General features: G+C 33.4%; 1 protein-coding gene and 2 long non-coding RNA genes across 3 annotated transcripts in view; 2 read left to right on the top strand and 1 right to left on the bottom strand.

Annotated features, from left to right (window-relative positions):
- The first annotated feature begins 48,053 nt into the window (after positions 1-48,053).
- Positions 48,054-50,465, top strand: LOC127852768 (baculoviral IAP repeat-containing protein 7-B-like). The gene is made up of 3 exons (XM_052386728.1): positions 48,054-48,163; positions 49,837-49,938; positions 50,073-50,465. The coding sequence occupies exons 1-3, from the start codon at positions 48,127-48,129 to the stop codon at positions 50,261-50,263; spliced, it is 330 nt and encodes a 109-aa protein (XP_052242688.1). The 5' UTR covers positions 48,054-48,126; the 3' UTR covers positions 50,264-50,465.
- A 4,383-nt stretch (positions 50,466-54,848) lies between these two features.
- Positions 54,849-62,641, bottom strand: LOC127852769 (uncharacterized). The gene is made up of 4 exons (XR_008036256.1): positions 62,489-62,641; positions 58,594-58,660; positions 58,210-58,262; positions 54,849-57,118 (listed from the first exon to the last, which is right to left on the bottom strand). It is a non-coding gene; the product is annotated as an uncharacterized LOC127852769 (long non-coding RNA).
- A 5,543-nt stretch (positions 62,642-68,184) lies between these two features.
- The window catches only part of LOC127852771 (uncharacterized), a 7,542-nt gene continuing 3,637 nt past the window's right edge, over positions 68,185-72,089 (top strand). Inside the window, exon 1 of the long non-coding RNA XR_008036258.1 lies at positions 68,185-68,250. This is a non-coding gene — a long non-coding RNA (uncharacterized LOC127852771). The remainder of the gene's footprint in view (positions 68,251-72,089) is intronic.

Below are 72,089 nucleotides of genomic sequence, written 5' to 3'. Positions count from 1 at the left end.
GATGTTGTTTTTTCACTTGAGGCTGTTTCCAACAGGAACGGGATCATTTATAGATACCTTCTCGACCAATATCAAATACGACGTTTTCTCGAGTCAATGATGACCGACACGATAAAAAGGGGAGCGAAAATTTATGAAAATCAAAGTGCAGATGTAGAAACAGAAGAGAAACGCGATGATGACGAATCAGTTGATCAAAAGGAGGACGAAAACGAAAAAAGCGATGCACATGTAGATATAGGAGAATGTGAAAATGAAGACAACGAAAGAAAGGGATGCAGTGATTGCATGTGGCAACAACGGCGTTATAGAGTGTGTAAATGTCGAGGATTAAGGTGAGGAAAACAGTCAGTTACTGGCAGGGAGAAAGTAAGTGAACATGATATTCTATTGACGAAGAGAACAGGGGCAGGGATGAGGAACGTGAAATTGAGGAGAGGAGAAAAAACGAGTTTGTGAGGTTTCAAATGGAGAACATTGAAAGAAACATTAAGGCACAGAAAACCGCTCGACAATATGCAAAGGATGAATGTGAAGAAAGAAAACTGAAGCATGAAATCAATACGGGAGAGCAACACACAGATGACGTATTTAAATATGTTTTAAAAGCGAAATCTCGGGACTGGAGGGGTTTTGAGCAACATGTAAAGGAAGAATCTGGTGATGACTTTGAAGACGAAAACATTGGTCTAGTCGACGACGAAACGACTTTTACCTGGCATGATCACTGGGATGAGTTAGCGATATCGGCGGACAGAACGGTCAGTAATAGACGGGGAAATAGGTCGCGCAGAAACAACGAAGAACGACGGAACAGAAAGAAGCAAGGAAGATGAACAATACTGAGTGACAATGATTTTATTATTATTATTATTTTCCGTTAGAATATGCATAGTTTATAGTTTGGTTTTAAAGTTTACCTGACGATTAAACATTGATGATTGCTGCCTTTCTTATTCTTCTGCACGACAAATAAACTCAAAGCTGCTCATTTAATTTGCGTGGTAGACAAAATTATGCTTTAAATGTATTATTTATATTCTACATACAATGAAGTGTTTGTGTTCATATATTCACACATTAAAAACGCAGTTTAGGACGTGGCTCCTTTCATTTTAGCAACGGAGATTGCATTCACACATTAAACGCTTTATTAGAGTTTTAAATTCAATAGATTTGAGACTGAATAGAAATAATCTTGTTTTCAAGTAACTACATAAACATTTCTAACTCTGTACATAAATGTCAAAGAGTTTTGTTATGTAGACATGCAGTTGTCTTTTTCTTCTGATAACAAGACCATTCTAGAGTTCAGTACCTTCTGCAAAATGACCTAAGTGGATCTTCTCAATTTAAACGTAATACATATCGTTATTTCAACAGCCTAAACTTAATAATGACTGACTTAAATGCATATGCATGCAATATATGTTACATTTGATTTCATATTTCCTATAGATTACATTAATATTGTAAAGCTGTGCTACACATCGGTATACTTAATTGTCTTCTTTGTCAAGTTACTGCAAAGCAATTCATTTTCATTAAATGCCATGAGTTATTTAAAGTGAGCTTTGTTGTTTATTTCTATGGTAGCGCATTAAAAAACATAGCAATGAAACGTCAAAATTAATTAAAAGAGTCGAAAGCGCAGACTAAAAAAATATTCATTTTGTGCACAAACAATCATCTGGCCACCTGATTGTCTCTGCATTGTGTTTGTGATTGTTGAAAACTACACACGGCGTGTGCAAATGTGAAGTGTCTATTGTCACACATAAATGCCGCCAGACTAAAGGCAGAGTACTTAGTTTTTGAACCAATTCTGTCATTATGTAGGCTTTAATAATCGGACTCTTCATTAACATTCTTATTCATGTAAAACGTTCGGGAAATCTTAATGAATCACATTTATTTTGAAGATCAGTTATGGTTTCTCCAATGTAATTGTGTGCGCTGGGCAAAACAACTACGAAAGAACTATCCTTTAACGACAAATGAACAATCTATGTCGTTAACAATGAAGGCTTATCCAATAAAACCAATATGAATAATTGTTCAGTGAACAAATAGGGTGCTCGGCAAAATGGACAATTAGTAAATTAGTATTTTGTATCATGGTGCGAGGTTTAGGTACGGCAAACATTTGATCATTTTGTTGTGATCTAACTGAAAGTTTTGATCCTTAAGGGCTTATATAATACAAACAATCAGTAATATGTGAATTTGCTTAGTAACGACGCCATATTGAGTTGACAAAGAATTGAATTTTACTTTTTTTTCGTTGAAGATGTAAACAATCGAATAAATCTATAGATAGTGCTGTAAAAGGTATGTGCACAATTAAAAGAGACATATCATAAGACTATATTTTCAGAGAGAAATGTTGTTTTGATTTTGTTGTAATTTGGATTTTTGATGTTTTAAGCAACACTAGTCAAATAACGGAGGTCAGTTAACCTGCTCACCTGCTTGTTTAATCTTTGTTAAGGGGTGTTGCTGCAGTTTTGCTGATACTTTCCATCTAATAGATTTTGTCCAAAATTTATATTTAAGATATAAATACAAATGCTATATGAAAAATGAAATAAAAACATAGGGTCACCTGCCTTGTTTTGATTTTATTCACCATCATATAACATTTACTTTTTCAATAAAACTGAAAAATCTCTAAATGCGTAAAATAATTAATAACGCATACAAATGGCAACATAAAGATATAATATAAGCTAAGATACATCATATACCATTTAATTAAACCACACACTACCAATAAAATTGTTTTTTATAATTGTTATGCCACCCAAATTTTTTTACTATTGTAACCACATGAATGTAAATTTGTTTTTTCTGTCTAATAGAGTTCTGCGAAATATATGTTCAGCTACGCATTGTCATCATAAAACACAAATAAAAATGGGGGTCACCGCACTTTTAACAGAGATTTTTTTGTTTTAACAATCCCTACCGTCAACGTCAAATTTCATAAAATATAGCAATTAGGCAAAACCCAAGTAACGGTACATAGATTGTTAGAAATATGCACAAACATTAGAAATTGTTTACAATCTTAACTGGGATTACAAAAGCTAACCAAAAGACATTAATAAAAGACAATATTTAATCACAAAAATAATACCATACAGTATCAAACTCGACCTTAATAATTAATTAATAACTTACGTGTAATTGTTTACAGATTTCGGCATGTTTTGAAGTTTGTAATTAAATGCTTTAAATTGATAAATGGAAACAACAGGACTATGAGCTCCAGTATTAAACAAGAATGGAATTAAAGAAAGTAAAGAAAAAGTAATAAAATAAAAGTTGACCCCATCTGGGATCGAACCACTGACAATTATATTATGAACTTACTCGTTCATTTCTGATGATTGTGATAACAAAAATATTGAGTTGTGATAATAGCATCATCGGTGTTGCTATAAATATATCCTCGAAAAAATAAACTGCCGCAACACCCCTTAAGCTAATGCTTATGCCAATAACTGACACATTGAACTTACGTTCTTGAATGAGTCGACGAGTCGATTCACTTTAGTTATGTTATGACACTTAACATTTCGTAAGGTCCATGTGAGCGAGTCTTATGACTCTTTACGTTATACAAATTTAATTCGAAAAAGAGAATATCGTATTTTTTTTGTTCAATGCGTCAATTTATGAGGAAAGAATTTTTTTTTCTAAATTTTTATCAGTTTTCAAATGACCTCTGAAAACAAGCCAATTTTCAAGCTTTGTTGGGACATCTTCAAAGAAGCTGCAAAAATTTTAGAATCTTTATTTTACAAACTACTGGAATGAAATATTTAAAAACATGTCCAATTTTAAGATAGGTGAACAGTAAAATTAAGAACCTGCAAGTAAGAATGGAAATTTAGTTGGTTCCTTTTTCCTAGTTCCATACTCCGTATTCGAATAAGTAACAGTTCCTCATTTCTTATTCAAGCTAAATATATTTGATATAGGGTTTTACAGAAAAATAACGCATACAATTCGTAAGTAAATCAAAACAAAATAACTCAAATACATTTACTTCATGTATAATGTTACATATTCATGTTTTTTTCTGCGCGCTTGCAAAGGATTTCTGTTTAAACCGGAATTTTCTAATTCGAATACTAACTTAACATAAACAACTAAAGCATATAACATTATTTTTAATTTATGTGATATAAAAATGCAATCTAGTATATTTAGACGTGTTTGTTTGTGTTTATAATTCAGTTTCTTCTGCGCGGATGATTAAGGAAAAAGGAAGCAGATCCTTAATCCTTATTCAAACCGAATAAGGAACTGGCATCTTCTTGCTTAAACATCAATAAATTTGATGAAAAAATGATTCATTATTTCTTATTCAATATAAAAAGTGAAACTCCTGCTGCTCCAGCTGTTTTGCATTTTTTATTAAATACGTTGTGGTCCTTTATGGCAAGTGACCAATTGCAAAAACAGCACGGCACAATACAAAACAATATACACACATAGAAGAATAAAGCTGCGGTCACCGCCTTGGAACGGTCAATCCAAAAAACAATCTAAATCAATCTGAAACAATCTAAACAATCTTAACTGGGGGTTGAGACTGGTTTTAGAGCGCCCAATCTCACCCTTATCCCAGCAATATTCATGATACACATACGTGTAAATAAAACTTAACCTCATAGCATTGCAACTCAAATTAAACACTAATAAAAGGGAATTAAAACGCATTAAATTTAGTTACCATTTAATTACTCAATGGTAGGAAGGAGACCAGAGCAACCGAGTTATAACTTTTTGAGGAACGAATGCAATGAAATTACGAACACTTGTCAACTACATTCCTTCTTTTGCAAAAAGATTTAGGAAAAGAGCATCATATAGTTAATATTTCAGATCATCATCGTGCAAATACATGAAGAAGCAGCAATATTGGCTGTAAAAAATCCAAATTACATGACTTGATTGTTTATGTGACTACTAAAAAATGAATCGAACAAGACAAGAAACGCCCGTCAGAGAGAAAATATTAATAAAGTTTAACGATATAAACCCGATGACCTATGCATGTAGCCAACACAGTGAAAGTGTGTCGGATGACATAATTTAGAAGCGATGACACGATGACGTCACCAGTAACAAAATATAATATAATTTAAGGCAAAATAATGTAAAATAAAAAATATTAAAGGGACAGTACTGTAAAATCGATTTACAAATAAATCCAGATATGTTTATTGAATATTTAAGAATCAAACATATAAAATAATCATTCCATTAATAATTCCAAATTTTAATAGAAGAACGATACAGTGAATCGAAAACCAACGCGCATGAGTTTTTAAGTACGTCAGCATCATGCCCTTTTGATAAAAATGAGTTAATTAAATTGAAAAGTTTTATATAAACATTTGCTTTAATATATTTTAATTTGCATACACTCTTTAAAACATCTCCATAAAATGATGGGTGGGACATTTCATAAGTTAAATGCCATTTTAAAGAAACATTATATTTTGAAATTAAATCACTATACTCTGAGTGAAATTTAGCAAATTTACGTCATAGGTAATTATATTAAAAAAAAACTTGTTTTAGCAATTTTTTCGTTATTTTCGATTACAGTTTTTAAAGTCTTTAACACATGAACATACTCTGGCGTAACGTACTAACTGCGAAATGTAAATACCATAGGATGGACCTTTAGGGATGTTACTATCTAGGAAAGGAAAATTCACAATTTAAAGTTTGTCGTATTAACGTGTCTTAATCATATTAATATCAATAATTAGATGTAAGTTTAAATACGCAGCATCTGTATTGGATTCACACGATCTATTTAAGACCTGTTCTTTATGGTAGATTCTGTGAATATATTGTTCAAAATATGGTTTATCTAAATTCTAAATCAATGTAACTACTAGTTAGGTTAAAACGTTGAATCAAATCTAGTTGTTTTGCTTTCGAAAATTCTTACATAAAATCGCTTTCCGCAGATTACGCAGATTGCTTTTGTATTTCAAGGCCCAACTCAAGTCCAAAGATACTATTATTACGCACTATTCCATGTATTCAGTGTATTATATGTCAAACAAATCGAGCGCTGACCGATACCAAAGACATAAATTTACTTTCGTTTTTGACTGATTTTCAGAAAATATTTTGTACATATTGCATCAATCTAAATTTAGAGTTAATGTATGATTGGTGGAATAAAAGCAGTGCTCGATGTGCGCACGTCCCGCTGAACGTTGCCTAAGTCCCATATGGATTCATCCGCATAGTGCACATGTTTGTTTACTTCCGGAAAATGGAGAACGTCTGTGTTCATGCAATTCTAAACACATTTATCGTCAATATTTGCCAGAAATTATGTGGTTTAACTTTTGTAAGTAATTAGCTGATTACTGACTTCAGTAAAGGGGGCATGATTGATCGTTTTAGTAATTTTTGGTAAAATATCCCGACATTTTTAATGGACTGTCCCGATTGAGACCCGAAAATTTCTGGCATGTATGAATTTATACAACAAATAATGTGATGCAGTAAATTAATCACATGCAAGAATGACATCATCATGAATAAAATGTAAGGGAACTTATGGAAACAGTGCTGTGCACTGAACTAAGCGTTTACATCCCATGTTAACAATAAGTTATAGTGCGTATGTATCCCAGTACTTTGTGCTTTAAGGTTTAAACGTCAACATCTGACAAGTTATTTTGTGTAAATTTCAGACAATTGACTCAGTTCTTATTAGCTATTTTCTAGCTAGTTAATTAGTTATCACTTGGCCTGATGGACTAGTATATACTTGTTGTACAGACCAATATCAATGTCGAGTCTCATAGATAAACAAGAGGGCCAAGATGGCCCTAGTTCGCTCACCTGAGAGAAGTCGGTTCATTCAATCTTTACCAAACGTCAAAATTGACCTAGATATTGTACAGACAAACATCCTGGTCAAGTTTCATCCTTATTGAACCAGAACTCTGGCATGGTGTGATTTTATTTTTGTAAGATTTGACCTGGTGACCTATATTTTGAGTTGCCGCCCTTACCAAACATCAAACTTTGCTTACACAAATAAATATTATGACCAAGATTCATAAAATCTGAAAAAAAATTGTGACCTCTAGAGTGTTTACAAGGATTTTGTATAATATAATGAAAATTTGGACAATCTAAGGGCAATAATTATGGCATTAATTATGTGATATATATATAAAACCAATCTTTTCACCAAGTTTCATGATGATTGGGCAAAAAATGTGACTTCTAGAGTGTTCACAAGCTTTGTTTTCTATATAAATATAAGAAAAATGCCCCCCCCCCCCCGGCAGCCATGTTATTCAACTGACCGGAACCATTTTCGAACTCAACTCTCATATCAAGGAAACAAATGTTCTGACCAAATTTCATAGAGAAAAATGCCCCGCCCACTGGCGGCCATGTTTTTTCACCGAGCTGGACCATTTTCAAACTTGTCCGAGATATCAATAAAATCAATGTTTTGACCAACTTTCATGATGATTGGGCAAAAATTGTGGCTTCTAGAGTGTTCACATGTTTTCACTATATACATATAGAGAAAAATGCCCCGCCCACTGGCGGCCATGTTTTTTCACCGATCCCGACCATTTTCAAACTAGTCCGAGATATCAATAAAACTTTCATGATGATTGGGCAAAAATTGTGACTTCTAGAGTGTTAACAAGGTTTCTCTACAGCCATATAAGGAAAACTGCCCCGCCCCCTGGCAGCCATGTTTTTTTTACGGACCAGAACCACTTTTGAACTCAACCAACATATCATTAAAACAAACATTTTGACAAAGTTACATGAAAATTGGGCATGAAATGTGACTTATACAGTGTTTACAAGTTTGTTTGTTTCTTTTACCTTATGACCTAGTTTTTGACCCGGCACGACCCAGTTTTAAACTCGATCGAGATTTTATTGGGACAAAGCTTCTGACCAAGTTTCATGAAGATCAGACAATAAATGTGGCCTCTAGAGTGTTTAGGAACAAATGCGGACGAACAGACGACGGACAAAGACCGGTCACAAAAGCTCACCTGAGCAATCAGGTGAGCTTAAAATTTTGCAAGAAAAATTAAACCTACATTTTTAAGCATGAAAGGTACATAATTCTGCCATATTGCAAGAAAGAACTATGGAACTTAGTAAGTGTCCTCAAAAATAACACACATGTGTTCAGTTTCAGGGCAAAATCTGCATTAGAAACAGCAATATATGGAGATGTTTACCTTAACCAAAGCTTTACACTGACAGTGGTTTGAGTAGAATAGCCTGCACTATTTGGTGAAAAGTCTTTCTATTATAAAGTTGTTGTTGTTAGTCTTTGAATTAAGAATTATATTTACTTGATTACGATTTTGTATGTTGACTTTTCTTTTAAGTAATCATACATTCTAGTTTAAAAAATAATTCTAGACCACTGTGAAGGTCAACCAGATATGGGGGATGCTGACATCAACACCTACAGTGAAGAGAGATCTTGTGTCAGATATTAATTCCCGTAAACAAAAAACAGAAATTAATCGTATATCTTCATTGTTCAATGTTTAATCAATGCACAAATAGGAAAATAGGTTAAGGAATAGTAATTTAAGTTCTGGCTAGATATCACTGATTCGGGCTGGTGAAATATCTGAGGTGGTAGCCTGTTCTTGCTAAAGCCAAACAATCATTAATGCTAAGACTGAGGTTCCATATTCATTAAAACGTTTGAAGATTTCCCAAAGATCAAGTACACAATATTTGTCCTACAGACAATTTACAAAAGATTTCAGATACTGTTGTCTCTATAAAAGCCTTATATCTTTACAGTCTCTGTAAGCGGGATTTCCTGAATATTCTTCTGTCAGGTTTATCTTCAGTGGGTCATGATAATTCAGTATTTATGAATGATTAGTTATTCAGCAGGTTTTATGAGTCCATGATTGGGAATTCGATTTGGGAATACTGATGAAAGAGATACCCTTTCTCTCTTGAGGATATAAATATATACAAAACCATGGGAACATGGAAACAGCATGAATTGTTAACTTCAGATATACATTATAATTCAAAACTTAACATAAGCTATCGATGTAGCCAAGCGTGGTTGTCACAAAGAGCGAGGACTGAGAGCTGTCAAATAAAATATTTAAGATACATCACAAAATCAATAATGGTAATTCAATATCTATTGCACCTTTTATCACTGAAAACATTAATCCTACCCAAACATTTTATTGCAGTAATCTCAAATCAATATATATCAACTAAATGGCTTTTTGCTGTCGTATTTATATTAACAATACTAGTACAATATAGAGCATATTTCTTTTCTCCCATACAATTGTGAACGTAATAAATGTGACAATGTCAGTGTTAATGTCAATATCAATGTTAATTACTGTGGTAAATATATCTAACCAATATGTGAAATAATGCCCATTTTCACTATATAATAATATAAATAATGAAAAGAACGCAACAAATTTCTAAACTGCAATATATTTAGATTGGACGGATACATTAATACTCTAATCAAACTATTTGACAAGTCGAGCAATATTGCAACCAATCAAATCTTACTCAATAGTTAGAAAATCATTTATTCAATCAGACCCACTGATAAGAGTGTATTTATCCTCAGCTGTAACCATAGTTGGTCATCAAACAGAAACCTCACAACAGTGAAATTAATTGTGATAAGACTGCTTGTCAAGGAAGCCAAGAATTTATCAGTAAATCATAACAAATTCAAGAACAGATTTGTTCAATATTTTAGACTTAAAATAATGTAATAGAGAAACTGTTATGCTTAAGATGGCAATCGTTATATGCAGATTTGTGTTGAAATGAACAACATTATTGAAATATCATGAACATATATTTCACTTTATTATGTTTGCATTAATTTTGACTTAAATCCTAAAAATACATTAAATTAAAAAAACATACATATATTTGCATACTTTTCATAACTGTCATGGAAAACGGACTCGATCATAGCGTTTCAATAAGCCTAAGGCTTTCGATGCAATAGAGTTTAAATAAAGAGGTCTAAACGAAACACAATTGTATATGACGCAATTTTACTGCTAACTTAAATAAGAATCCAGCCATAATGCCCAAAATGTCACTACCACTATAAGCGATTTGTTTTCAGTTTTTAAAATATGTTTGTGTTATCAAACAGGTTTATTCTTAATAAATATTCACTGTACCTTTAACACCTCCAAATGCAATCCTGATATATCGGCCGGATGTCGCCTTATCCAACGAGTAAAGAAGGACAGGCAAGGCGCATATAAGCCCAGCCAACGATCCAGCGGACCGGAGGGACCTACGGCAACCGAGCAATTTTATGAGCATTGTTTTCTCCTCAACGTGTCACCTTTAAATTGCCCATCAGTCAATGTGGCCTGTGAAAAAACAAGAGAAAACGTGTCAGCTTTAAATTGGCCATTGGTTAATATGACCTGAAAAAAACAAGAGACAAATTATAACACGAGCAATGTTATCAGCATAGTTTGCTTTTCAATGTCTCCCCCTTTAATATTAAAAGGAAATTAGTTAAAGAGAGTATGCGCGACTTTTATACGTCTTAAATTGTAACATATTGATAAAACAAAATATGTGTTTGTCAGAAACACTATGTCCCCTTCTAAGCCACTTTGAATGCTATATATTTGACCTTTGATCTTGAAGGCTGACCTTGACCTTTCACCACTCAAAATGTGCAGCTCAATGAGATACACACGCATGCCAAATATGAAGTTGCTATCTTCAATAATGCAAAAGTTATGGCAAAATGTTAAAGTTGGGGCAAACAGATCAACAAACAGACAGGGCAAAAACAATATGTCCCCCACTATAGTGGTGGGGGACATAAATATGTTACAATAACACAAAATAGGCAAGAACAAATTTGCATTGAAGACGAATTTCATAAAATGCAGAAAAGACAAATGAGCGCCCTGAGCCGATTGTGACGATTCCTACAATAACCTATTCGTCTATTTATTAGGATCGGAGTTAGTGTTCGTGTGTCGTATGAAAAAATATCGCTGCAGTACGGAATCCGCATAGTGCCATCTATTATCTCGCCCTTCTTTTATCAATCGCGACACTAGACTCACGAAGCGATACCCGAAATTTTGCGCGACAGTCGCGGCGACGCACGATATTTTGCGCGACAGTCCCGGCGACGCACGATATATTTAACACGATACATCACCTTTTGGGCTACAAACACAAGGCTGACGCGCAAAAAATCGTGCATCGCCGTGTCTGTCGCGCAAAATATCGTGTATAGCTTCGTGTGTCTAGTGTCGCCCTTAATGAAAGAAGGGCGAGGTTATAGATGGCACTATCCGGATTCCGTACTGCAGGAAATTAAAATGATACGTAAAACTAAATTTAGATTCACATCGTACATGCATGATATACATGCTTGCGAATTCGACTGTACAGACATTTTCGATTTCAGAATTAAATATCTGGCTTTTTTCGCATTTTTCGACACATGTTTTTTTATTTTAATTTATATTGAAATATACATGTATTCTATATGTATAATAAGTTTTTTTATACACATTTCATATAAATTCATAAATATTAGACAAGATCATACATACTCTCTTTAATATGGCCGAAAAGAATAACTGGCAAAACATAACATGCATGGCTATATATTCATGTATTGATACGAGCAAAAGCCCGAAGGGCGTTGACCGTTTATTTGTATCACTTTTCTGAAATACAAATTTACTTATCTGATAGGATATTGAAGTCAAATATTTCCTGCCGCGTCGTCTGTTCTCGCGATGCATGGGCAGTTTACTTGACCGATGTAGCAACACAGACACCTCGACAAAGGCCATATAGCATGTATTTGCATACCTCAATAAAAAATACGACAAGAAATATATTATTTTGTAGGTAATGGTACTCTATCTCCTTGCATTATATGATTTTCTACGTTTGTTGCCTCCCTGTGTGACACTTCCTGTTTCCCATAATGCATTGCAAATAGACAATTGCTCTAGATGTTGTTAACAAAATCTTTAAAAAGATAACCCGTCTAAATTATTTGCGTACTTCTGGTTTACAATATCGAATAAGATTAGTTTCGAATTACCTTCTTCAATGAACCCAATATTCTATAGTTAATATTATCCATTGACATAAATAAACAATTGTTTAAAAGTTTAATTTGTTCACAACATGAACGGCCGCGTTTCTTTCGTCGACAACTATACATGTCTGTGTGACGTCACTGCTTTCGTCAATACGTCATTAATAAGTGAAAATTGAAACTGACATACTCTGGTGGATGTTTACATTGTTGAAATTTAATAAATTAATGGAATGCACTCGATTGGTCAGTAATTATTCAATTAATATATTGCGTTTGGTTACATAAAACATCAATCTATAATTAGATTGCTAAAGATTACCTTTGATAACATGGGAACTGTTTTCGGCACATACAAAATTTCGCCGATTTTAAATTTAAGGTCATTATTATTCAGTCAAACTAATGGAACATAAAAGTTATCATTTTATTAAGTTTTGGAGTTATTTCTTGAGTATATTCTACGTGATTATTCTAAAGACCCTTTCTTTTGTGATGTATTAAGTTAGGTTGTGATTGTAAACAATATTGCATCTCCGACTAATACTCAATCATTTTCGTACCAAACTGTTTCAAACTGTAAAAAATCAAACTGTGCTTACATACACATTGGAAATAGACTAATTCATATGTGCATTTTATGGATTCTCTTTGATTTTCGTTTAGAAGTTGCTCTGTCAAATGCGGGACTTCACACACTCCATGCAGCATTCTGCTGAGCAAAACTGACTGCCTGCTTTGTACTCAACAACGAAGCAATTCTGGACCTATAAAGCATGACCGGGACTGAAACATTAGCAATTGTGACTCTGTAATGTTCAACGTTAGTGGACTGTAAAGAAACTGCAATTATTGTGAAGAGACTCTGTATGTCTGTAAGCAAAAAAAAATATACAGCATAACAAATATCAGGTGTAAAAACAATGTGAAAGAATAGTGGAATTAACAATTTGCAATCAGGCATGTCAAATGAATTGTTGATATTAAAAATGATAGTTTCCAGGCAGCTCTAGACGTTTTTTTCTGTATTTCTATTACTAGTATTAATTCATGAAATGTATGCCACAATTAAAAAGCATATTCTGTTTAGAGACCATTGTGTTGTCTCATTGTGTGATGATGACTTTGAGTAATACATTGTACATTAAACAATATCTACTAAGTTGTTTTTAAGTATGAGATTTCTTGTTCATTATATAAATGAATGTTAATTTTTGCTTAAATATAAATTTGCATAATACAGTGCCAGTAGCACACTTTGCAATATTTTTATTACAAAAGAGTGTGTTGTACACTTGAACTTATACCTATAATTAATAATCCTTGCCTAAAAATACATTTGACACACCTGAGACCATGTTGTGTATTACCATTATTATTTTGCACATTATGCTGACACTTTGAAAAAATTGCAAATAAGCGAAAAGCATAAGTTTAGTCTTGTCAACTGGCTCTGATTAATTTTTGAAGACCATATAAGAAGCGAAAGTGTAGGATACGGTATTCATTTTATTTGCTGACTGCGTGTTATTATTTCTTCATAGAAGGCGTACTTTATGAGTGGAGTATTTTTTTTTAGGTTGTACATCTTTGATGAAGTAAACTCATTGACATTTAGTGCCATGACTGAGCTTGTTTTTTAACAAACAAACGCGTGTTACGAACTTATCCGAATATATGCAAACTCCTAACAGTGTGTCTAATACTACATGTGTTGAGTGCACAGAAACAAGGGCGAGAAGATAAGCTATAAATGAACATACTGAATGTGTTATTTTGTTTATGGGCTTGAACATACAAAATCTTGACTTTAATCAATTGGGATGTACATGCAGTTTAATAATCGGGTTGTTATTTTATAATGATCATATTCATGTGGAAACTGCCTCATTCATATGCAATACGCAGCTGCTGTCTATATGTTTAATGCAACATTCCATAATGACTGAAAACATGAAAATGAATTAAATGAAATGAAAATAAACGAAATAATGTAATTAAATTCAGGTGAAAAATATTTGATTATATTTTATTTAAATATGGTTTGGTAAATTATTTACTGGTAAAACAATTCTTGTTGATAACATTAAATTCGTAATAATAAGTATGTTGTTTATTTTTTGTCTCACACATAAAGTGACAGGTACACTCATATATTTAGCGTTAAGCTTATGATGTGGGTCTTCATCATAAATCTAAATTTTTGCTACTAGTATTTTCTCCCTAACACCAACCTAGTAATGTTCAATCTGTGTATGCCATAAGCGATAGTTTTTACCAACTGTTAAGTCCTGAGGATTCAGAAAAATACAATAAGTTTACCACATTTCATGACATAAGCTCTAACAGTGCGGAAGATATGCAAAGAGTATTGTGTCCAAAGCCAAAGGTGATATTTCTGGTCTGTGTAATTTTGCGCAGTGAATGAGGTCGATGCACTTCTTTCAAGATAGATGCAAACACTCCCGCAAGCATTTTTGCATTTATATGTTTATTAACATTAATTAAGTACAAAATGTTTTTCATTTGCATATGCAGGGGAAACATTTACGATGTCGATGATTTAGACATGGTACCAAAATAATGAAGTACGGCACCTTTCCTTTTTATGCTTAAGTTAAATAAAATCGTTTCAGAAATAATCGCGCCCTAAAACATAAATGGCATCCCTGCATATGGAAAACATCAATAAAACACACTTTCGCGAGATTTTTTTGATTTTTTTTTTAATTTTAACATTGTTTTTAAAAGTAAACAAAAAATGAAATACATGTTTAAGGGTTTGAAACAGTACAAGGGGTTACTTTACATAAAGCATAAGCTTCATAAACTTGTTTAAGATTAAAACAAATTATATTTTATTGCTTTGCTAAATTACATATTGTTTTGTAAAGAAATTGAATGTTTTGTTGCATGATAATGTGCAGACATATAGATCTATTACCCGTGTTATCTTTAACAAACATCAAATACGCTTTTGCCCGTAAATTAGGTAGCACCTATTATCATATTATTCATAAATCCAAATCGTAATAAGTGAAGCATTTGTAATAATAAAATAAAATAAAAGATATCAAAAATAGTTCGGCCGTACCTAGCATCCATCGGAAGATTAAATATAAACACGCATACATGAAGTGACATCATACAGAAATGTTACGTCATTTGGCTTGTAAGGTTTGTAAAGCTTTTCTTGGAAAATTGAGCAAAAATGTGTTATACATTAGATCTACCCACAACGTGTTTCAACCATAAGACAGATTTAAAAGTCTGTGTATGCAGATGACACAGTAGCGAGTTATCTTTTGCTTTTTAGGTCCCGGGTTCGATATTTAAAAAAAACTTTCGGGCGTTGATCTACGTGACTCAAATCCAAACTCGGTCTAGAAAATGTAACGACAAACAATTTGACCAAATTTCATTAAGGTTTAAACAAACATGTGACCTCTAGAATTGTAAAAATGTTTTTGTATACTAGTTAAGACTTTGTCTGGTTACCTAGTTTATTAACGCACCTGTCCACCATCCCATCTCGGTCTCGATATTGCCCACATCAATATTCCGACCATTACGCTTGGTTCATTAATGATATGAATATGGCCTCTAATAACGATGTTCCTCTTAGAACTGAACTCGTAACCTATGTTTTTTTTCCTTCTTTGTGGCCCGCCGAAAAACGGCCCTTTCCCCTCGGATTTTTCCCCCAGCTGGTAAATTTCCCCCTGGATTTCATTCCCCCCCCAAAAAAAATAAATAAATATATATATATATATATATATATATATATATATATATATATATATAAACCTTTAAATATATAAGCTAACCTGATTCAGTGTAGGAAATAGAAAAATATTGCATAATTAAATTATCTATTGCCTTGAATTTGTTTACAAAACAGTAAAAAATGTTAATTTTATTATTTATGACTTTCCTTATTTTCCCAAAAATCCAGCGTTTCGCGTGATTTTGCCCCCCCCCCCCCCCCCAAAAAAAAAAAAAAATAAAATAAAATCTGTTGTTTCGCGCGATTGTTTTCCCCTCAAAAAAGGCCAGGCTCTTCCCCCCAAATCAGATAAATTACCCTGTCGTGACCTAGGTTTTTTACGCAAGTGACACAGAATCGGTATCAGCCTAATTGGCTGAAAACCATTTGGTCTTTATAGTAGTGACAAACTAAAACTTTACAAATCACACAAAGCAGGCTGGGCAAAGAGTGGTCACAATAACTCATCTTGGGTACACGAGCTCGGGAAGCGTACAACGGCAACGAGCGAGGCCTGGTAAAGGGGAGATAACCCTGGGTTATGGTTAGGTTAGGGGTCGGTTTAGGGTTAAGGCTAAGTCTTACCCAAACCCGACCCCTAACCCTTACCCTCTACCCCACCCCCCCCCCCCCCCCCTGCGAATTACAATACCAGGCCTCGTTCGCTGTCGTTGTCCGATTTACCCATGAGCTCAGGTACATGTAAGCTAAGAACTGCCATATATGCATATCTTAAAAGAATGAATACAATATATTCAAATAAACAAAATACTAAACGTGAATAGAAACAAGATTTTCATTATTCGAAATCGGAAAACATAAAACGGGTCTGTTACATTTTTGTAACGCTTTGCCTTGTGCTTTACCGAAATAACGTCCAAACAATAATAACAACTCCTATATAGAAATAAAGTTCATAATCTTTCAAAAGTTAATCATAGTTAAAACAAGGTTTCAAAAACGATTTAACACTTTCATGTCTAAACTTGGTCAAAAGTTTGTCTTAAGTATGAATCAAATGCCTGACTAAAGCACTAGGATAAAACACCCGTGATCACTTTAATTGAATTCACTCACAAACTTCACTTTCACTAAACAAATAATTAAGAACTCACTTTCATTGTATTATTACTTAGGTCTAATGTAAGACACTTAAAGAAAACAAACAGTTTAAATCCATTTCTTCGGCTTTGATTAATCACTTATGACTTGTGTTGATCACAACACACTAAGTCACTTTAATCAAAGACTAGCTGAGATTTGTCATTTAATAAATTCACTCTGTTCAATCATCACTTATTAAAAACACTTACTTGTTGTTGCATAAATTCACTTGGTCCTGTTCTTTATTAAATCACTATCTTAATATTTTCACTTAGAGAAAAAAAACTAAGTCACTTTGCCTTAGTTATAACTTAGTTAATAATCGCACTTAGTTAAAAGAACTAAACTAACTCCACTAACTTAACATTCCCAGTTAGTGAAACACAGTAAATCACTAATACAATGGGAAAGGCCAACAATGTGCTAGTCCCCTGATTCTGAGGTGTAGCTGGCAAGGTAAACATCCAATGAAATGAGAGCACTGCTATTCTTAGTATCCAGGTAAAGATAAGCACTGACCACTGATGTAAACTATCTGTATCCACACTTACAGAGAGTTAAAGCATTTATTTCATTTCTTAAGAATTATCATACAATGAAAATATACCTGATATAACATTAATGAATTTAAAAGTTTTTAAAAATTGTAATTTAAAGAATCATTATTGTAAGAATAACTAGAGTGTTAACAAGGTATAACTATAGCTTATATATAAGGAAAAATGCCAGGCCCCCTTGGCGGACATGTTTTTCAACCAACCGGAACCATTTTCGAACTCATTCAAGATATCATTGGGACTTATCTTTTGACTAAGTTTCATGTTGATCTGACAATAAATGTGGCCTCTAGAGTGTTAACAAGGTTTTACTAAAGCATGATATAAAGCCATATTAGGAAAAATGCCCCGCCCCCTGGTGGCCATGTTTTTTTAGCAACCAAAACCATTTTCGTACCAATCCAAGATATCATTAGGACAAATATTCTGACCAAGTTTCATGAAGATCGGAAATTAAATGTAGCCTCTAGAGTGTTAACAAGGTTTTACTATAGAAAAGGAAAAATGCCCCGCCCCCTGGCGGCCATGTTTTTCAACCAACCAGCATCATTTTTGAACTCGTCCACGATATTATTGGAATAAATCTTCTGACCAAGCTTCATGAAGATCAGACAATAAATGTGGCCTCTAGAGTGTTAACAAGAATTTACTATAGCCATATAAGGAAAAATGCCCCGCCCCTTGGCAGCCATGTTTTTCAAGCAAATGTAACCATTTTCAAACCCATCCAAGATATCATTAAGACCAATCTTCTGACCAAATTTCATAAAGATTGGACAATAAATGTGGCCTCTAGAGTGTTCACAAGGTTTTACTATAGCCATATATAGCTATATAAGGAAAAATGCCCCGCCCCTTGGCAGCCATGTTTTTCAAGCAAACGTAACTATTTTCAAACTGATCCAAGATATCACTGAGACCAATCTTCTATCTAAATTTCATGACGATTGGACAATAAATGTGGCCTCTCGATTGTTTACAAGGTTTTACTATAGCCATATATAGCCATATTAGGAAAAATGCCCCGCCCCTTGGCAGCCATGTTTTTCAAGCAAACGTAACCATTTTCAAACTTATCCAAGATATCATTGAGACCAATCTTCTGACCAGATTTCATGAAGATAAGACAATTAATGTGGCCTCTAGAGTGTTAACAAGGTTTTACTACAGCCATATAAGGAAAACTTCCCCGCCCCCTGGCGGCCATGTTTTTTCACCGATCTGGACCATTTTCAAACTCGTCCGAGATATCAAGGAAACCAATGTTTTGACCAAGTTTCATGATGATTGGGCAAAAATTGTGACTTCTAGAGTGTTCACAAGGTTTCTCTATAGCCATATAAGGAAAACTGCCCCGCCCCCTGGCGGCCATGTTTTTCAACGGACCGGAACCATTTTTGAACTCAACCAACATATCATTTACACAAACATTTTGACAAAGTTACATGAAGATTGGGCATCAAATGTGACTTCTACAGTGTTCACAAGGTTTTTCTTTTTTTACCTAGTTTTTGACCCAGCATGAACAAGTTTCGAACTCAGTCGAGGTATCAATGGGACACATGTTCTGACCAAGTTTCATGAAGATCGGACAATAAATGTGGCCTCTAGAGTGTTCACAAGGCAAATGTTGACGGCGCACGACGCACAAAAGGCGATCACAAAAGCTCACCATGAGCACGTTATGCTCAGGTGAGCTAAAAAAAAGGGCATAATGCTTGTGCTTAAATTGTCATCCCAGATTAGCCTGTGCAGTTTGCACAGGCTAATTGGGGACGACACTTTCCGTTTTTATGAAATTTTCGCTTAAATGAAGTCTCTTCTCAGCAACAAGAGGGCCTGAAAGGCCCAAAGTCGCCCACCTGAGATTCAAAGCAACTGACCTGTTCTGTGCAGCCCAAGATGTCATTAGAACAAAATGTTCTTACCAACTTTCATGACTAGTGAACACCCTGGCAGCCACGTTTTTCAACAGACCAGAACCATTTTCAAATACACACCCAAGATATCATTTAAACAAATATACTGACAAAGTTTCCTGAAGATTCATAAGTCCATAGAGGGAAAAATGCCCCGCCCAATGGTGGCCATGTTTTTCAAGCAACTGGAACCATTTTCGACATTGTCCAAAATATCATTGGGACAAATCTTCTGACAAAGTTTCATGATGATCGTACAATAAATATGGCTTCTAGAGTGTTAACAAGGTTTAAATATAGCTATATAAGGAAAAAAGCCACGCCCCCTTGGCGGCCATGTTGTTCCACCAACCGGAACCAATTTCGAACTCATCCAAGATATCATTGGGACAAATCATCTGACCAAGTTTAATGATGACCGGACAATAAATGTGGCCTCTAGAGTGTTAACAAGGTTTTACTTAAGCATGATATATAGCCATATTAGGAAAAATGCCCCGCCCCTGTTGGCCATGTTTTTTAAGCAACCGAAACCATTTTTGAACTCATCCAAGATATCATTAGGACAAATCTTCTGACCAAGTTTCATGAAGATCGGAAAATAAATGAGGCCTCTAGAGTGTTAACAAGTTTTTACTATAGCGATATAAGGAAAAATGCCCCGCCCCCTGGCGGCCATGTTTTTCAACCAACCGGCATCATTTTTGAAATCGTCCAAGATATTATTGGAAAGAATCTTCTGACTAAGTTTCATGCAGATCGGACAATAAATTTGGTCTCTAGAGTGTTTATAAGATTTTACTATAGCCATAAATAGCCATATAAGGAACAAGAGGGCCTCAAAGGCCCAAAGTCGCTTACCTAAGATAACAAGATATTATTCGGACAAATCTTCTAACCAAGTTTCATGAAGATCAAAAAATAAACCTCTAGATTGTTAACAAGATTTTACTAAAGCCATATAAGGAAAAATGCAACGACCCCTGGCAGCTATGTTTTTCAAACAACCGGCATCATTTTTGAACACTTCCAAGATATTATAGGAAAGAATCTTCTGACCAAGTTTCATGAAGATCAGACAGTTAATGTGGCCTCTAGAGTGTTAACAAGGTTTTACTATAGCCATATAAGGAAAAATGCCCCGCCGCTTGGAAGCCATGTTTTTCAAGCAAACATAATTATTTTCGAAGTCATCCAAGATATCATTGAGACCAATCTTCCGACGAAATTTCATGAAGATTGGACAATAAATGTGGCCATTAGAGTGTTAAGAAGGTTTTACTAAAGCCATATATAGCCATATAAGGAAAAATGCCCCGCCCCTGGTGCCCATGTTTTTTTAGCAACGAAAACCATTTTCGAACCCATCCAAGATATCATTGGGACAATTCTTCAGACCAAGTTTCATGATGATCGGAAAATAAATGTGATCTCTAGAGTGTTAACAAGGTCATACATTTCAATATAATTTAAAATAAAAGTTAAGAAGAACATGTGTCAAAAAAATGCAAAATAAGCAAGATATTTAATTCTGAAATCGAAAATGTCTGTAAGGTCGAATTCGCCAGAACGTATATCATGCATGTATGATGTGAATCTTAATTTAGTTTAATGGTTGTTTTTAAATTCCTGCAGCGATGTCTAGTTATACGACACACAAACACTAACTCCGATCCTAATTAAAAGACGAATTCTTCGGTTATTGTAGATTATCTTCGTCACCATCGGCTCGGGGCGCGAATTTGTCTTTACTGCATTTTATGAAATTCGTCTTCAATGTCTTGCCTATTTTGTGTTATTGTAACATATATTTATCAATATATTACAATTTAACACATATAAAAATCGTATAGTCTCGCATTTATCGTTTGACAAAAAAATGCCATAGTGTACAGAATCATCAAAAAATAAAAAACATATTCAAAAGTTTGCTTTATTCCAGAATGTAAAACTATCATTTATAATTAATTCCACTTAATCTTCTTGTGCTTAAAAAATATTTTAAAAAGGGAGACAACTCTGTAAATTCAACATTTTCAAAAGCCATTTTGCAGTTACTTCCCTTGACATGCTAAACTAGATTGTTCACAAGCTGCTTTACTATATAAATATAAGGAAAATGACCCCCTCCCCCAGCGGCTATGCTTTTTTACCGATCCAAACCATTTCCGAATTCAACCGTCATATTCAGAAAACACATGTTCTGACCAAATTTCATGAACATTGGACCAAAAATGTGACCTCTAGAGGGTTCACATGTTCCACTAAATACATATAGAGAAAACTGCCACGCACCCTGGCGGCCATGTTTTTTCACCGATCTGGACCATTTTCGAACTCGTCCGATATATCAATAGAACCAGTGTTTTGACAAAGTTTCATGATGATTGGGCAAAAATTGTGACTTCTAGAGTGTTCACAAGGTTTGTCTATAGCCATATAAGGAATACTGCCCCGCCCCCTGGCGGCCATGTTTTTCAACGGAGCAGAACCATTTTTGAACTCAACCAACATATCATTTAGACAAACATGTTGACAAAGTGACATGAAGATTGGGCATCAAATGTGACTTCTACAGTGTTCACAAGGTTTTTCTTTTTTTGACCTAGTCACCTTGTTTTTGACCCAGTTTCGGACTCAGTTGAGGTATCAATGGGACAAATGTTCTGACCAAGTTTCATGAAGATCAGACAGTATAAGTGACCTCTAGAGTGTTCACAAGGCAAAATGTTGACGACGCACGACGGACGACGCACGATGGACAAAAGGCGATCACAAAAACTCACCGTGAGCACGTTGTGCTCAGGTGAGCTAAAAATCCAATTTAGACGGAAAGTGTCGTCCCTAATTAGCATGGTAAATGTTCGGTATTAATGTCTTCTCACAAATATCAAAACTTCAACGAACATTTGCGATTCTGAAAGTTTTATTAATTGTGTCAATTTACCAAAATGAGAAAGGGTCCCTTTAAGTTTAAAGTAATATTTTCCGAAATAAGACAATTGCGCGACTAAATGCACAATGTCGGTAAATAATTCACACAGACTTAATTATTAACGGTATTATACACACGTATCATATTACAATTATTATAACATATCACAAATGAAAATACACCAAAAGTAAACAATTCAAATCCATTGTGTATTTATAGATCTTTGCTCATCCTATTGACTTGATATCAGATTACAAATGTATACGAATGATATCAAGAAAAATATCTTGCTTTGAGCAAAAGAAAATAACAGACTAAAAAGAACATTTCTTTTATATTATTTCTTGAATGCAAAAAAATAGCATTATGTTGAAATGCAATATTAGACTTCTGTAAAGATGGTATTACAACTCTTATTAACAGTTGTAATGAAAATTTAAATAAGGATTTTCCACAGTCTGCACGGTATATTTAATGATTCATTTTCAATAAAACAAGAGCTGTCTCCATAGGATGACAGCTGCCCCCGATAAACGCTTTGATAGAAGTTATGAGCATTTTTCAAAACCTAAAGGCAGATTTCGAAACCTAAATGCGGACCCTAAGTTCAAGGTCAAGGGGGTCAAAATTTGTGTGCGCATGGAAAGGGATTGTCCATATACACATGCATACCAAATACGAAGGTTACATCTGAAGCGACATAGAAGTTATGAGCATTTTTTAAACCTAAACCCAAAGTGTGACAGACAGTGCGATCACTATATGCCCTCCTTAGGGGGCATAAAAAAGAACAAAGATGGCAACAGGAACATGAATTGTGATTCCGTATCAAAGGAAGGAACTGTGGTACAGTCTTATTTAAAGGCATCTATTTGAAAACTAAACAATCTAAAATTCTTTAATTCCTTGTGTTCGATATGAAACTGTTATTTTAGAATAATTATAAACATTGAGTGAACAAAATAATATCTTGATTTAAATGTTATTTTTTTCTTTTAACAAATTCATTTGCATAAACAAATTACAACAGGGAAAAACTAGGGAAAGATGTACCGGTAGTATCACATTGATGCTAAAAAGTGAGAAAAGGTGGAACAGTGGAACACAAATTTATTGTCAATCAAAGTTTTTGAATCAAGCTATTTTCATTTCCATAATTTTGAGAGAAAGTCATAGGCTTTTTGTTGAGACGTGGAAACGAAACAAAGCTCCCTGCTTAGTGCTGTATATCCCTAGATATTTTCCTATGAATTTTTAAATATGGGAATCTAGAAAAATTAACAAAGGTTAACAACAAGTGCTGGATCCTTTACCTTTAGTTGTTTAATGCACATAGTATGTTGGCCATTTATTTAGGAAATACGTTAATACTCGAGAACTGGACCCGTACTCACCAGACATTTCTTTGACTTATATTAAGTCGGATAGAGAAACCTTGATTTTTTTTATAATTTCCACTTTCTTGAACTGAAAAATACACTGATCGGAAAATTTCAAGCGCCCCGGGGACTCTGATTTCAAAATTCAAGCGCCCCGGCGAGGGTTCCATAAATGGCCTGTACCAAGAATAAATATTTCGTGTAAAGAATAATGTTGAATACCAACAATTGCTTTAATTTTGAGACAAACTTTGAAGAACCACCTCTATGTGTGTAACTCTATGTTTATCACGACAACAGTTCAGGGTTTAACGAGGGTTCATTTATTTCGAGTTACAATATGATTGACTTTTAAACAATGTGTGTAATGGAAGCCTTTTCATGTGTCTGAAATAAACAACATTAATATACTTATACATAATATAAGTCACATAAACGTTGAAATAAAAAAATACATATTAATCACATTTAGAATACTAAATGCACAATTATTCCAATTGACATTCTAGTGGCAAATTTTAATTTACTTAACAAAGTGTAAAAAAGTAATTCAAATAGATAAAACAAGGTAAAACATGACACAACATACACAATGACATTGTATGAACACTGTTCAAATACAATACATAAAACAATACATTATATCTTCGACTCCCCTAAATTCGCGACTAACCTAGATTCGCGGATTTTGTTTTCGTCACGTAACCGGTACCAATAGCTGTTTCTGCGCATGCGTGATCGTGGCGATATGCAAATGAATGTTTACTCGATTGGAACGATTAAAGATTTGTGAAAAATAATGTGTTTTAAACAAGTAAAACATGTGAATAAGAATCAATTAGCAAAAATACCATATTTTCTTAACACCAATAATACCCGACCATCGAATTTCATATATATTAAGTAAAAATCAGTTATCACAATTTTTTGTTGTCGTCTGCTGTTGTAGTAGCATTGCCATATATGGAAATGTTACACTTCGAAAACACGAGTTATTCCAACACATGATTTATTGTGTGTTTCTTAGACCATGACAATTAAGCTAATTTCTTTTTTTTTTAGGCCATCCCTAAGTATTGTCGCAAGACGTATAGGCTTTATTTACGGACTTCCTTGATAGATGCTTACAAAGCTGTTAAGAAGAAGGTGTCCTTTCTTAGAGCCTCAAAATTATACAGATTGTCCAAAAATACATTACGTCACAGGGTCTTTGAAAAAAATCCACCCAGACACAGTTTGATGTGAACTGCTCTCATTTTCCATAAAATTTACCCTGTTCATATGTTAATATTTAATTGTTATTTTGTGTTTGTCCTTTTTGTTAAATGTTTTATTTGCACCAGAAACCAATTTAAACTGTTTAAAATAAGTAAGCTTGGCGTAATTACTCGACATTGCAATGAATTTTTTGTATGACGTCATACCCGGGAATAAAGGGTAGTAAAACAAAATGGAAGCGAGACAATTCAACCCCAAGACAATTCACCCCCAGAAGACAATTCACCCCCTATACAATTCACCCCTGCTCCCTGGACAATTCACCCCCAGATATTTTTTTTGTTTTCTTTTTCTGTTTGTTTAGGATTATGTTATGACGAATAACTGTTTTCTAAGGATAGTTCTTTGTATTCTATTTATTTTTTAGCTCATCTATTTTTTGAAAAAAAAATATGAGCTATTGTCATCACCTTGGCGTCGGCGTCCGGTTAAGTTTTGCGTTTAGGTCCACTTTACTCAGAAAGTATCAATGCCATTAAATTCAAACTTGGTTCACTTACTTACTATCATGAAGGGACTGAGCAGGCAAAGTAAGATAACTCTGGCGTGCATTTTGACAGAATTATGTGCCCTTTTAATACTTAGAAAATTGAGATTTTTGGTTAAGTTTTGCGTTTAGGTCCATTTTATTCCTTAAGTATCAAAGCTATTGATTTCATACTTGCAACACTTACTAAATATCATAAGGGGACTGTGCAGGCAAAGTTATGTAACTCTGACTGGCATTTTGACAGAATTATGTGCCCTTTTTATACTTAGAAAATTGAAAATTTGGTTAAGTTTTGTGTTTAGGTCCACTTTATCCCTACAGTATCAAAGCTATAAGGCTTAATCTTTATATAGTGGTATGTTACCAAACAGCAAATTGGCAAAGTGCGAGCAGACGAAGAGTGAACATGTTAAAATAAGCTAAAATACTGAAAAGTTAATTCGGAATATTGATCAATTTTGTAAATAAAAGTGTTTCTGGTGGATTTAAACCACACCTTACTACAATATCGCTCATGATCACATGTTAACTGCTTCTTAGAGCGAATGGATTTTGGGTCACAGAATCTGACATGTAAATAGCCCAACGAGTGGCGCAATTGCAAAACCGCAGGAAGAGCGATAACGCGAGCATACGGACAAGCGTAAACTGATTTACGAGGAAAATAATTAATATAAGATCTCGAGTATATTGAAGCGATTAGAATCAAAATAAATCGGTATTCATGCTTTACATTTTAGGCGGGTTATATTTACCAAATTTGTGTTTGGAAAAAGTTATCGCGATTTGTGGTAAACCAGTCTAAGACTATGGCTCATTCCCTTAAGGCCTGGAAACAGAAAACAGGAAGCAAATCAAATTAGAGCAAAAAGTCGTATTTTGCGGTGAAAAGCTTATTAAATAAGAAGATAGTGATCAATGCGCTACAAAATAATGGCTTTCCCAGCGTATTTTTCCCGAGGTATGAATATACGTGTGATATAGCATTTGTCGAAGTGTCTATGTAGCTCAAGTGGTCCATGCATGCATCGCGAAAATATATGACGCGGGCAGACAAAAATGAGCCTGGATGGGTATGGCTATATGTTTATCGGAAAAGTCATGCGAATAACGGTTAACATCCGCCACTGTGCTTTTAAATGTTTAACGATATGTAACTAAGCTTTTTTGTAAAAGGCGACCGGTTTACGCTGAAATAGATGGAACCGCAAGTGAAGTGTATTCCGGACACGACAATGGAGTTTGAATTTTGGAAAGATTCCTTTTTGTCTAGATTGTGTTTGTTTTGAACAAAAATATTGTTTTCAACACTGTGAAGGAAAGTGTTTGTGGGATATATGCAAACAATTAAACGACTATTATAAACACTATATTTATATGCAATTATGTTTATTCCAATTATTGAAACTCTTTTATATATGCGATATTTTCATAGTACACTAATAAAGTAAGCCAATACTAGCAACTGACTATAATTTGTACTCTATTTTAATAATTAGTTTCACACAAATATACCGTTGTGTTAAAAAGAATTCAGAGAATCAAGTACCGATACGTCCTAAAATAGTCAGTTATTAATATTTCAAGTACGCGTATCTATTTAAATAAACACAGCCACATACAGGCATACTAGATAGATAAATACTAAAAAATATCCCGTCGACATAAGAATCCGATCAATATAAGATGGACGTTTTGTTATACGTTTATTTAAAAATCATCAATACTAATACATAAGTATTATACCACTATCTTAAATGTTCAACATGCCAATATCTGAAATTGTTACATGCACCCAAAGAGCTCCAGCAAATACATGTAATTATTTAAAATGACTATCTTATAGCAATGACTATTGGTAAAAGAAATTATAAAGACAACATGAAGGTGAGTCATTACCGATGAAGCATCTCTACTATTCATAATTGTATAATTAGCAACTGGTTTTTCTTACACACAATGTTTGCATGTACACAATTCTAAACATATGCTCATTAAAAGAGATATTACATAACGCTAGAATGGAAATATAGGTTGCAATTGTTTATTTGTAGTTTCAAGATGTAACATGATTATATAAATAATATCATATACAAAAATTAATGAATAAGCCTACAATTACTCATATCAAATATCATATAAAATATTCAAAACATAACACTAGACGAATACACAACTTTAATCTATAAACATCAAGTAAATGGCAATAAGCTCAGTTATTTTCCCTGTCAAGAGTCCATAATGGATTCCATAGTCAATTACAGTACTGTAACATTAATTATTTCATTAGTTAGGGACGAAAATGACACATCGTGACGCAGTTAGTTCCCAGGGATGAATGAAGTTGTACCTTGGGGTACAAGTCCTCGTGGAAGTAACAACGATGCCTTTCTCCTAACGCAAATAAGAAATGAATTTAAATCGCATGCACGCAATATCTTGCCTTTTTAATGCAAAATATAATATTGATTGATTGTCTTGATAACCATCAGTTTCCGTTGTATCGCTTTAAAATATTGTTGTTTACATTAGCTTCGAATGTTTCCCATTGTTATTAAGTTAACTACAGATGCCCTCCTTTGATCAAGTAGCATTGCATCCTCAGTACACGGAGTTGAAGCGGAACCAAGGTAAACATACATTAAAATTGGATTCCTCTCTTTTAAAGCATGCTATGTTCATAGAATATTCATAAATAATACGTTGTTTGGTGGTTCGTAAATTGTTATCATCAGTCTGTCAAGCACTCATATAATAAGCTGTTCAATAAACTAATAAATGTGATACAAAAGTTCATATTCTTAAAAGTGATGTTAAAATAGTTTAACGGACATGTCGGTTATCTTCTTTTTTAAATTACTTTCACGAATCCGCAAATTGCATTTCTGTTTCAGTTAATGCCAAGCCTTATCGACATCCAGAAAAATCAACGATTGACAAACGTTTGGAAACCTTTCAAAATGCAAACTTTCAATCGGATATATCGCCTGAACAACTCGCAGATGCTGGACTATATTCCAAAGGTAATATGAACCATTTGAAACCTTAAACATACTCCGGAAATGCATTATGGCATTAAAAGCCACACTTACACGTTAGTAACTTTGCCAAGATGTGTTCAACTGTCAGTATGCCAGGCACTGTCTATTGAATACAATGTTTGTGTATAATTATTCAGATTATTGTGTCAAACAACAAATCACTACATAACACATCGTAGAACAATTAAGGATATCTGATTTATTTCTTACTGTACCACTGTCAGTATGATTAGATACGGAAGTTCCATACAAGTTCGTCACCCATGTTATCCATGATTTGAACTAATCGATAAACACTTTAATGAAGTATAAATAGTTAGCATAAGGTAGAAATCGCTGCGTTAATTTTCGATGTCTGTAATATCGGCATTTATCGTGGAATGCATTCAATCTAAACGGTTGAATTCGGCCCGGTCCGTTTTACTGTAAAATTGTCGTTTTTCCCCAGAAATGATAAGTTTGTTTAAAGGCACTGATATCTGATCGTTGGCTGTTTAACATGTGGAATAAGTATAGCGGTCAATGAAATAAGAGACTAGAAATGGCGCGGCAGAGGCCGACGCGTATCCCCACGCCGAATGTTTGACCTAGGTGTGCCCCAGGGTTGGTAATGGGGCCATGCATAGCTGAGATTGACCGTATTGTCATAAGAGAAGTTCATCATCAATTAGAAGTGAATTGGTGTAGAAATGAAGAAGTTATAGTAAAAGGCAATTTTGGGTGGGTGTGACATATGTGGGCAGGGCGCCCCAGGGTTGGTAATGGGGCCATGCATAGTTGAGATTGACCGTATTGTCATAAGAGAGGTTCAGTATCAATTTGAAGTGAATCGGTGTAGAAATGAAGAAATTATAGTAAAAGGCAATTTTGGGTGGGTGTGGTCTATGTGGGCGGGGCGCCCCAGGGTTGGTAATGGGGCCATGCATAGTTGAGATTGACTGTATTGTCATAAGAGAAGTTCAATATCAATTTGAAGTGAATCGGTGTAGAAATGAAGAAATTATAGTAAAGGCAATTTTGGGTGGGTGTGGTCTATGTGGGCGGGGCCCCAGGGTTGGTTATGGGAACATGCATAGTTGAGATTGACCCTAATGTCATAAGAGAAGTTCAGTATCAATTTGAAGTGAATCCGTGTAGAAATGAAAAAATTATAGTAAATGGAATTTTTTGGTGGGTGTGGCCTATGTGGGCGGGCGCCCCAGGGTTGGGATTGGGGCCATGCATAGTTGAGATTGACCCTAATGTCATAACAAAAGTTCAGTATCAATTTGAAGTGAATCCGTGTAGAAATGAAAAAATTATAGTAAATGGAAATTTTTGGTGGGTGTGGCCTATGTGGGCGGGGCGCCCCAGGGTTGGGAATGGGGCCATGCATGGTTGAGATTGACCGTATTGTCATAGGTGAGGTCCAGTATCAATTTGAAGTGAATCGGTGTAGAAATAAAGAAGTAAATGTAAAATAACCTAAAAAAATGAGTGATAATTTCTGACGCGGCCCCACCCCAACCCCTATAACTTTTGACCCAGGGGTCAGATCAAAATTCCAAATAGTGCAGGGTCGCACATATGCTCATAGCTACCATGTGTGTAAATTTCAAGGTTCTAGTGCTTTTAGTGTAGGAGGAGATAGTGGCCAGGACGGACGGACAGACGGACGGACAGACGGACGGACGGCGGAGATCACCACAATATCCCCACCTTTTTTTCAAAAAGCGTGGGGATAAAAAACAGCCGAACGTTGTAATTAACATTTGCACAGCGTAACATTCTGTTGTAAATATCAAATTGTATATAAGATTTTTTTATGATGCTATAATCGTTTTATTTTGAGATGCATTTTACATTGCAATGATTTTAATCGTATGCATATGTATTTACGCAGACTTTATTTGTATGTGTTAAATGTGATATGTGCACTTATGTTTTTATTATTATGGTTTATTGAGCGTTGATGATTCTTTGGAAAGAAAGTGAAAACTTAATTTGTAACAAAATTAAGAAATTAATTCAGTCGAGCGTCGCAGTGTTATTATTGTGAATGAATTCATTTGATAGTTAAAGTGAATAATATTTGGTGCGGATACACTACCTTGATATATATCATAATGCATGTTGCTTGCAGTGAGATTGAACATATGAATTTAATTTTATCTTGTTTGAAATAACAAGGATATGTATTTTTGTTTTGTTTTTACAGGAGTGGGTGACCATGTGCGTTGTTTCGCCTGCGATGGAGGGCTGCGTAACTGGGAAGTGCACGTTGATCCCTGGACAGAACACTGCAGGTGGTTTCCGTCCTGTAGGTTTGATAGAGAAGTCAAAGGGGACCCGTTCATCGAGAATGTCCAGCAGCATTTTAGACACGTGAGTTATACAACCTGTAAAAATAACAGTTAAAACATACATATACATATATCATATGTTGTTATAATTATTAAAACTAATATAAAAAATATTACAATATCCAACTTAATGTGGCAATGTGAGTGAATAACATAAAGTATAATTGTGTAATATACAGTAAGAAATCCTTTTATATATAAAACAAAGAAATGAATCAAAGATTCCGTCTTCGTATAAATAGTATATGGTTCTTCATTTCATTTACAAATATATATAAAAATATAAATATATAAATATATATAAAAATATATAAATATAAATACATAAATAAATAAATAAAATAAATAAATAAATAAATATATATATAAAGATATATATATATATATATATATATATATATATATATATATATATATATATATATATATATATATATATATATATATATATATATTTATATATCTAGAACATCTTCTTTATGGAGACCAGCTGTATTATATTAACTGCATTAAGGAAACCGCTAGATTAGGGGGACATTTTTGGTGCGCTTAATATTTACCTTCCTAATTAATCAGCGTAAATATGCAATTTCGAATTTCCAAGCACGGGGTGATTAAATTGTATCTTAAATTAGGTAAATAATTTGTTCTCTATTGTTCTTTTATTGATTTATTAATTATAATAATTATAATAGACTTTTTAATATCAACCCTTGTATATTTTTTGTGTGCATATACTATGCATAAGGGAGACCGCACTTTTAACGCATGCACAACTTTAATGCCGCTATATATAACTATCTTTTCTTTTGTTTTTCAATATTTGTTGATCAATTCATCATACTAGAAAAAAAGCACCAACAAAATGTGAAATATAAAAAAATCAATTTTTTGTTCCTACTAATTTTTTTGATAATCCAATTTGTCTCTCGCGTGACGTAATCCAAGATGGCGCTCTCTCTGAAGTACGGCAAGCGGATGGTATGATTTAATTTAAAATATAAGTTTAAAGGCACGTTTTTTATAGTAATTATTCATTGCTTTTTACACGTTTAAATAATTACATGTGTTTTCAAGTAAAGAACGTTCTTTTATACTTTTTCATGAGCATTTTAATAACTAATCAATAGTGGGTGGGGAGTTGTCAATGTCAACTTTGACATACATGTTTGCAAGCACTCTCTCGCAGTTTGAAGCACCAGGGATTTAGCTTAATGATTCAAATCCCGACATATTTCCTACTTTTTCCCCTAGTTGATGTTGAACATCTCCGGAATGAACCGACCATCCGCTCATCCAGTGATATTTTTACATATTGTCTCATCCGAGTCCTGTACTGTAGTTGCAATAATACAACTCCAAGCTATTGACCCTCGGTCGCTGGGAGTTGCAACTGCTCACGGCATTTTCCATGTCAAGTCCCCCTCCCAGAATCCGGGCGGCAGTTCAATCCGAAATATTAGCCACATAAACTATTTTCTGGCATAAATAAACACAAAAAGATCGTAAATATATCCATAATGCGCAAATTAAAACAACTAACATGATATGTTATGCTCGCATAATATTGATATTAATCTAAAGTTTCAAACACATCAATGGTTCATTTAAATGTATATGTTTTGCAATGGACATTCGAGTAATTCCGAAATCGAAAATACGCTATAGACTATCTCCGGAATCCTCGGCGAGATAGATCTCGTGTCTAATCTACCAATCGTAATATACCGACTATCTCCGGAACATCCGTAAGATAGATCGAAACGTCAATTCAAAACTTCGGCATTCGGTTTGATAACGGTTTTTGTATGAAGTTTTTGTTTTGAGTATTTCTGCACAATTCATTCGCAAATTGATATAGTTAATAACAGGTATTGTGTTTGTAACGATGTATTCGGTTGATTTAACTCGATTTTATAGACATACGTGAGACATATTTTTTAACATTAAAAAATGGGTAAACAAAAGGAACTCTGAGCTGTATGTATGTACTTATAAAAGCTCAGAGCATTCAAGAAGATCTACCGAGTCCTGGGACTTGCAAATCTATGAGTCCGCAAATTGAAAGAATGAGTCCAAATATTAAATTATATTATTTTTTGAGAAATTTCAATGCATTTTTGGGACTCGCATTATTCGAAACTTTGAATCCCCAGAGGTTTTTGTGAGTATAGGACGCAGGACTCGCAGGTAAAAAAATCACTGCGCTCATCCTTGAACTCTTTCTATCTATCTATCTTTCAATACTGCCGAACTTCCCTCGCGGATATTACTGGCAGATATGGACACTGTCGAGTCAGTTTCCTGGGAAGAACCAGTGCTTAATGTCTATGGAGGAGATAATTAGAACGCTCCCTGAGTAGGAATCGAACCCACAAACTCCCGATCGCTAGGCGGACACCTCATCCACTACACCACCGCGACCTTTCTTGACAGTCTTCACCTTTCATATTTTTGTAAAAACTTAAACTAATTTGATGAACTCATAGTTGAAATGTACACTTTATTTTTGTTTAATACTTACTGAATAAATACTAACGATTGTTAATTGTTTTCATAAGCATTAGTAATTAAACCGCAGAAATGTATCAGCTAGCTTTATTATTTATATTTCGTAGTTTTTTTTAACAAATTGTTTTTATGACATTAATAATGTATGTATTGTTTCATTGGTAAGGTAATATTAATTAATTTGAAAGGCTCTTTACCATATTGGTTCGCTTCTACCTGACCTGACCCATTTTATTTGTTTACGAGATCGTAGTTTCACACTTGGCGCGAAATATACGTCATTATAAAGTGCATTATGGGATTGTTTTGGTTTTAGGTCATAATATACTAAATAGTTTCCCTATATAATTCAATGTCAAAGCGACAACTTTAAGCGAAAATAAATGCAACATGTTGCTCATAGAGACCCCCATAACCATACCTTTTCTTAAAGGCCATTCTAGGCGAAATCGATTTATGCAATAAAAAAGATATGTCATGTTCAAACCAAAAAAGAACTAGACGCTAATCAAAATCGACTGTTTTAGCAACTTTTTTTTCCGGCCGTTTCTAATTGGAATGTAACCTTTTTCAGTGCAATGCTTTACTCAAGTCTCTAAGTTTATCATATTTCAGGGATTCAGTGGTGAACACCTATTCATGCCCCACCACTATCTCTAAAAGATAAAACCCGGACATTAGTTCAAAGTGTAAAACATGCCTTCAAGTCAACTATGGTATTTTTTTAGAGAGTACAGCCCTATATGAAACGATTATTTAGTATACTGTAACCTTTAATTTAGGTAATAATATACTAAATAGTTTCCCTATATAATTCAATGTAAAAGCGACAACTTTAAGCGAAAATAAATGCAACATTTTGCACATAGAGACCCCCATAACCATACCTTTTATTAAAGGCCAGTCTAGGCGAAATTGATTTTACAATAAAAAAAATAGGTCATGCTCAAACCAAAAGAGAACTTGACGCTAATCAAAATCGACTGTTTTTGCAACTTTTTTTCCGGCCGTTTCTTATTGGAATGTAACCATTTTCAGTGCAATGCTTTACTCAAGTCTCTAAGTTGATCATATTTCAGGGATTCAGTGGTGATCACCTATTCATGCCCCACCACTATCTCTAAAAGATAAAACCCGAACATTAGTTTAAAGTGTAAAACATGCCTTCAAGTCAACTATGGTATTTTTTTTAGAGAGTACAACCCTACATGAAACGATTATTTAGAATACTGTAACCTATAAGACAACGTTTACTGTTAACATCGCAAAAAATAAGCACTTCTTGATACTTATAAACATATTTTCAATGTGCATGCCGAATTTCACATCGATCTTTCACGTAGAAATGCTTCAAATTGCATTTAATAATAACGCCTGGTAAGCCGTCTGGCTTTCGCGGTCGGAGCTTTGATCTATAAAGGGCGTTCAGGTGTAAAACGATTACCCTAAATAGTAACAACCTGTCAAAATACTGGAATATTGTTACAAGCTATCTCGAAAAAAAGAAGTTAACAACTATTAAAACATGTTTGGCTGTCTTTCCAGCACAAATTGTTGCGATTCGAGATGCTCAAGACGAGTTTTTGTACGATTTTTGCTTATTTTCCTCTAAAAATGCAGTTTTTTCTTTAAAACTCGCAATTTTCCTTAAATTCGTGAAACAAACGCATTTATTCCGTAAAACTTGCCAAAACGCGTAATACCGCGCCCCACAAATGGTGATTTTATGTAAATACAGCTACTTTGTGACTGGGCCTGGTTTGCGTTAATATAATTTAGGTCAAAATATACTAAATAGTTTCCCTATATAATTCAATGTAAAAGCGACAACTTTAAGCGAAAATAAATGCAACATTTTGCACATAGAGACTCCCATATCCATACCTCTTTTTAAAGGCCATTCTAGGCGAAATCGATTTATGCAATAAATAAGATATGTCATGTTCAAACCAAAAAAGAACTTGACGCTAATCAAAATCGACTGTTTTTGCAATTTTTTTCCGGCCGTTTCTTAGTGGAATGTAACTTTTTTCAGTGCAATGCTTTACGCAAGTCTCGTAGTTTATCGTATTTCAGGGATTCAGTGGTGAACACCTATTCATGCCCTACCACTATCTCTAAAAGATAAAACCCGAACATTAGTTTAAAGTGTAAAACATGCCTTCAAGTCAACTATGGTATTTATTTTAGAGAGTACAGCCCTATATGAAACGATTATTTAGTATACTATAAACTATAATTTAGGTCATAATATACTTAATAGTTTCTCTATATAATTCAATGTAAAAGCGACAACTTTTAGCGAAAATAAATGAAACATTTTGCACATAGACACCCTCATAACCATACCTTTTCTTAAAGGCCATTATAGGCGAAATCAATTTATAAAACAAAAAAAAGATATGTCATGTTCAAACCAAAAACGAACTTGACGCTAATCAGAATTGACTGTTTTTATAAATTTTTTCCGGCCGTTTTTTAGTGGAATGTAACCTTTTTCATTGCAATGCTTTACTCAAGTCTCTCAGTTTATCATATTTCAGGGATTCAATGGTGAACACCTATTCATGCCCCACCACTATCTCTAAAAGATAAAACACGAACATTAGTTTTAAGTGTAAAACATGCCTTCAAGTCATCTATGCTATTTTTTTTTGGATATGTGGGAGCAGTGGTCAAATGGTAGGACGCTGGCGTAGGGATCGAGAGGTCCCAGGTTCGAATCCCGCCCTGACCGCTGTAATTTCCTTGAGCAAGAAATTTGTCCCACATCTGCTCCTCTCCACCCAGGTGTATAAATGGGTACCTGTGAGGGAATTAAGCCAATGTGCCGTGGCTGCCTGGTGCGCCATATGTAAGCGGATGACTTAGATCCCAGTGATCGGGGGGTTGATTGTGAATTCGGCTGAATATGTATATAGAAGCAGACTATAAACCGAACCTTTAACCTTTAGCCAAGTCACAAAGGAGCTGTATTTACATAAAATTACTATTTTGGGGGCGCGGTATAACGCGTTCTAGCAAGTTTTACGGAATAAATGCGTTTGTTTCACGACATTAAGGAAAATTGCAAGTTTTTAAGAAAAAACTGCATTTTTAGAGGAAAAAAAGCAAAAATCGTACAAAAACTCGTCTTGAGCATCTCGAATCGCAACAATTTGTGCTGGAAAGACAGCCAAACACGTTTAAATAGTTGTTAACTACTTTTTCGAGATAGCTTGTAACAATATTCCAGTATTTTGACAGATTGTGACTATTTAGGGTAATCTTTTTACTCCTGAACGCCCTTTATAGATCTAAGCTCTGACCGCGAAAGCCAGACGGCTTACCAGGCGTTATTATTAAATGCAATTTCAAGCATTACTACGTGAAAGATCGATGTGAAATTTGGCATGCACATTGCAAATAGGTTTATAAGTATCAAGGGGTGCTTAATTTTCGCGATGTTAACAGTAAACGTTGTCTATAGGTTACAGTATACTAAATAATCGTTTCATGTAGGGCTGTACTATCCAAAAAAATACCATAGATGACTTGAAGGCATGTTTTACACTTTAAACTAATGTTCGGGTTTTATCTTTTAGAGATAGTGGTGGGGCATGAATAGGTGTTCACCACTGAATCCCGGAAATATGATAAAATAAGAGACTTGAATAAAGCATTGCACTGAAAAGGTTACATTCCACTAAGAAACGGCCGGAAAAAAAGTTGAAAAAAACAGTCGATTTTGATAAGCGTCAAGTTTTTTTTTAGTTTGAACATGACATATTTTTTTTATTTTATAAATCGATTTCGCCTAGAATGGCCTTTAAAAAAACGTACGGTTATGGGGGTCTCTATGTGCAAAATGTTGCAATTATTTTCGCTTAAAGTTGTCGCTTTTACATTGAATTATATAGGGAAACTATCTAGTATATTATGACCTAAATATAGGTTATAGTATTCTAAATAATGGTTTCATATAGGGCTGTACTCTCTAAAAAATACCATAGTTGACTTGAAGGCATGTTTTACACTTTAAACTTATGTTCGGGTTTGATGTTTTAGAGATAGTAGTAGGGCATGAATAGGTGTTCACCAATGAATCCCTGAAATATGATAAACTAAGAGACTTGAGTAAAGCATTGCAATGAAAAAGGTTACATTCCACTAAAAAACGGCCGGAAAAAAAGTTGCAAAAACAGTCAATTTTGATTAGCGTCAAGTTCGTTTTTGGTTTGAACATGACATATCTTTTTTTATTTTATAAATTGATTTCGCCTATAATGGCCTTTAAGAAAAGGTATGGTTATGGGGATGTCTATGTGCAAAATGTTGCATTTATTTTCGCTTAAAGTTGTCGCTTTTACATTGAATTATATAGAGAAACTATTAAGTATATTATGACCTAAATTATAGTTTATAGTATACTAAATAATCGTTTCATATAGGGCTGTACTCTCTAAAAAAATACCATAGCTGACTTGATTTTGTGTTTATGTTGGTTTGTATTGTGCTGTATTGTGCTGTTTTGTACTGTTTGGGCAAACGGTCACTTGCCTTAAATAAAGGACCAACTAATTGTTTTTAATGAAAATTCAATACTGCTCCAGCAGCTGGAGTTTCACTTCTTTATATTGAAGGCATGTTTTACACTTTAAACTAATGTTCGGGTTTTATCTTTTAGAGATAGTGGTAGGGCATGAATAGGTGTTCACCACTGAATCCCTGAAATACGATAAACTACGAGACTTGCGTAAAGCATTGCACTGAAAAAGGTTACATTCCACTAAGAAACGGCCGGAAAAAAAATTGCAAAAACAGTCGATTTTGATTAGCGTCAAGTTCTTTTTTGGTTTGAACATGACATATCTTTTTTATTGCATAAATCGATTTCGCCTAGAATGGCCTTTAAAAAGAGGTATGGATATGGGAGTCTCTATGTGCAAAATGTTGCATTTATTTTCGCTTAAAGTTGTCGCTTTTACATTGAATTATGTAGGGAAACTATTTAGTATATTTTGACCTAAATTATATTAACGCAAACCAGGCCCAGTCACAAAGGAGCTGTATTTACATAAAATCACCATTTGTGGGGCGCGGTATAACGCGTTTTGGCAAGTTTTACGGAATAAATGCGTTTGTTTCACGAATTTAAGGAAAATTGCGAGTTTTAAAGAAAAAACTGCATTTTCAGAGGAAAATAAGCAAAAATCGTACAAAAACTCGTCTTGAGCATCTCGAATCGCAATAATTTGTGCTGGAAAGACAGCCAAACATGTTTTAATAGTTGTTAACTTCTTTTTTTCGAGATAGCTTGTAACAATATTCCAGTATTTTGACAGGTTGTTACTATTTAGGGTAATCGTTTTACACCTGAACGCCCTTTATAGATCAAAGCTCCGACCGCGAAAGCCAGACGGCTTACCAGGCGTTATTATTAAATGCAATTTGAAGCATTTCTACGTGAAAGATCGATGTGAAATTCGGCATGCACATTGAAAATATTGTTATAAGTATCAAGAAATGCTTATTTTTCGCGATGTTAACAGTAAACGTTGTCTTATAGGTTACAGTATTCTAAATAATCGTTTCATGTAGGGTTGTACTCTCTAAAAAAAATACCATAGTTGACTTTAAGGCATGTTTTACACTTTAAACTAATGTTCGGGTTTTATCTTTTAGAGATAGTGGTGGGGCATGAATAGGTGTTCACCACTGAATCCCTGATATATGATAAACTTAGAGACTTGAGTAAAGCATTGCACTGAAAAAGGTTACATTCCAATGAGAAACGGCCGGAAAAAAAGTTGCAAAAACAGTCGATTTTGATTAGCGTCAAGTTCTTTTTTGGTTTGAGCATGACATATTTTTTTTATTGTAAAATCAATTTCGCCTAGACTGGCCTTTAAGAAAAGGTATGGTTATGGGGGTCTCTATGTGCAAAATGTTGCAATTATTTTCGCTTAAAGTTGTCGCTTTTACATTGAATTATATAGGGAAACTATTTAGTATATTATTACCTAAATTATAGGTTACAGTATACTATATAATCGTTTCATATAGGGCTGTACTCTCTAAAAAAATACCATAGTTGACTTGAAGGCATGTTTTACACTTTAAACTAATGTTCGGGTTTTATCTTTTAGAGATAGTGGTGGGGCATGAATAGGTGTTCACCATTGAATCCCGGAAATATGATAAACTTAGAGACTTGAGTAAAGCATTGCACTGAAAAAGGTTACATTCCAATAAGAAACGGCCGGAAAAAAAGTTGCAAAAACAGTCGATTTTGATTAGCGTCAAGTTCTTTTTTGGTTTGAGCATGACATATTTTTTTTATTGTAAAATCAATTTCGCCTAGACTGGCCTTTAAGAAAAGGTATGGTTATAGGGGTCTCTATGTGCAAAATGTTGCATTTATTTTCGCTTAAAGTTGTCGCTTTTACATTGAATTATATAGGGAAACTATTTAGTATATTATTACCTAAATTATAGGTTACAGTATACTATATAATCGTTTCATATAGGGCTGTACTCTCTAAAAAGATACCATAGTTGACTTGAAGGCATGTTTTACACTTTAAACTAATGTTCGGGTTTTATCTTTTAGAGATAGTGGTGGGGCATAAATAGGTGTTCACCACTGAATCCCTGAAATATGATAAACTTAGAGACTTGAGTAAAGCATTGCACTGAAAAAGGTTACATTCCACTGAGAAACGGCCGTAAAAAAAAGTTGCAAAAACAGTCGATTTTGATTAGCGTCAAGTTCTTTTTTGGTTTGAACATGACATATCTTTTTTATTGCATAAATCGATTTCGCCTAGAATGGCCTTTAAGAAAAGGTATGGTTATGGGGGTCTCTATGAGCAACATGTTGCATTTATTTTCGCTTAAAGTTGTCGCTTTGACATTGAATTAAATAAGGAAACTATTTAGTATATTATGACCTAAAACCAAAACAATCCCATAATGCACTTTATAATGACGTATATTTCGCGCCAAGTGTGAAACTACGATTTCGTAAACAAATAAAATGGGTCAGGTCAGGTAGAAGCGAACCAATATGGTAAAGAGCCTTTCAAATTAATTAATATTACCTTACCAATGAAACAATACATAAATTATTAATGTCATAAAAACAATTTGTTAAAAAAAAAACTACGAAATATAAATAATAAAGCTAGCTGATACATTTCTGCGGTTTAATTACTAATGCTTATGAAAACAATTAACAATCGTTAGTATTTATTCAGTAAGTATTAAACAAAAATAAAGTGTACATTTCAACTATGAGTTCATCAAATTAGTTTAAGTTTTTACAAAAATATGAAAGGTGAAGACTGTCAAGAAAGGTCGCGGTGGTGTAGTGGATGAGGTGTCCGCCTAGCGATCGGGAGTTTGTGGGTTCGATTCCTACTCAGGGAGCGTTCTAATTATCTCCTCCATAGACATTAAGCACTGGTTCTTCCCAGGAAACTGACTCGACAGTGTCCATATCTGCCAGTAATATCCGCGAGGGAAGTTCGGCAGTATTGAAAGATAGATAGATAGAAAGAGTTCAAGGATGAGCGCAGTGATTTTTTTACCTGCGAGTCCTGCGTCCTATACTCACAAAAACCTCTGGGGATGCAAAGTTTCGAATAATGCGAGTCCCAAAAATGCATTGAAATTTCTCAAAAAATAATATAATTTAATATTTGGACTTATTCTTTCAATTCGCGGACTCATAGATTTGCAAGTCCCAGGACTCGGTAGATCTTCTTGAATGCTCTGAGCTTTTATAAGTACATACGTACAGCTCAGAGTTCCTTTTGTTTACCCATTTTTTAATGTTAAAAAATATGTCTCACGTATGTCTATAAAATCGAGTTAAATCAACCGAATACATCGTTACAAACACAATACCTGTTATTAACTATATCAATTTGCGAATGAATAGTGCAGAAATACTCAAAACAAAAACTTCATACAAAAACCGTTATCAAACCGAATGCCGAAGTTTTGAATTGACGTTTCGATCTATCTTACGGATGTTCCGGAGATAGTCGGTATATTACGATTGGTAGATTAGACACGAGATCTATCTCGCCGAGGATTCCGGAGATAGTCTATAGCGTATTTTCGATTTCGGAATTACTCGAATGTCCATTGCAAAACATATACATTTAAATGAACCATTGATGTGTTTGAAACTTTAGATTAATATCAATATTATGCGAGCATAACATATCATGTTAGTTGTTTTAATTTGCGCATTATGGATATATTTACGATCTTTTTGTGTTTATTTATGCCAGAAAATAGTTTATGTGGCTAATATTTCGGATTGAACTGCCGCCCGGATTATGGGCGGGGGACTTGACATGGAAATGCCGTGAGCAGTTGCAACTCCCAGCGACCGAGGGTCAATAGCTGGGAGTTGTATTATTGCAACTACAGTACAGGACTCGGATGAGACAATTTGTAAAAATATCACTGGATGAGCGGATGGTCGGTTCATCCCGGAGATGTTCAACATCAACTAGGGGAAAAAGTAGGAAATATGTCGGGATTTGCATCATTAAGCTAAATCCCTGGTGCTTCAAACTGCGAGAGAGTGCTTGCAAACATGTATGTCAAAGTTGACATTGACAACTCCCCACCCACTATTGATTAGTTATTAAAATGCTCATGAAAAAGCATTAAAGAACGTTTTTTACTTGAAAACACATGTAATTATTTAAACGTGTAAAAAACAATGAATAATTACTATCAAAAACGTGCCTTTAAACTTATATTTTAAATTAAATCTTACCATCCGCTTGCCGTACTTCAGAGAGAGCGCCATCTTGGATTACGTCACGCGAGAGACAAATTGGATTATCAAAAAATTAGTAGGAACAAAAAATTGATTTTTTTATATTTCACATTTTGTTGGTGCTTTTTTTCTAGTATGATGAATTGATCAACAAATATTGAAAAACAAAAGAAAAAATAGTTATATATAGCGGCATTAAAGTTGTGCATGCGTTAAAAGTGCGGTCTCCCTTATGCATAGTATATGCACACAAAAAATATACAAGGGTTGATATTAAAAAGTCTATTATAATTATTATAATTAATAAATCAATAAAAGAACAATAGAGAACAAATTATTTACCTAATTTAAGATACAATTTAATCATCCCGTGCTTGGAAATTCGAAATTGCATATTTACGCTGATTAATTAGGAAGGTAAATATTAAGCGGACCAAAAATGTCCCCCTAATCTAGCGGTATCCTTAATGCAGTTAATATAATACAACTGGTCTCCATAGAGAAGATGTTCTAGATATATAAATATATAAATATATAAGTATATATATATATATATATATTATATATATATAATATATATATCTATATATATATATATATATATTCTATATTTTTTTTTTTTTTTTTTTTTTTTTTTTCTTTTTTTTTTTTTTTTTCTTTATTCTATCTCTCTATCTCTCTTTTTTCTTTTTTTTTTTCTTTCTTTCTTTCTGTCTTTCTCTTTCTCTCTTTTCTCTCTCTCTTTCTTCTTTCTCTTTTTCTCTCTCTTTGTCCCTAGCCCTCCGCCCCCTCTCCCTTTCTCCCCGCCGGAATCTTTGATTTATTTCTTTTTTTATTAAAAGGATTCTTCTTACTGTATAATACACCAATTATACTTCATATTATTCACCTCACGTTGCCACATTAAGTTGGATATTGTACTCTTTTTTATATTAGTTTAATAATTATAACAACATATGATATATGTATGTGTAGTTTTAACTGTTATTTTTTACAGGTTGTATAACTCATCGTGTCTAAAATGCTGCTGGACATTCTCGATGAACGGGTCCCCTTTGACTTCTCTTGCAAACAGGACGGAAACCACCTGCAGTGTTCTGTCCAGGGATCAACGTGCACTTCCCAGTTACGCAGTCCTCCATCGCAGGCGAAACAACGCACATGGTCACCCACTCCTGTAAAAACAAAACAAAAATACATATCCTTGTTATTTCAAACAAGATAAAATTAAATTCATATGTTCAATCTCACTCCAAGCAACATGCATTATGATATATATCAAGGTAGTGTATCCGCACCAAATATTATTCACTTTAACTATCAAATGAATTCATTCACAATAATAACACTGCGGCGCTCGACTGAATTAATTTCTTAATTTTGTTGCAAATTAAGTTTTCACTTTCTTTCCAAAGAATCATCAACGCTCAATAAACCATAATAATAAAAACATAAGTGCAAATATCACATTTAACGCATACAAATATAGTCTGCGTAAATACATATGCATACGATTAAAATCATTGCTATGTAAAATGCATATCAAAATAAAACAATTATAGCATCATAAAAAAATCTTATATACAATTTGATATTTACAACAGAATGTTACGCTGTGCAAATGTTAATTACAACGTTCGGCTGTTTTTCTCTTATTTCATTGACCGCTATAATTATTCCACATGTTAAACAGCCAACGATCAGATATCAGTGCCCTTAAACACACTTATCATTTCTGGGGAAAAAAGAAAATTTTACAGTAAAACGGACCGGGCCGAATTCAACCGTTTAGATTGAATGCATTCCACGATAAATGCCGATATTACAGACATCGAACATTAACGCAGCAATTTGTACCTTATGCTAACTATTTATACTTAATTAAAGTGTTTATCGATTAGTTCAAATCATGGATAACATGGGTGACGAACTTGTATGGAACTTCCGTATCTAATCATACTGACAGTGGTACAGTAAGAAATAAATCAGATATCCTTAATTGTTCTACGATGTGTTATGTAGTGATTTGTTGTTTGACACCATAATCTGAATAATTATACACAAACATTGTATTCAATAGACAGTGCATGGCATACTGACAGTTGGACACATCTTGGCAAAGTTACTAACGTGTAAGTGTGGCTTTTAATGCCATAATGCATTTCCGGAGTATGTTTAAGGTTTCAAATGGTTCATATTACCTTTGGAATATAGTCCAGCATCTGCGAGTTGTTCAGGCGATATATCCGATTGAAAGTTTGCATTTTGAAAGGTTTCCAAACGTGTGTCAATCGTTGATTTTTCTGAATGTCGATAAGGCTTGGCATTAACTGAAACAGAAATGCAATTTGCGGATTCGTGAAAGTAATTTAAAAAAAAAGATAACCGACATGTCCGTTAAACTATTTTAACATCACTTTTAAGAATATGAACTTTTATATCACATATATTAGTTTATTGAACAGCTTATTATATGAGTGCCTGACAGACTGATGATAACATTTTACGAACCACCAAACAACGTATTATTTATGAATATTCTATGAACATAGCATGCTTTAAAAGAGAGGAATCCAATTTTAATGTATGTTTACCTTGGTTCCGCTTCAACTCCGTGTACTGAGGATGCAATGCTACTTGATCAAAGGAGGGCATCTGTAGTTAACTTAATAACAATGGGAAACATTCGCAGCTAATGTAAACAACAATATTTCAAAGCGATACAACGGAAACTGATGGTTATCAAGACAATCAATCAATATTATATTTTGCATTAAAAAGGCAAGATATTGCGTGCATGCGATTTAAATTCATTTCTTATTTGCGTTAGGAGAAAGATATCGTTGTTACTTCCACGAGGACTTGTACCCAAAGTTTGAGCTTATTGCCATTTACTTGATGTTTATAGATTAAAGTTTTGTATTCGTCCAGTGTTATGTTTTGAATATTTTATATGATATTTGATATGAGTAATTGTAGGCTTATTCATTAATTTTTGTATATGATATTATTTATATAATCATGTTACATCTTGAAACTACAAATAAACAATTGCAACCTATATTTCCATTCTAGCGTTATGTAATATCTCTTTTAATGAGCATATGTTTAGAATTGTGTACATGCAAACATTGTGTGTAAGAAAAACCAGTTGCTAATTATACAATTATGAATAGTAGAGATGCTTCATCGGTGATGACTCACCTTTATGTTGTCTTTATAATTTCTTTTACCAGTAGTCATTGCTATAAGATAGTCATTTTAAATAATTACATGTATTTGCTGGAGCTCTTTGGGTGCATGTAACAATTTCAGATATTGGCATGTTGAACATTTAAGATAGTGGTATAATACTTATGTATTAGTATGGATGATTTTTAAATAAACGTATAACAAAACGTCCATCTTATATTGATCGGATTCTTATGTCAACGGGATATTTTTTACTATTTATCTATCTAGTATGCCTGTATGTGGCTGTGTTTATTTAAATAGATACGCGTACTTGAAATATTAATAACTGACTATTTTAGGACGTATCGGTACTTGATTCTCTGAATTCTTTTTAACACAACGGTATATTTGTGTGAAACAAATTATTAAAATAGAGTACAAATTATAGTCAGTTGCTAGTATTGGCTTACTTTATTAGTGTACTATGAAAATATCGCATATATAAAAGAGTTTCAATAATTGGAATAAACATAATTGCATATAAATATAGTGTTTATAATAGTCGTTTAATTGTTTGCATATATCCCACAAACACTTTCCTTCACAGTGTTGAAAACAATATTTTTGTTCAAAACAAACACAATCTAGACAAAAAGGAATCTTTCCAAAATTCAAACTCCATTGTCGTGTCCGGAATACACTTCACTTGCGGTTCCATCTATTTCAGCGTAAACCGGTCGCCTTTTACAAAAAAGCTTAGTTACATATCGTTAAACATTTAAAAGCAGAGTGGCGGATGTTAACCGTTATTCGCATGACTTTTCCGATAAACATATAGCCATACCCATCCAGGCTTATTTTTGTCTGCCCGCGTCATATATTTTCGCGATGCATGCATGGACCACTTGAGCTACATAGACACTTCGACAAATGATATATCACACGTATATTCATACCTCGGGAAAAATACGCTGGGAAAGCCATTATTTTGTAGCGCATTGATCACTATCTTCTTAATTAATAAGCTTTTCACCGCAAAATACGACTTTTTGCTCTAATTTGATTGTCTTCCTGTTTTCTGTTTCCAGGCCTTAAGGGAATGAGCCATAGTCTTAGACTGGTTTACCACAAATCGCGATAATTTTTTCCAAACACAAATTTGGTAAATATTACCCGCCTAAAATGTAAAGCATGAATACCGATTTATTTTGATTCTAATCGCTTCAATATACTCGAGATCTTATATTAATTATTTTCCTCGTAAATCAGTTTACGCTTGTCCGTATGCTCGCGTTATCGCTCTTCCTGCGGTTTTGCAATTGCGCCACTCGATGGGCTATTTACATGTCAGATTCTGTGACCCAAAATCCATTCGCTCTAAGAAGCAGTTAACATGTGATCATGAGCGATATTGTAGTAAGTTGTGGTTTAAATCCACCAGAAACACTTTTATTTACAAAATTGATCAATATTCCGAATTAACTTTTCAGTATTTTAGCTTATTTTAACATGTTCACTCCTCGTCTGCTCGCACTTTGCCAATTAGCTGTTTGGTTACATACCACTATATAAAGATTAAGCCTTAAACCGCTTAATTAAATACTGTTGGATTTTCGTATTTATGAATTGCTTTAAATTGCTTTTTTGTGACGACAGAATGTAAAGAAAGCAACAAAAGTTTGCGAAAAAAACTGTGAGATACCTATATACATTGTTTGTTAAATATTTCAATTGCAAATATGTATGTTGTCCCTCAGTTCTACACCATTGTACATTGATAATCCTGACAATAAAAATTGATTTGAAACATACATGTGACATTATTTTCATAGCCTATGTTAAATTAGGTTATGCAAGAATCAACAGCTTTTTAGTTGAATTGAGGTATAATAAAAACAATCTCTGTCCTGTGATCTGGTTCCTAAAGGATGATCTAAACAACGCTTCCACTTAAAGGATCAATACCCAGTCTTCCGAAACGCTTAGCGGGCACCTTATCTATTACGCCGCAGCCACCGAACTATTTTTTAATTCTAGTGGCTAAATAAGTACACAATTATAATATATTAGATCTTAAACATTGGTAGATGTAAAATGCTTCATCTAGCAAATAAATAAGATTTAATTGTTTGGATGCATTATTTTTGTATTGAAACTATTATAATGTCTTTACACAATAATGTCAAAAATTTGATTGCATTACATGGTTATCAGATAAGCTTTTGCCCGTAAATTAGGCAGCACCTATTATTATATTATGGATTTTTATGTGTTTATAAACGCATGTTTTGTCAAAATAACATAAGGTAAATAAGGCAAGACCATCAGGTCCGAGATAATTGAGGTTTGTGCCAGGCCTACTACCTGAATACGAGCAGGAACTTTATATTGCAATGTAACCTTTTCATTTTGCATTTTTAAAATATGGTTTCTTATTTTATCATATTCAAGGATTTAATAGTGAACACATATGCGTATCCTATGAATTTCTCCAAAAGATTACACCATAACAACAGTTTAACGCGCAAAACATGACTCGAGTAAATGTGATGATTGTTTTTTTGAGAGTTGAGCCACTATATTACTCGATTATAAAGTATAATGTAACCTACAAGGAAGCAGGGGAGACAACCAGAATATTAGTTGTTATAGTTTCGAAATCGAAAGAGGCTTCTTAAAATTTTAATTAAATTAATGAGAAATAAATGCGGATTAAGAAATTTTACCGACAGTAAGCCATATCTTTTGTTGATAGGTTTAAAATACGTATTTAAATAATTTCAGTAAATGTTTGTGTCGTGTGTAATGTGGAGCTGCTGATAATCATTATATTTCGATTTTATACCAAAGTTTTATTTGCAAATACGGCCGATGTCAGAGAATCTTGACCAGTAAAAGTGTGAATAGGTTTACCTGCTGTCCGCTGCAATGTGACTGACATATGTCGAACAACATGCCAGAAAATAACATAAATTCGTTAACCTTTATTGTTATAACATCCGCAAATCATTCAGTTGAAACTTGAAGACGCATACACGCGGGTAACACTTTTTATCTTTTAATTAAATGTGGTTTCGTTCGTAAACGGTATCGAAATATCGTTGACACACTGCAACAATTTATATTTTACATAGTCGAATAATCATTAAATCACTATACATATACATGTTTGTCAATCTATTATGTGATTATGGGTGTTGACAGTGTAGTAAAGTAAGGTCACGTCCAACAGCCTTGCTGTTGGGCTAGCTCTTAAGCGACGTGGTTAAAGTGTCGGACTACCACTCTGGAGGTCGTGGGTTCAATCCCCGGCCTGAGCTCAGTATTTTCACATTAACAGTATTTAAATTGGGATACCAATTTATCTATAAATATAAACATTTGTGAAATTTCCAAAAATATGTTTATAATGATTGAACTTGGATAGCCCATTTGGACAGCACGTGCATACTAAGCAATGTGTGATTTAAAGCTCACCGAACCTATAGTTTAGTCTGGAATTAGAAAAAATGGTTGTATTTGTAACTAAACCTTAACATCGTTGCGTTGAACTTTAAATGTAATGTCGATGTACGACAATATTAACCTACATCTGTCAACTGAATTAGAATTAGAGCTACAATTTATTAATGTTATAAATAATATAACTATTTAAGGCTTAACAACTGTCCAACTTTCTGATGCATGATATAGGTAAACAAGCCATTTGGTGGTTAAGCTATATATTTCTATACATATAATAATGTATAAGTACAAATAAGTGTTCATTGATATGTTATGAAATAAAGTTAAGTATTAAGTCCATTACTCAATGTAAAGTGCACTAAATTATGTTTACACACTGGGTTGCGTCACGGGACTTTCATGGTATGAATTTCAGTCAATTATAAAACACAAATAGTTTATATTTAATTATGTAAATAATGATTCTGTAGAATCATTTTATTTGTTTTAAAGAAGCAATAACGTTCCCTACGATTTATTTGTAAAGGATGATCATATATCTTATCATCTTTTATATTGCTACACACATCAAGCGAATTTCTTTTTTAATGCATACATGCATGAACATTAAATGTTAATTTTTACTACAGGGATACTCTTATTAATTACTAAAGATAACATAATATAAAACACGTCGTACAAGATCACGTTTATAGTCAGAATATTTGTTTTACATTTGTCTCAAGAACAAATCACAAGATACGTTAGATAAACTGCTGAAAGTCTTTTCCAGGAATTATACAAAGCTTTTATGACATAATATATCTTTGAAATTTTATATAACTAGTATGTGTTAACTTTTTTCTCAGCATCATATCAACACGAAAAACATATGTTATTGTTGTTGTTTTTGTGTTTATTATAATAATAATTATTATTATTATTCATTGTCATTTCCAGGAACTATACCAATCATTGCTGACGTCATCGCTTTCATCAAAATAATGAAAATTCAAGGAACTGACGCAGATAGTGACAAGATCAGTCAAGATTGCTTTCATGGTAACGGTTTTTAGTGTATTTGCTTGAAATGACCATTGCACCATGTGAGCATTACAGTTAGCATATGCAATTCATAATTTAGCTGCGTATATAATTACATCTATTGGACTGCAACATCTGTAATACTATTTCAGAAGAACCAATTACAGAAAACCAGCGACTGAAGAACTTACTTCTGTGCATGAGATGTGAGTCCAAAGACGCCAATGTCCTTTTCCTTCCATGTGCCCACCACCGGATGTGCACGGACTGCGCACGTGGAATCAAAACATGTCCGGTCTGTCAGGAGACGATACAAACAAGCGTCCAAACATTCCTATCCTAGATTGTTCTGAAATACTCAAAGATATTAAGGTTACTTGAAAAATATAAAAGAAAATAATAAACACACTATTCAGATAATATAACTGACAAGAATGGTTTCACAACTTTTTCAACGTATGTTCCTTTATGCTATAGCACACAATCATCTAACATGTTTTATGATTAAGTGTTAAACAATTTATAAAATAAACGTATACTGCTTTTGTGGAATGCTCTCGTTACTTTACGAAATGTTAGTAGAAGTCGTAGTGACGTCGCAACCAAAATGGACGCGTTGCGAGTAGACGCCGAGTTAGACGCTTTTCGCCCGTGTTTTGTTGGACGACATCCCGGAGGATGTGTTTATGTCACGATATAGGAACACAGACAGTGTTCGAAAAAAGGTTAACTTGGTTTGCGATGATTTAGAGCATACTGCCCGCAGCAAATCGATTTCTGTTAAAACTAAAGTAATTTAATACTTGACGAGGTGATCAATTCTCTAAATGTATATTTTGTTGTGCGTGCTTTCGATAATTGTTCTTTAAACGCTGACTACTTTCCTAAAAACAGTTTGTATTTGGACCAATAAGTCAGTTACTGCCTATTGGTTATGATTGTGACAAAGACACCCAACAAATATTGTAATTTACAAAGTGACTATTATTTCCGTCAAAATCAAACATCCATATTGATTATGTAGTGATTAAATTATATTGGTCGACAACAGTTGAATTACATGCGCTTTCTGTCGCTCTAATCATTTGTGCATTAAATGATTACTGTGGCTGTAATAAAACAATGTATGGCTCGAATTAAACCGTTGACTTTGCATTGTAGATTTTTTTAAATATTAAATAATAACGAATAATGTACTTGAATCATACGATGTTTTCAATTCATTGCTTTTGTTGAACAAATGACGGATTAATAACAGTGTCGGTAACTTAAAGAGTGTTAAATCTTGAATTGCGGTGCATTGTTCTTTTACTTTTCATTTGGAATTGTACTAGAATTTAAATGTTTTTTCTTTGATGAATATGTCATGTTTGTGTTAGTGGATCAACGAATGTTTATCGCTAAAGAATTGCCAGCGTACACAAACTGTTTTCAAAAGGAAAATAAGGATCGCGATGGAAGCTAATTTTGTGATTAGAGCAAGAGGCAGTAGTTGTTTGGATTTTATAAAGTATATGTCAGTTAGTAAAAAATGTGGTAATAGAACAATTTGTATCGACAACAAATAACAATATCGGCAAGGACAAATGCTGCATGATGCCGGACGTATGGGTTCACATTTCAGTTAATTTAATCTGTTTTAGGCTATTGTTGTAAATAATTGTATGCTACGATTGTGATTTCCTCATGCCTTTTTATTATAAATGTTGCAGGATAAAAACAATACCATGTTTATGCCAGTTGATACTTATATTTATCCGTATCGTCTTAGAAGGCAAGCCTCGCAGTGTAAACGTTTCTTCAACAAATTCAAGTACACAATGACCTTTACCTAGTATTTTGTCATGTTTGTTTCAAAAACCATCACTGCACAAAAGGCAGACATTTTTATTTATGGTATTTAGACAATAAATGCGTAGTTGTTTATTGATTTAAGGCATAAGTGGTTTTCTTTGATCTGTGTAACAAGATGGCGCCATGACGTTACACTGTTATTGTTCGTGCGTGGTAATTCCTAGAAAACATTTTTTCTCTATAAATACTCAAAAACTAGAGTTTTCCCAGATATGACAAATATGACAACGCTAGATCACAATCTATTTCATTAACATGTGAAATGTCATTACATTCTCGGCTAGAAGCCGCAACTTAACGAAAGTAAGCCCCCATAAACATTCAATATAAGACGTGTAATATATCAATATTTCCATATTTTGAAATTCGGGAATGTAATTTATGAGTCAGGGGTTTCCACACATGTCTCAGACAGTTTCCCACAATTTCCCAACGGGTTTCACACAGGTTATACGCAAATAAATGGCCATGTTTTACAAGACAATGTATTGTAATGTTAATCGTTTTAATGTTTGCTTAAAAAGCCATCAATACAAAATAAAATACAAATGATGAAAATAACCAGAACATGTGCTGAAAATGGACTTGCGATGAAAACGCAGAGGTACGGTAACTTTTTTAATTTTACCATGTACATTTAAACTGTTCTATTGTTTGAATTTAAAACAGAGACGGCTAATACGGAATACGAAATCAACCCAAACTCAAACGTATCTTGAGAATTACATGTATTATTATTAAGACAATACAATGTGCATTTGTTAAAAGTAAAGTAAATTCTAATTTTAATTGTGAATTTTATAAATATAATTATATATTAAAATCACTATATATTTCTTCAGTATAATAACGTTATGGTAGTCCATAAAACTGCATTGTCGCAATAATGAAGGCAGTGAATAGAAAATCTGCTGGAAAGCTTTATGTGATTATATTATTCGGAAATATTCTATTCCCCATGGTTATATTGGCGGATATATTTTATATCGATCCATAGGTGTGATAATCATTTATGAAATCATAGATAGTATCATCATAAATTAAGTCTGATAAAAGTCGTTAGCACTATACACATAAATTCTTAGAAGGAACGGACGAACGTAACATTACGAATATAACAACCCGCAGAAACATGTTGTGTGGCCATTAAAAAAACTCGTTAGGTTTCTTTAGTATAATACACGTCTTTGCATGTGTTATTCAATAATTTGCTACGACAAAAAATGCGTATCAGTATGTAACGAAGCGATGGATATTCCATCAGGTTGTCCATGTTACGAAACGATGGATATTCCATCAGGTTTTCCATGTAACGAAACGATGAATATTCCATCAGGTTTTTCGCACACGATCGTGTATAAATACAACATACGTTCTTCATTTCAAAATGTCAATTTGATAGCGCATGCTTGGGTTTCCACCCAACATCAATACAGCAAATGGACATCATTTCGAAATGTCAATTTTAGTACACTACAAACATCACAGGCAAAAGACTCATCCGGGCTGTACACATGTAACACAACTTAAATGGTCAACAAAATATATTACAATCTTAAAACAAAATTCCTTCATGATGTCACATTAGAAAATAAATTCAGTAAATTTCAGCCAACGTACCAAATTAGGGGTCCAAAAGATTAGGACAGCGAACAAAATTGTGTTACTATGTATTTTCAAACAAATTAAATCATGATAAATGGTAGTAATAATAGTAGTAGTATTAGTAGTAGAAGTAGTATTAGTAGTAGTAGTAGTAGTAGTAGTAGTAGTAGTAGTAGTAGTAGTAGCAGTAGAAGTAGAAGTAATATTAGTAGTAGTATTAATAGAAGTAGCAGAAGTTGTTGCTGTAGTAGTAGTAGTAGAAGTAGTAGTAGTTGTAGTAGTAGAAGTAGTAGTAGTAGTAGTAGTAGTAGTAGTAGTAGTAGTAGTAGTAGTAGTAGTAGTAGTATTAGTAGTAGTAGTAGTAGAAGTAATAGTAGTAGCAGTAGTAGTAGTAGTTGTTGTTGTCGTTCTAGTAGTAGTAGATGAAGAAGTAGTAGTAGTAGTAGTAGTAGTAGTTGTTGTTGTTGTTGTAGTAGTAGTAGTAGTAGAAGTAGTAATAATAGAAGAAGTAGTAGTAGTAGTAGTAGTAGTAGTAGTAGTAGTAGTAGTAGTAGTAGTAGTGGTAGTAGTAGTAGTAGTAGTAGTAGTAGTAGATGTAGAAGTAGTAGTAGTAGTAGTAGTAGTAGTAGTAGTAGTAGTAGTAGTAGTTGTTGTTGTAGTAGTAGTAGTAGTAGAAGTAGTAATAGTAGTAGTAGTAGTAGAAGTAGTAGTAGTAGTAGAAGTAGTAGTAGTAGTAGTAGTAGTAGTAGTAGTAGTAGTGGTAGTAGTAGTAGTAGTAGTAGTAGTAGTAGTAGTAGTAGTAGTAGTAATAGTAGTAGTAGTAGTAGTAGTAGTAGTAGTAGTAGTAGTAGTAGTAGTATATTATTTATGGTCGTCTGTTTACAACGAAAATGCACAACTGCGTACTGCGCTTGCGCGAATGGGACTGTATATTTTTTTACCATTCCGCACGTGATTGCTAAGGTAGCGGGCGACAGTATTTTTTGGACAGTAAATATTTTCCCGCTTGGTCTAACAGTATTTCTATGTCACGATGACCTATGAGAGTTTAGCATCGTGAATAAAGGTGAGGTATAATAAATACAGATTATTTAATAGATTGATATGCTGCTTGCAGCGAATGGAGTCCAGCTGCGAGAACTCGATAAACAAGACGGAAGAATAGCGTAGTAGTAGTAGTAGTAGTAGTGGCAGTGGTAGTGGTAGTGGAAATGGTAGCGCCAGCAGTAGTAGTAGTAGTAGTAGTAGTAGTAGTAGAAGTAGTAGTAGTAGTAGTAATAGTAGTAAATTGATTATATTTTAAAAAGGGATTTTCCACAGAATCCCTTTTAAAATGGCCATTTTCAAAGAAATTTCTTTAGAATAAACCCAAATTTTTCTCAGTTTTTATAAGAAATTACAAAAAATGTTACGCTGGCAGTACAACCCTTCTTACATTCAGACAGGAAAATTGAACTGAAATGTTACACTGGCGGTACAAACTCCCAAAGGTTTATTATCACATCATAACATAATTCAATATTATGCTGGCAGTACAACCTATCAAAATTTCATAATCACTTCCAGAGAAAATATAAACTAAAATGTTACGCTGGCGGTACAAACTCCCAAAGGTTCATTATAATATCATCATATAAATGATAAATGAACTTAAAAATGTTACACTGGCGGTTCAACCTTCCAAATGCCTTTATAAAATCAACAAATAATTCATTCTACTCAAAAATTCAACTTAAAATGTTGCGCTGGCGGTACAAACTCTCCAATTTTATAATCACTTCAACAGAAAAATTTAACTGAAAACGTTTGCTTGCAGTCCAAACTCCCCAAGGTTCAGTATAACATCAACAAATAATTCAACTTAAATGTTACGCTGGCGGTACAAACACCCAAATGTTCATTATAACATCACCAAATAAATAATTTCACTTAAAAAAAAGTTACGCTGGCGGTAGAAACTTCCAAAGGTTCATAACATCACCAAATGAATCATTCCACTTAAAATGTTACGCTGGCGGTACAAACTCACAAATTCATAATCACTTTGTCAGAAAAATAAAACTAAAATGTTACGCCGGCGGTACAAACTCCAGGTTCATAATCACATAGACAGATAATTCTTTGAAAATGTTACGCTGGCGGTACAAACTCACAAAGGTTCATTATAGCATCACCAAATAAATCATTTCACTTTAAATGTTACGCTGGCGGTACAAACTCACAAAATTCATAATCACTTTGACAGAAAAATAAAACTAAAATGTTACGCCGGCGGTACAAACTCCCCAAGGTTCATAATCACATTGACAGATAATTCTTTGAAAATGTTACGCTGGCGGTACAAACTCACAAAGGTTCATTATAACATCACCAAATAAATCATTCCACTTTAAATGTTACGCTGGCTGTACAAACTCACAAAATTCATAATCACTTTGACAGAAAAATAAAAATGTTACGCCGGCGGTACAAACTCCCCAAGGTTCATAATCACATAGACAGATAATTCTTTGAAAATGTTACGCTGGCGGTACAAACTCACAAAGGTTCATTATAACATCACCAAATAAATCATTCCACTTTAAAAGTTACGCTGGCGGTACAAACTCACAAAATTCGTAAAAATCTGTCTATTTTAAAAATGGAATGTCCATGAATCCCAATTAAAAGGGGTGTTTTACAGGGTTTTTTTGCGATAATTTTGACATGCTAATTTTTTGAAAACAAAAAAAATGTTACGCCAGCTTAACAAAATTCATTACATTTTAACTCAAAGGTGAATCGCTTGCATTCCTAATGATTTCTTATTTCCAGACCAAAACTGTAAATGTTATGCCAGTGTGACAAAATTCCAAACATTTCAACTCAAAGTGAATCACTTGCATTTCGAATGATTTCTTATTTACAGACTAAAACATAAGATGTTATGCCAGCGTAACAAAATTCCAAACATTTTAAATTAAAAGTAAATTGCTTGCATTTCAAATAATTACCCAATCTCAAATGTTAAGCCGGCATAACAAAATAAGTAATATTTCCACAGAAAGTGCATTGCTCTCAAGTTTCCTATCATTGCTTTTTACAGACCCAAATTCAAAATAATATGCCAGCTTAACAAAAATCCAAACATGTCAACTCATAAGTTAATCTCTTGTATTTCCAATAATTTCATATTCACAGACCCAAACCTAAATGCTATACAAGCGTAACAAGATTCATAACATTTCTACAGAAAGTGAATGGCTGATAAATGTCCAAACATTTCCTATTTACAGACAAAAATTTAAAATGTTATGCCGGCGTGACAAAATTTAAAACATTCCAACTCATAAGCGAATCTCTGGCATTTCCAATAATTTCTTATTTACAGACCAAAATCAAATATTACGCCGTCATAACAAAATTCATAATATTTCAACTCAAAATTGTATCTCATGAACAAATATATAATCATAATACACAAAAATAGTTGTTCTTGAAGTGTAAAGCTATAAACATATGGTTGTAGTTCATGGGATTTTGTTTTATAAATTAATATTCTATTTTTTAAAAAAACTTCAGAGTTTGTCTGATGTATTGAACATTAAACATCTAAAAACCCATCAAAAATGCAAATATAGCATACATAATTTATCATATTCACAAAACAGCTGTACATGTGTGTCCAAATTATAATCCAGACGTGTTTCTTGCTCACATAATACCCAGGCAGCAGTAACAGTCGTGCATACAGTCACACCTAAAACACAATTATGTACTTGTACATTATATATTCATTAACATGTGTAATTAAAGGTCTAATTGTAGTACCGCAATAGTGTCCTTTTGGTACATAAATTGTTATATACATACATTTATTTTTAAATATTATTTTGCAATTTATAACACAGTGTCAATGTGCAAAACAAACCAATCAGAATACCCAATTTCAATGTATTTTTCTTAAAATAACATTTACATAGTGAGGTTATAAGAATACTTTAAATTATTCCTGATAATGAATCAGAAACATTTGAATCATTTGAAACTTATTAAGGTTTCTTTAACTTTAGCTAAAACACACCCATACCATATGCATTTGCCAAGATAATTCTTAATAATCTATTTATGAAGTGAAAACACCAGTTGGAAACACATTTTCCCCATACACAGGTGGTAGTAGAGAAGTATGGCCATGTTCAATGTAAACAAAATCAGCTAACAGTACTCAATTATTTTATTGCAATATATACACATTTATAGAGCTTGACCCCATGTTTATAAGAAAATAAATAATTTAATAGAATAAGATAAACACACTTTTCTAGTTGTATAGGTAGTTAATATGGCAATATGTCAGGTTTCTAATTTCTTTCAAGGGGCCTTTTAAAGTTTTGTTAAATTGACAAAATAAAAATGTTTCAGATTCGCATATTTTCATGGTAGTTATGATATTTGACAGGAAACAGTAATACTGAACATTTAGCATGCTCTAAAATATCCATCATATGCATCTTTTGATGATTTAAAAACTTGAAAATTATAAAGCGTTGCAACGTGTAACGATTGAATGGATAGCCTATTGGTCTAAGCGATAAGACTTTTACACCAGGGGTCAGTGGTTCAAGCCATGTTCAGAGTTACTTGTTTTCTTTTTTAAATTTCATTCTTGTTTTTTTGACAGGAGCTTTTTAGATCCAATTTTCACATATATTAATATAAAGCATTTAATGACAAACTTCAATACATGCCAAAATCTGTGAAAAGGCCTCTTTAATATTAAATACAAGTCATCAACCAAGATTTTCACAAATCATATCTAAGTCAGAACTTATGCTAATAAGTACACACATGCATGTCGTCACCTTCAATGAATTGGCCATATCTTTCTGCATTTTTATCAACTGAAAGAAAAGTAAAAACATAAAGCATAATCCTCTTGAATGAAATGGCTGTCTGTTGCTGATGAGTGGGGGATCAAAAATATTCCTATATTTTTCTACACACAAGATAAGTGTTATATAAAATCAAGTAGACATTTCCATCAATTTAATTAGCATCAACATAAAAAATACTCATACACTATACTAGCTGATGATATTTTACTTTTAATACAAACTGAGGACAATTATGTTTACAATTCACCACTACAAATTAAAGTTATTGAAAATGGTATAACATTGACTGTATTTATCTACTTATACAAAAAAACTAAAGAGTTTTTTAGGAACATACCTTTTTGTTTCTTAGATATTGTTTGGCCCAAACATTCTTCAGGAGCATTACACTTGTTTATCTGCACCTTTAAATAAATAGTGCATTGTTTATTTAATTGTGTCATTAAACAAAACTCATGACTTAGACACTCAGTGCCAATAAACTAATTGCCCAACTCGTAACTATATTTTTTTGATCTGGTCATAGTCTTATTGTGCCATCAATATACTGGTATCGCTGCAGCGTTATTTTTAAGCACGTGTATCAGCAATTCTTACACCTTAATTATCTACTAAAGAACAAGCGCTGCTTCAAAAAATACATTTTAGTCAATACACGCAGACAAAATATCAGCAAGCTATCAGTACACTCTATTTTAGACTTGTTTTTTTAGAAAGATAATGTCTGCTCCAGTAGTTTACATTGGATATGTTGTTTGTTCATATGGTTATGTATAACCATATAACCAACATAATGTTGTTAGTGTTTGTTCATATGGTTATGTATCTTTAAATCATTTTGCTATTTCAGTGTGTGTTTTATGGACCCCATTGGAAATTATCTTTCAGCTTAATGGGTTATCCATAGGTCATAGGCATTCATGCTCATATGAATCTACTTAAGTTACAAAACTCCCGTATAGACGATTAAATTGTTATTGTTTACATTGGGGATTTTCCGCGCATGCGCACTGACTGGTTGGCAAAAACACTGGTTACAGTAATGTAAAACATGTATATAAGACTTTTGTATAGTCAATAAAACGATAAAATAATCCGAAATAAACATCAAATCACTTAAATAATCGTGCAAATAGATTATATTTAGTAACAATAATTTTTTATTCACAAATATATTTTCGTCTTTATAAAAATACGAATTAGTTATTAGCATTAGAGTAAACGTGATCGGAAGACTAAATACAGCAAAAAAACAAAAAAAACAAACAAGAGCTTGTCACAGTAGTGCCAAATCCCCGCCGAAATGTGTTTGCTTGTATGACAACATTTGTTTTAGAGAGTAGAATAATATTTGTAAAAACAAATAAAGGGAGATAATTCATTATGCTCCGGACAAAAATTTACTTTGAAATTAAATAAAGGGATATAATTCAAACACTAAGGTAGATAGAGTTATGGTTCTTAGTCACTGCACTTCTCCTACTTGCCATCTGTTTATATTTCAAGTTTCAAGTAAATCCCTTCAGTACATTTAGAGTTATGCTCCGGACAACAATTTACTTTAAAATTAAATAATAGTGGAGATAATTCAAAAACTAAGGTAGATAGAGTTATGGTTCTTAGTCACTGCACTTCTCCTAGTTGCCATCTGTTTATATTTCAAGTTTCAAGTAAATCCCTTCAGTAGATTTAGAGTTATGCTCCGAAAAAAAATGTACTTAAAAATTATATAAAAGGGGAGATAATTAAAAAACTAAGGTAGATAGAGTTGTGATTCTTGTTCACTGCACTTCTCCTAGTTGCCATCTGTTTATATTTCAAGTTTCAAGTAAATCTCTTCAGTAGATTTAGAGTTATGCTCCGGACAAAACTTTATTTTAAAATCATATAAAAGGGGAGATAATTCAAAAACTAAGGTAGATAGAGTTGTGGTTCTTGGTCACTGCACTTTTCCTAGTTCCCATCTGTTTATATTTCAAGTTTCAAGTAAATCCCTTCAGTAGATTTAGAGTTTTGCTCCGGACAAAAATTTAATTTAAAATTATATAAAAAGGGAGATAATTCAAAAAGTAAGGTAAATAGAGTTATGGTTCTTGGTCACTGCACTTCTCCTAGTTGCCATCTGTTTATAGTCTAAGTTTAAAGTAAATCCATTGAATAGATTTGGAGTTATGCTCCAGACAAAGTTTCAGCCGGACAGACAGACGGACGGACAGGACCAATTACTATATCCCCTCTGAAAAAAATTTTGGCGGGGATAATAAATAAGCCGTCATCTTTGTTATAGTAAGACTTTTATAAATGATATTTCAAAAATAATGAAACATATATTTATTTGATCACATTTATAAGTGGTGTGGATATTGTTATTGTTCATCAGCGATCGAATGTGTAAGAGGTGCATTTAACCAATTATAAAACAAAACCCTAAAAAAGCGGAATACATAACATTTGTTAAATTTTATCATTTTCTTTTCCATTGAATGAATTTTCATTTCGTTTCCATTGAATGACGATATTGATTATTTTAAGCATACACATGGTAAAAACACCCTGCATATTGTGCAAATTGAACTGTCTTTGCATGTATATTGAATTTTTTAACTAAGTGATAAGGAGTGATACATGTAACAATCAAGCATTTTATGATAAATAACACTATATATTTAATTTATTTTACGCAAGTAGTTTTGATTGATTGCTTTCATGATGGTGTTTCGTGCACTGCTGTAACTTACAATGTTTACACGTAATTTCCGATTTTATTTAAAAAATGCTGGTAATCGTTCAATACATTCATTTTGTAGTAGTAAAATTGCTCAAAATTTTTAATTTATAGTTATTAAACAATGTAAATTATGATTAAACTGGCTAATGTATATATATATATATATATATATATATATATATATATATATATATATATATATATATATATATATATATATATATATATATATATATATATATATATATATATATATATATATATATATACACTTAATCCTGCTAATCCATTTCGAAGTAATATCTTCATTATTTTTTTTAAATATGTTAACATATTTTATTAAAGCAACTGTAACATATTTTGGCTTTGAAATTTGGCTTAAATGACTGCTCAATATGCCAAGAGATGACATGAAGGTATAATAAATTGTGTTTAATTACCATAAAATCAACTGCCACATGTGGTTTATGCAGGCACCCCAAGTATAGGTCCCTGGTTTAATGACACCATGTTTACTTTGTAACTGTCTGCACAGTATCCGATCATAACGAGATATTGCAATTAAACACCGGGTTTAAATGATGAAACAAACAGTGTCAAAATTGGTGTGAACAATTAAATAAAAACAATTACATTTATCAAGTGAATTTATTTAATGTGTACCATGGTAAGTTTTTACAGACGTCATGTATTAACGTTCAAATCAGAACTATGTTGCGTACATAAAATCGATCTATTTGTTGTTGTGTTCATCCTTAATTGTATTATTTCATTAAATTAAGTTTATTCTTAAAGAATTTACATTTTCTGAGATTTTTTTAATCTAAAATGATGTGCTAGGCAGAAAGATCTTTGTGGTAACCAAATACCGAGCTTGTAGATTGTGTTCTACTCCCAAGTTTGTTTAGTAAAAACAAATAATAGCAATATAATCTTTCCTAAAATGCATTTCCTTGCATGCTAATGTTTTATTTAGAAATAATTTATAAAATTATATTTGATACAGTGCATGATTATCAATAAACTCGATGATTATGATCACCATCTCTATATGCGATTATATGAACTCCATCTCTTTTTGCCAACCAGTGGACGGAGTCTAAACTTTGCAGGTGCGCGTGACGTCACTCGTTAACTCGTCTATTGTTAAAAATATGCATACAGCAACAGCGTTTTATTTGATGCTCTTATATAATAAATATATATTGGAATTTTAAATCACCTACTAGTCTTAATTATCTGAAATCTGCGATTTATTCTATGTCTCATTTGTCATATATCTGTATGTGCTAATGACCTTAAATGTAAATATATATCAGTACAAGTAACTTGAATACGTTACAAACGAATTTGTCCCAAATTACCGCAAGTCCGAAAAAGATCCTATTACATGAAGCTCTAGTTAAAACAACCTATACCGATGGTTTAAATATATGCTCGAGAGCTATTTAATATTGTATGTAATCTTTGTTTACTGCATTCCTCTTTCAAAATAATGCCTTACTTATCATGACCAGATGAGACATACAGCTTTCGGTTAACTGCTTTTCCTAAACAAAATAATAAACCGCCATTTATTTAGTTTGTTACAATCATTCTCATTGGTTATTGTAAAGCTTACTATCCAATCAAAAAACACTTTAATACGGACAATCTCGATTGAAAAAACACTGCGTTTTAATCGATTACGGCTACACTATTTTATTGTTTGTTTCCGAACGTTTATTTTTCTTACGCTGCTGTACAACGATTTTAGAGACAAGTTAACAAATTATAAACTGTATATGCATTTGGAACAACAATTTACCGTTGTCACATTCGTAGGTTCAATTTTATCATACGATGCGAATATGAAAGCGATATGGTTACACGAAAGACTTTTTAATAGACATATTTATTGATAGCTTTTTGGTAACACGCAACTTTATTTTAAACAAACATTTAAAAACGGCTCTTGACTGAGGGACCTAGTATAACAAACCGATTTAGTATCTGTTTTATTCTTCTATTATATTTTTGTTCAGATTGATTTATACATGGCAAATACCAACTTCATGTGCTGAAAAAGGAACTTTCATCTTTCAATACTTGCTGAACACATTTTGTCTTTTCATACTAGACAACTGCATTACTACTACTACTCATATTACTCGAGTGAGTGCTATTGTGTGTGCGTGTGTGTGTGTGCATACGTGCGTGTGTGTATTTAGATTTATGCAATTTCCAGCTATTTAGCTCACTACTACTACCACTATACCACTACCACTACTATTACTACTACTACTACTACTACTACTACTACTACTACTACTACTACTACTACTACTACTACTACTACTACTACTACTACTACTACTGCAAGTTATATTACTACTGATATTTTTTACATGATATTAAGTTCTTTCTATGTAGCAAATCTGCGATGCCAAATGTTTTTAATTACATAAATGGATTTAGTTTAAAGAAGAACGCTTTCCAATCCTAACAACATGAATATTATTTGGACCAACATATGCCCTGTTAAAACGAAAACCCATGTTTAACGCTGTAAACTAAGGGACCTTTAATTTCTTATCGCAAAGCCATATCTTGTATATTGGTACACTACTGCTATGACAACCGACTGTCTGATGTGCGAATCATAACAACGTCCCGTGACAATAGAAACAATTTTTATGTGAATTCGGTTCTGATATCCATTACATGTGTTGATGATAACCTATAATCCAGGCATGTGTATTAACGTTAATACACATACCTGCTATACTACTACTACTACTAATAATAATAATAAAAATGCATTATAATGCATCATCATCATCAAAATCATCATCATCAGCATCATCATCATCATCATCATCATCATCATCATCATCATCATCATCATCATCATCATCATCATCATCATCATCATCATCATCATCATCATCATCACCACCACCACCATAATCATCATCATCTTCTTCTTCATAACTAATGCAGCTGTTGTTTTACATTTTATTCTGATGATATATATTGCTGATGCTACTGTTACCATTTCAAGTACAACACCAACTATGAATAGTTCAACAACAACATCTACTACTGCTTGCTATTACTGCAACCTCTACTACTTCTCATGTGATCTCATGTGATTATAGTAAATATTATTGTTGTTGTTGTTATTTCTATTATTTCTTCTACTTTAAATTAAATGCGTAAGTAGAAAGGCAGTTGACAGCGCAGCCAGTATGTATATAGTCAAAGCATTATAGGTTTCGAACTCATTAAAGAATTGGATTGTACCTTGTTGTATGTTATCATCCTTAAATTTATTCTCACTTATCACTGACAGCACTGATATTACAAGTAATAACACTGATATGAAATGGATAAAAAAATCCGAAATGAATATATACGGCTAAGAGTTACTCGCTAAAATATAACAATTTGTTTAAAATTATGTGTGAATTTTCCTTCCTAAGGTTGCAATTTAAATCGCTTAGAAGTCATCTGAGCAAATAAAAACCCGGCATAATTAAGGGTCTTTTGGATTGAAATTCAAAGGGAAGTATTAATTGGCAGCTAATTGTTCATCATTGAATTCACACTTAGCAAATCTCGATAACATAAAATTAGCCACAAACAACATCAATAAGTTTTTGCCTTATTTTCAGACTCTATAAAGCTGCGTTTTTCTTCTGTTTCTATATTGGCTGCGTTTTCCTTCTATTTCTATATTGCCTGCGTTTTCCAACGATATCTATATTGACTGCAACGATTTCTATATTGGCTGCGTTTTATGGCCCGATAACGCAGTCTGCAATTTGAAGCGATGTCTATATTTTCTGCGTTAAAAACAACAATTCGTTCAATCTGTACAAACATTTATCTATACATACATACATTTTTATACATTTTATAAAAGTATGTTAATACATTTTGAATTACTCTTGTGTGCGAATAAAAAATTATTATGTTTTCAATTTGATTCAGAAAATAATAATACGTGCAAAAATATAAGATTTAATTATTTGTGGTATGAATAAAATAATTATGTAATTGGGTAATTATATAAATTATCACGGCCATCTTCAAACAAAAAAGTTAAGGGAGGATGAAGAGAAGGTTTTCACGTGTTATCAAGTAATTAAGGTAAGTGTTGCTCAATGCATGGTTGGTCAATTAATTGACATGAAATTAAAGAGACATGTGGAAACTCTGAATGATGCTAATGTTCTTATTTGTATTGTACTGTGTCACTAATGTATCTACGTCCTGATTTTTTTAAGAAATAAAAGATTCAAATATGTCCTTTATATATTGTATCCATGTTGTAAATGTCTAATTTATAAAATATAATATATGGTACATTAAACAGATTACAAAGATAATAAGTTAGTATTTTTTTATTCAACGGATTTGTCCAGACAAAAAATGAAATCAGTTATTTCGGCCGTCAATCCCATTGTTCCAATACAGTAGCCAGGTGCCTGTGTTTTGAGCTGATAAGAAAGGGATCACCACAGCAGGTTGCTAATACACAGTGTATTCATTCGTGTCTGCTGGCGTTATGTTAGATGTCATTTTTATCAGTTTTAAATTATGTGTAATTTAGTTCGCATCTCTACGCTTTACTCAACATTCAATGGCACGAGCATTTAACAAAATTATAAAACATAACACATATTATTTTACTTCTTTTTATAAATGAGTACGCGTATTATATGTTATATATTGTTTTTTTATTATGTTTTTCTCAACCAGAAAGAAATAATAAAACTTTGTTATATATAAAACGCACTCGGAATTTGACATTTAATTTGAAGCAATCCACAATTTTTGTAGCGGCCAAGCGCAGTATTTATATTTAAACTGAAATTAATATCAAACGAATTATTTCATATTTGTTTATGGTTTTTGTTTGATATGATTTTTTAATTAATCTTGTCTACAATATTTTACAAGACCCTGTTTTAATAGCATTAAACGTAATTAAAAATCTTACATTGATTCCGTCGTAAATAATCATTTATAAATACTATTATGTTATTTAAATAAACGCACCAATTATTAAAAAAATATTATTGAGTTATTTAAATCGTAAATTCACTTTCACTAGATTTCCATTTTAAATTCAATCTACATTTTTTTGGTTTGGGACCTAAATTTCCTAAAAGAATTCGTTTTAAGATGTTCAGAGGTTGCTCATTCAAGCCCCTTAATTCTTTACCGTAGGCATATCATTTATTACTCAACTCAAAATTAATCCTAGTTTGTAAATATATGCCCCTGATGTTATTGTAAGCCAATAATAGGTGTCAGTAACACCTCATTGTAGGTATAACACCTCTATAAAAAATCTATACACCGAAACCTCCACGGTATTTACTATATAAATCCAATTTACCGAACTTGTCATTTACCGAAACCTCCAGCACCCAAATATACTGCCATTTAAGCGATGAAAAACAATAAGTTTAAAAAATGTATGCACCTTTACCACTTTCATACATATACTGTTAATTAAAACCGTCGAATTATTGATACAGTCATTCTCGAACTTCACACGTTTTTGCCTTCTATCTCTTTATTGGCTGCGTATTCCTTCTATTTCTATATTGGCTGCGTTTGCCAACGATTTCTATATTGACTGCAACGATGTCTATATTGGCTGCGTTTTATGGCCCGATAACGCAGCCTGCAAATTGCAGTCTGCGTTAAATGCCGCGTTTTATACACACCCAAATAAATACAACTTCACATCTTTGCAATAATAAACCTATTATACATACAAATATAAACATTAAACATTTTGCTATCTTAATACGATATCATTTCAATCGCTGTTTGAAGAAACCATTGTTTATTATCTGTTACCCAATAACGCAAATGTTATGCTCCATTGCCCTCAGGCATTCATCTCTCTGGTTTTATGACTTTAATCCGGTTGTAAAAACACGATGATCGAAGGGTCACATGATAAGCGAAAACAGGACGAAATCTGATAAAATACTGCTGTAAAATTGACTGTCCGAAAATTTAGAGTCTTTAATTATGGATAAAATCCGTATGTCCGAAAATTCATAGGCACGAAATTAATCATATTTGCTTTAAATGGGTGCCCAAAGTCTTGAGTAATTACGGTATTGGATTGTGGTGGTATTTTGATAGATTTTACACAAAAATCATGTTGCTATTGTATTAATTAATAATTCCACACACAAGAGAGTTGCATTGTAAACTTAATAGTATTTAGAAACTCGATCATTGTTGTATGAACCTTGATCTGATACCTAGTTTGAAAAGAACGCTATTAAGCCTTACAAATTTATATAATGCAAACAAATGTAGTATATTAATATTTGATGAACTAAATTCTGATTATATATACATTGGTGTAATATATGGGCCAATGCAAATTATTTGCTATTTGACCTTTACGCAAGTATAGGTTGCCTCTAATGCAGTACTCCAGCTAGGCCTAAATTCAAGGGCGCCCCGCCCTGCCCTCCCGAACTTCCGCCCTGCCATCCCGAACTTCCGCCCTGCCTTCCTAGGCCCCACCCCCTGCCGTTTTTTTTATTTTACATATGGTGATGAATAAATATGTTATTACAATTCATTGTGATTAATTTATTTCTCACTGTAGACATTATATTTGAATTGTTTAATAAAAAAAATAAAAATATAATGGGAATAATATATTCTAACAATTATTAATGCCAATTAAATTAACATGCAAGAGGAAGCATTCCAGAAATGCCCGCGTGCTCGAAAGTGCCCTTTTGACAAAATACTGCGCGTCCACAGTGTCCTTTTGACAAAAAGCCCCCCCCCTCCCCCTGCCCTTTTCAAATCCTAGCTGGAGCACTGTAATGTGTTAAATGCAAGACGCTGAATGGTGAATAACAGATCAATCATATCGGACAATATATTAAACACGATGTATCTAAACCATGTAAACTGACAGACAACCTACTAAGCACAATGCCACACGATTTTATCCCTATACAAATTATCATCTCGTTGACAGCTGTTAACAAGCACTAAAATGCGACTTCGCTATTATTCATTTTTTGAAAGTATGCATTACAATCGACTATTCTAATTAGAATTTTGAAATATATTTTTATTATACGATTTTTGCATATTAATGCTACGGACAATCCTTTGCGTCCTTTTTTTTACTTTATTGGACCGTTAGCAGACAGACCGTTATGGACTGGACCGCCTTGACCAAAATTTCGATCCAGGATTTAAAATGGCGTCGGTTGGATGATTTCGGTATGCACTTATGGTTTTTACTTTCTGCAAATAAATAAAGGTTGAGAGATACTTGTTATTGTCAGCGTTCTTACATAGAATATTGTATATAAAATAACATTCTCTGTATTGTCGCGCAAGTGGTCTTCGAGTAGCCTGCCAACATGTTACTGTTTTGTTAGTTCATAGAACTGCAATAATTCAGTTCTCCGGTTTATAATCCAAAGGGTTGCTGAGAGTTGCAATTCGCCGTATATTGTCCTAAGGTGCAAAATTTGATCACCACTGCAAGGGCTAAGGAACGCTAATTATGCAAAAACTTAACAATGTTTACCAGTTTATTAAAAGCACAAACTGATATAAGCAAGAAATAATTGCTCTTTATTTAAACTTCATTCCTATAGGTTCGTGAATTCCTATTAGTTTGTGAATTTATTAATGACGTAATTTTTAAGCCGTTCGTGCACTGCACGCTCCGAATTCGATACAGTTTCAAGCCGAATATATTTCTTTGTCAATAAAATCCGAAAAATGAGGACAAAGAATGTAAGAAGTTGTACTGTCACCATAATAATTGCACACACAATGAACAGAAACATAAAATCCTTTGAAAAAAAGCACCTTTTAAGTAAAAATATTTCCAATATACGTTTTCGAATAATCCGGGTTCCTGTGTTGGCATTTGTCAAGGTCAGTTTACCGTACATTATTGACTCAGGTCGGCGTTGTCATATTTTAGAGGCCCGTTCAGGGGTTTATCGTACAGGGTCTTCCACAGGCCATTTAAGCGCCCCTTGCTGGGGCGCTTGAATTTCGAAATCAGAGTCCCCGGGGCGCTTGAAATTTTCCGATCAGTGTATTCTTCAGTAAAAGAAAGTGGAGATTGTCCAAAAAAATCAAGGTTTCCCTATCAGTGTATCAATATTCCCTGTTTTAAAAGAGCACTTGGTACCTACTTTCACAAGTAATCGCCATAAACACCACATGGGGTAATGGATAATCCAGTGATAAGAGAATAGCATGACGCGCGTATCGATTATTCTACTGTAAACAAGTGTTACCTATGACTCATAATTAATACGAGAAATTAATTGCAAGTGGTAAACAATTAATTATTATAGCGGTTACAATTATGTGATAACAATTTATTTAATTCCAGTACATGTATATTTCAACATGTCCATTTATAGAACTGATTCACCTCGTTTTTCTGACCTTTATTCGACACGTAATGCGCTTTAACAAATTTTCGTTGAATTAATTACGCACACTTGTAAGTAAATGTTTCGTCCGATAATCGATAGTTAGAAGACTGATGATGGCAACCGGCCGTGATCCTCGTGGACAACGTGAATTTCATGTATAATTCCGTCAAAACATTTATTCGACTCGTAAAGTGTGTAAACAAATTATCGTTGAATTTATAACGCAACGGTTAATATTTGTTGAAATCTCAAATGGGAATAATTAAATTTGTAATCCGAAACCCATTACCGTAAGTCGATGTTAACGCGTTTTTAATCCGAAACACACTTCAGAATGTAAATGTTACCGCAACGTTAAATATTTTTGCTTCAAATTAGCAGTGCAAATTTATTTTGTGTCGAATCTTTTTCTCAATTAAAAAGAGCGCGAAAATTTTGCATCATGTACAACGTCGCGTCTATTGCATACAAATGGCGTGTATTGAGCGTTTTAACAAGCACACAACAGGTCAGGGGATTGACGCATATTCAGAGGCAATATTTCATCAAATCTATAAATAGTCACTTAAAAAATGGCAAGGTTTGTGTTAAAGAAATAACTGAAAGCTTTTATCGTAAATATTTACCAGAAAGAGATTGATAAAAACGGAATAAACGGGATTATTGGGTAATAAATAGAAACTTGAACATTAGTAAGTATACAGTAATAGAGTCGGGTCGAAACGGATGTATTGGGAAATCGTTCGAGTCGGGATTTTACTATCTGTGCGGAAAAGTTTTAAAACAATTAAACAATATAAAAAAATATATTTTTAAATGACTGGGGGATTTTTTGAAGAGTCATAGCGCACCAAATGACGTCTTTTGACGCTGTTTTTCTTTGAGTTATAACGCACCATAAAACGTGAATTGACATGTTTAATTTTAAAAAAATCAACGTCGGGAGGGGACACCCGAACCCACCCCCCGGGGCGCCTGAACAAATTCCTGGGGAAGGCACTGTCGTATACACACGGAAATCAATTAAAATCTTATAAACGCCACGTGCATTTTTTAACGTTGTAAGCCAATCCTCAGAGATACCATGGAAGGTATAGATCATACAACCCCGATATTTTTCTAAAAGCAGTATCGGATGTAAAGACCAAAAAACTATTGGTACGTCGAGTGGCGCTACAATAGTACATCCCCTATCAAACCTTAAGAGATAGGATAAGTGGACGTGTAGAACCTAACAAATTCCTAAAGGAGACCATTTTTACAAATGACAAAGAGTAAGGGCTTGTCAAACATGCGGAAACTACGCAAGGCTTGGCTACAGTTTAAGCAATACAGCCATGCGCTTACCTGAAGGCAGTTAGCAGGTGGAACATCGTGTCAGCCTTCACGAAGGCCGGTGTGTACCCACTAAACAAGAATGCGGTGCCTTCAGAAAAGCTTATGCCATGCGAGTCATTCCGAGACTCGAACTCTCTTCAGAAGTTACAAGCTGTATGGGCTGGCAAGCAGGCAGTTAAAGAGTATCTCCGGGCAAAAAAAGAGGCGCCAACCCTTATCACATGCAGATGCCAAAAGAAGATTTCAGCGAATACAAAACCAAAACCTGGCGGGAAATTAATAACAAGTGATGAATACATCGAAGAGGTGGAGATGTACGACGCCAAGAAAAATGTCAATGCCGTCACATCTCAAAGCCAGATGATATGTAAAAGCCCGAGGCTGTCAATAACTGGCATACAATAATTTCAAGCCAACATTGTTAGTGAAGACTCTGATACCGGAACGGCCACGTACGAGTCCGAAAAATGTTGCGTATGTGGACAATTTAGTCCAACAAATCTGGACACAAAACCGCACATAAAAATAGTTAATTGGGGGCAGTGGGACGAGTGTGGGCATTGGGTCCACCTTTCCTTCTGCCATACAAAATCGGTGCTGAGAAGAGGAGACAGTTTCCCTTGCCCACACTGTTGTTAAAATTTAAAGTTGTTTTAAACCGTTTATAAGTTATGCATTCGTTAATAATAAATTGATTGTAAAATCGTTCAATCGCTGATCATTAATGATTCATTACATTCGCTTAAATATACCATTTGAATGCGTTCAATGTTCATACTTTATACGTTATTTGTTAAATAAGTTCATTATGTATCGAGGATAAGGTAATCGCAAGATAGAGAAACGAAAGACTCTGCGTTTGCCTCAGCAATTTCCCCTCACAGAGCCTCACAGTAGAGCGCGTGCGTTCGACCAATCGAATTCACAAACTTATAGCAAAACGTCTAGCAGATATTGACTTCCAGCTGTCAACTTGAAAATGAAAGTTTATTGATGTTATGCATGTTTGTTGACAAATATTTTTATTGTTTTATGAAACATGTAGATATTTTCCCTTTTAAATATCACATTTTTCTTAATAATGCAGACGATCATTGTACGCATGCACGAGTTTGAATGCGTAGGTGGCCGAACCAACAGGAAAAGTGGCTACTTTGTTATTCTTCGGTACACTTTATCCACCTTATTGGAAAACTTTCAAAATGTTGCCGACTAAAAGTGTCCCTATCGCTTAGGTGGCAGTACACCAATTGTTTGCTCATCGTAATATTTGATGTGACCTAAGTAGTTAACAATGTCAAACAGATGTCAAATATT

Source organism: Dreissena polymorpha, chromosome 12 (assembly GCF_020536995.1).
Source record: "Dreissena polymorpha isolate Duluth1 chromosome 12, UMN_Dpol_1.0, whole genome shotgun sequence".
Taxonomy (NCBI): Eukaryota; Metazoa; Mollusca; class Bivalvia; order Myida; family Dreissenidae; genus Dreissena; species Dreissena polymorpha.
Note: the sequence above shows the minus strand (reverse complement) of the source record. Positions and strands in the feature narration are given on the sequence as shown.

Bases quoted from the DNA above. Each gene is read 5' to 3' on its own strand.
- LOC127852768 (XM_052386728.1), top strand. From the start codon at position 48,127: ATGAGAAATAAATGCGGATTAAGAAATTTTACCGACA. The intron at 48,164-49,836 runs GTAAGCCATATC...TGTCATTTCCAG, and splicing joins ATTAAGAAATTTTACCGACA to GAACTATACCAATCATTGCT. The intron at 49,939-50,072 runs GTAACGGTTTTT...ATACTATTTCAG, and splicing joins CAGTCAAGATTGCTTTCATG to AAGAACCAATTACAGAAAAC.